The sequence below is a fragment of the Papaver somniferum genome, chromosome 11, assembly GCF_003573695.1.
Source record: "Papaver somniferum cultivar HN1 chromosome 11, ASM357369v1, whole genome shotgun sequence".
Classification (NCBI taxonomy): domain Eukaryota; kingdom Viridiplantae; phylum Streptophyta; class Magnoliopsida; order Ranunculales; family Papaveraceae; genus Papaver; species Papaver somniferum.
This window is the reverse complement of record NC_039368.1, coordinates 134,191,928-134,264,016: the sequence shown is the minus strand read 5'-3', so window position 1 is coordinate 134,264,016 and position 72,089 is coordinate 134,191,928. Positions and strand designations below refer to the sequence as shown.

Genomic DNA, 72,089 nt, shown 5'->3' with positions numbered 1-72,089 from the left:
AGGAACAACTTAGTCAAGGAAGAGAACTGGATAGTGCGATAAATTCGCACAAAAAGAGTTCGAGTTTGATAGCAGATACTTCGAGGGAGATGAAATATTGCAGAGAACAATATTGCCAACAGTATTCGAGTTTGTGCGATAGAATACAATATTGCAGAGAGTTAAGAGGCGAAGGGAAGTACTAGTAGTTAGTTTTTCAAACCAGACACGAGGTGCTTGTTTTAATCCGTATAATGCCTTATTGAGTTTAAGGATATGATCAGGGAAATCATGGTTTTCAAAGCCTTTAGGTTGAGCGACATAGACTTCTTCCTTTAAGTTACCATTTAGGAAGGCGGATTTAATGTCCATATGAAACTGGTTCCATAAGAATATGTAGTTCCTTTATCATATCTTTGAAAACTGCTTTTGTTTCTCTTCATGTGTGCATGTAGTAAAGCCGGTTCTCTCTACTAAGTTCGATTCGTGTAAAATTTCCGGGCTATAATGGTATTGGCTAGCAAAACAATTCGCTTCAATTTGCATGCTTATGTAAGCAAGAGAAACCTCAGGTATGGTATTGAAAATTAGGACTGTGAGTTTAAATTAGCATCTTCATAAATAACTTTACTTATACTGCAGTTAAATAAAAAGGACGTTTTGTGGTTTTGTGTTATGTGTTTACTGAATCCAAGACTTAGATTTAGTGATGCATTTTCGTGGAGTGTGAGAATTAACTTCATAAATTAGTGATTTTGTAACCTTTAAGGTCAAATACCATTCTCTGGACTGATGCAATATTAGTTTAAATTCAAGTCAACTTCATGGTGAATTTAAATGGTTGGTGATCATTTTTGGCTCACCATTACAAATATATAGTTCTAGTATAATTTTGCAGGTGTGGTGATTTTGGCAGGAAATAAAATGCTAAAGATGGCTTTATCACATGCTACAGTTTTACTAAACAATTAATTTTAACAAAAAGTTTTACTAAAGCATGTATTGAAATTTTCATGGCACTAGGAATTTAGTTGTGGTCATTAACTGAACAGACGCGGTCGAGAAACGTCTGAGTGAATCTCAAATAAATCCACTCAGTTTTTATGCTACATTTTTTTTTTGAGGAGATGATTAAGCAAGTGTCTTTTGGACTTTTGGGTTAATGTTCACAATACATGAAAAGAAAGATTAGTAGCCCATGGAGTGTTATTCATGGATACATCTGGCATAAAACACAGGGCCTACTTGAAAATATCAATCAATGAGTGAGATCATAATCTCAGCAGGGGCCTTGGGAAGTCCTCAATTAGTCAATTATTGTTGATGAGTGGTGTTTGACCAACAAATCATTTGTGATCCCTCAAACGAACCTGAAAGCTTATTTGGTTAAGAGTAAAGTTTGTATCTTTGATAATCTGACTTTGTATTTTTGATAATATGATTTTCGTTTCTAAGGTACTTTAACAAAATTTAATAAGCATATATTGTAGTCATTGATCCTTTTAGTTTTTGTTTGTTTGTTCGTGCCTTTGTGATGTATCCGTTTTGTTTGCTTAGAGATTTGGAGTTTATTATAGTTGTCTAACTAATATATGTCTAATTTTAGGTTGTTGATGATGTTGTTATGAGTTCTTATCATCTTCAAGTTTACTGACTCTGATTACTTGATACTAGATGGCAGCATTACTCTCTCCGTGAGCAGTGAACTTAATAAAATGTTTTGCATATTGGAGGTACCACCTATGCTAAGGAAGAGGGCAGATGTTAGGAAAAGGGAAAAGGAATAGCAGCGACACCATTACAGCTTGCTAATGGTTCATTTTTCTCCCGTCTTCTTTGTTTTATCTTTCCATTTTGAACATTACATGTCAAATACTAGCTCAGGTAACAATCTTTTCTTTAAATTCTTTTTCTTCTATATCGATTACTTGCTATCTTAGCTCAAATGGAAGAGCACATGGTTTTCAACCATGTAGATGTGCGGTTCGACTCCCACATATGGTATTCTTATTTGAGTGGGCTAAGATGTTACATGATTCCAGCATCATATATATCATTTTTGGTCACGTAATGATCTGGCAGTCACGTAGTGTATCGAGCGTTCTATTATTCAGATTTACATAACGAGCCTTGGCCAAGAAATTAAGGGTAGAAATTTTATGTTTTTGTATGGTTGAAATGTCTTAGCTAATAATTAGTTAATCATCACTAATTTGCCTACATGTTTTATTGTATAACAACAAAAGTGTTAAAATCACGATACATGCAGGAAGACAAAGCAGGCAATACACGAAGGATCAATTGAAGTAGAGAAGAGGAGGCTGCTCGAGAAAAAATGTCATCAAGCAGTTGTAACTATGTATGTAAACCCTGTCTTTGAGCTCCACCATTATCACCAGGCTAATGTTGTCCAACTAAAAAATAAACGACGGGGCGAGGCGAGGCTGAGCCACACCCAATCACAAATTTAACGCAAAATAAAAAATACACGACGGGACGAGGCGAAGCCACATCACACACCCCATACTATATGGTTAAAAAAAAGATGTCCGGTGCATAGAACGGGCACAAAATCTAGTTACTTTTTAATATGCACTGTTGGCATTAGCTTTACGTTTCTTTGATGCCTTTTCTTCTCTTGCAGCATAGATCTGCTATTCCTTCCTCGTCTTTTGTAACCTGTAGTTCCAATTTTCTACTCTCTATACTTTCTAAGTTAGCACACTATAAACGAAGGATAAGAAGGCAGACACTATTAAAGGTTGAGACTTTGCCTACTCTATCACCAAATTGCGTCAACAACCAAAAAAAATTTCTTCCTGTACTCCAGAACAATGACATTCGACTCCAGCTTCCATTAACATTCAACCCCATCACCAACTCAAGACATTTTGGAAATAAAAGATATAAAAACATCCATGGTATGACTTATATCAGCACCAAACACATAAACTATGATGGAAACCATTGATACAAAATCTTCTACATGGAAAATAAATCAGCAGCCAATTCGTGATACAACTGTCACATTTAATTCAAGAGTGGAGTGGATGCTATATATAAAATGATAATGAATCGATGATATAAAAAATAAGCATAGTAAAGGAGCCAAAGCTGGAATACTAACTATTAAACAGGTGAATCTATTCTACAGTAAGCATTTCAAGGCATAGGGGTACCTTAGGATAAAGCAACCACTTCGATCAAAACCACAATTAACTTCAAAATTGGTTGTCAGAGAATGTCGTCTTGCTAGATAAAATACATGGTCGGTACTGAAAGGTACCTATAATATTCCCAATTTCAGGTAAAATCTGAGATTGGGAATGGTGTTTCCCAATATCTGAGATTGAAATTGGTTGTCATAGAATGTAGTCTTGAATATGTCAGAGTCTGGTGTTTCCCAATCTTTTGTCTCTATAATCTCTTTGTGTAATGTTGTAATTATGTAAAATCTGAGTTAGAATTAGTAAAAGATTATGCACTGCTGAAACAATTGCGATTGAACAACCAACCAACTTCATGGCATATATGAAATCCTTATATACTAAAGAAACTCCAAGATCGAGAGATTTTCCAAGACCAAACAAATATCGAATATTAAGAATGCAAAAACTTTAAGGTACCACGTTCTTGAGCCACCACACTATTTCCAACAAAAAATGGAGCATATGTACCAATATCACTTTAATTATTAGGCAACAAACTAACAATACAACGTTGACTTAAAACTACCCTGAAAATGGTGAAGTTTAATAAGTATTACGCTTCATTGGCAATCATAAAAGTTATAAGTATTACGCTTCATTGGCAAACACAAAAGATCTTATAAAGAGATGCAGGATATAAGAAACTTACAATTCAAAGAAGTTGTACACCTCTTTGTCCCGACCAATGTTTGTAAACCTCATGTCAAAGGACTTATGATCTCTGTTGTGATATTCATATTGAAAAAATCCATCCGTGGGGCTAAGGGAATCTCAACTGCACAACAAAAAGGGAACTGAGCATAGAGAAAGAGGACTTGCTACAATACTGGAAACAATACATATAGCTGACACTAACCCTGAGAGGCTGAGAGTTTACATAAGATTAGAATAAAAGAAATTCCTAGTTTTAATCTCAGCTCAACACCAGATTCAATGGCCGCAACCTCTCGTTCTGTAAATTTGGAGATTATCAATTAGTATGCTCTGGTAGTAACACCAACAACAACTCTGCAACCACCACTGATTCCAACTCAACCTAACTGCAATTCACCCATTCACCAAAGCAAGCTCCAGCAAGCTCCATTCTCCTCTTCTCAGTTCTTCAAACACGAAAGACCAAGCTCACAGCTGAAGCAAGATTTTTTTCCCGATAATACATCAAAAAGCAAAAAATTAACAACGTTCATAGATTCAATCGTACAGTAATTACAGCAAGAGAAACAACACTAATGGGAGAAAACCAAAACCTTAACCCTAGATTATTTTATACCTGTTTTTCTCTATCAAGTTCGATTTGAAATCAGAAATTGAATGAAGAGATTGATTGATTTTACCTTGATTAGAACTTCAAACCAAAAAAAAAACACTAAGAACTTGTAATACTTTAGCGTTTCTGCGCAAGAATCCGATTACAACAACCCTAAAAGCTGCACATCTTTTGGATTTTACATCGACCCTGTTAAAAACCTGGAAAAAAATACTATCAAAAGGAGATTTCACCAGTCATAAGTAAATCATCATCTTTTGGTTTCTAAAGATTAAGAGAACAAACCTAGTCATCCCTTTTTTATACACCTGTTTTTCTTTTCAATCGGTAAGAATTTCCATAGAAACCTATCAGAGATGGAGACGAAACCATCTCTCGCTCCGTCTACTTCCCCTGTTGTTCTTCCCAAAATCTGTTAATACATGACCGATTCAGTAAGATTTTTTTCCGATAATACATCCAAAAGCAAAAAATTAACAACGTTCATAGATTCAATCGTACAGTAATTACAGCAAGAGAAGCAACACTAATGGGAGAAAACCAAAACCCTAACCCTAGATTATTTTATACCTTTTTTTCTCTATCAAATTCGATTTGAAATCAGAAGTTGAAGGACGAGATTGATTGATTTTACCTTGATTAGAACTTCAAACCAAAAAAAAAAAACTAAGAACTTTTAATACTTTAGTGTTTCTGCGCAAGAATCCGATTACAACAACCCTAAAAGCTGCACATCTTTTGGATTTTACATCGACCCTGTTAAAAACCTGGAAAAAAATACTATCAAAGGAGATTTCATCAGTCATAATTAAATCATCATCTTTTGGTTGCTAAAGATTAAGAGAACAAACCTAGTCATCCCTTTTTGATACACCTGTTTTTCTTTTCAATCGGTAAGAATTTCCATAGAAACCTATCAGAGATAGGGATGAAACCATCTCTCGCTCCGTCTACTTCCCTGCTGTTCTTCCCAAAATCTGTTAATACGTGACCGATTCAGTAAGATTTTTTCCCGATAATACATCAAAAAGCAAAAAATTAACAGCGTTCATAGATTCAATCGTACAGTAATTACAGCAAGAGAAGCAACACTAATGGGAGAAAACCAAAATCCTAACCCTAGATTGCCTTTGTCCCCTGGCTAGTTGCTTTTCTTTTCTTTGTATCATCATTTCCATGAAGAAAGCATATCCTAGGGTTTGATTTAGGGTTCGTTTTTTTTTTTTTTTTTTAATGTTTTATGAGCGAAACAGAAAAGGGTTTGGTATGGGTTTTTTTTTTGGTTTTATGTTTTGCGCCCGAAATTTGTGTGGGAATTCCTCTTTTTTCTCTCCTTCGAGGAAAAGTGAAACGGAACAATTAATTGAGAGGGTGACGGTCACCGTTCAACGTGGAGCCTAAGGAGCTTAGGATTTTAAAGGAGTTAGATGAACAGAATCCCAGCAACCGTAAATCATGAGCCATATCAACATCCAAGGAATAAATTCAAGACCAGCAAGATATAAGTAATGACGAACAGATGAAGGAAAGTACCAAAGACTTACAGGTGCAGGCGAAGAAGTTATCATTACAATGCGAAGGAGTTCGCAACAATTAAGTTGGACGCAATCAGCTCAATCCACATCTCAACTCATCCAGAGTCAATATCAGTTTGTGCGAATGCCCAGCTTTTATAATGAGGAAAAAGAAAGAACGGGAAGAAATAATCGGATCCTACCTCTTATGTGAAGAAATTACATCAATCACCAGGGGAGACCAAATAAAGATATTCATGCGAATAAATTGTGCAGATGCGAAGAAGTAATAGGCTGGGGTTGAGCTACCAATTAACGGTGAAGACGAAGGAAAAGAACGAAGAAAGATCAAAAGAAGTTCTGCCACGAGAATAACTTCTCAAAGTCTGTACGAATTTTACAGCATGCTAAGATAACAAGAGAAGGAGAAGAAGAGACGAACGAAGATAAGTAAAATACAAAGGACGACAACAAAGAAATCAGTTGTGCGAAACTTACCACATCAACACAAACAATATCCGGAACAGATGGTCGAGGGTTTAGTTACCAAGATTGGTGTCACGCGATCAATTCTCACCCTACTCATATTTTTCACATATTTTTCAAGTTAAAACAAGTGTGCTTTAATTTTGCATAAAAGAAGATGCACAGATGGTTAATCAAGCAATATGCAAGCCACAGATCCATAGTTCAAACCCTACCTCCTACACATATTTTTGCAGAATTTTTCTAAAAAATGATCATCATTGCAACAAAGCATACTAGAAAGAAAAGAAACAAAGGAGATATCAAGGGCGATATCAATGCACCAAGAGAAACTCACATCAAGATAAATAGAGAACTACAACAATACAAAAAGAATAAGACCTTAATATAAGGCACAAGTAACACCTCAAAATAAGACCTTAATAAAAGCACAAGAAATGATATTTATTATCAGATTGGCTAGGAATCCAACTGTGGCGTGCAACCTAGTTCGCATACATGCAAGAGGCAAAAGAATACATATAAATAAGACCTATCGCACGTCATAGTCGGAGAACCTAGAAGGCATGACTCAAGGGAAGGCTACACCGACTCCGGAACTTGAGTTGTGGAGATTTGGGGCGAGAATAAACGAAAGTTCCCATCCGGGAGAGATACCTTAAATTTTCAGTCTAAGATAATAATCTTAGATTGAGAGCCTAAGGTAAGAAAGGCTCTCCCAATGAGTGCAGAAACTCGATCAGGGCGCCGAGGTACACGGTTGAGTCAAGAGTGCCCGGGGCGTCCGTAGTTAGCCCATTTAGGGTGCGGTCTTGTAACCACAAAACCTCATCGGTGGTGGGATACAAGACTGCGAAATCAACTGGTTGTTGATACCAAATGGGAAGAGCCATAATCTTAACCCGATAGAGGTAAGCTTCCTTGAAGGGGCAACCATGGGGAAGATAAGGACGACACCCTCCATTAGCGAGCTGAATTGTGTCAAAAGACGGCAATGTTATGTGACTTTTACTCACGGGAGTACTTAGACCTGTCGCATTGTCGCATAGATATATCCTGAAGAGGAAATAATACAAGAGATGATAAGGCAAGATCAATGGGTCGTTGCATGAAAGTGTAAAGACTTCCTGCGATTTTTCCACCCGACCAAATAGAGGCAACAATAAGACCTCTGCATAGGGAGGCGAAATAAGACCACACTAGACACACATATACCTATATATTATGATGATTATATTATTATTATGCAATTCTAATAGTGCAGGAATAAGGAAAAAGAAGCAACAATACAATGTGATACGATGAACTAAAGATGGACAAAGAACAAAGGTAAGTAACTCAACATTATCTACACATTACATGAAAGCATCGCATAAGCATTACATGGCATAAGCATCGCATACACATTTCATCGCATAAGTGTTTTTGCTCAATTATTTCGCATAAGCAATTTGAAGTCATTATACAAAAGAAAGACGTGAAGATCAATTCGCTCATTCAACACTTTTTTAAGGGTTCTTCCCTCATAGATAAAGAACAGAGGCAACCATGGATTATCAAGAAAACATTTTTTGTTCTTTATTCTTCTCGCTCAGAATCTTTTCCAAAGAAGACGCTCATTCATGAATAACAAGAATTCTCACCAACAATGGAGTAAGAGAAATAGAAGACGTAATAGGAATCACATCACAAAATTTTCGCATGATTGATTCGCAATAATTGTTATATTTCGAGGATTAGTACTTCTTGTACTTCTTCAAGAATACTTCATACTTCTTATATTTCTTCAAAGATACTTCATATTTCGCATACTTCAAGAAATGATACTTCATATATACCTTTTAAAGCTTCGGAACTTCACCAAAGAATAGAGGCAAGTACGTACTTTTCAAGTCCAGTATTCTTTCGCGTAGTTCCTTCAACAACAAAGATCAAAGACTACTCCAACATCATGCATCTCGCACCAACAACTACAACAAGGTGGATTTTTCCTTAAAAATCGCTCTTCAAGCGATATTCAAGAAAAAAGAGGCAAAATGTAGGGGCAAAGTATCGCATAGGTTATCAAGTGTGCGAGATTCATATAAGGTTGTGCGATAATGTTGCACGGTGGATCCGAAATAAAAGGAAATATGAAATAAAAGGAAATATGAGCTATCATCCACTAGGTAATATCCTATATAAAGAGAAAGGCAGGAGAGAGAAAGGGGATTATTATTAGTATTAGTATTATCTCCTCCTTCTTCCTCCATAAAAACTAGAGTTCCAAATACTTATTAATGGAATCCCAATGTAATTCATATGTAATTCAATAATCATAGTGAATCCTAACCTCGTGGATGTAGATCAAATTGATCGAACCACGTAAATTTTGTGTCCAATTTACAATTTTAGCACTTTAATCTTTATTTTGATTGTGAAATAGATTTAGATCTAGGAATAGTTAATGGGGTGTGTTGTAGGATTTCCTGCAACTACAGTTGGTATGTTGAAATCTTGGGTTAACTTATCTATCTGGGGTTGTTCTAGCTTCGGGTGATGTATCAGTGTGGATTTAGAGTCGTTGATGTGTTGACCCGAATATGAATCAACAGCAAAAGCATCATTTGCTACCAGTTTTTCAGTCCAAATCTCTGAATTCTCTCTGAAGTTATCGAATTCGGCAACAACACAAAAAAGTGGACATCCTCGGACGAAAAAATTAGATGAAAAAATTAAACTTTTAAATAGCCAAAAATTGGGAGATAATTTAGATCGACATAAATTATCTCCATTCTCTCTCAAAAATGACAGTGTCTGATTGTCTCCCCTTTGGTTTCATCCTATTACCATGGCTAGCTTCATGATCAGAATATAATTACCGAGGGAATTTACTTTAGCAGACAACCCTTTTCTTCTGCTGTGCTGAAAACAGGCCTGTTTTCATGAGCCTTCGAGAATTACCTCTCCACTTCTCAACAGCCAAAATGTTGATGATTTTGTGACTAGACCATACAACCAGCGATCTTCACTTCTCCTCCCTTGGTTTTGCCTCTTCTAATCATGAAAATATTTAATACCTCAACCTCGCCAGCTACACGAGTCTCGAAAGTACCTAGGGCGCCCTTGTCTACAAGAAGTGATTATGAGAACGGATTATTACATAGACTGTGCAGTCCTCGTGAGAAAGAATGCTCATAAGAGCAAAGAGAGTGTACCTCTATATGGGGCTCGAGCACCTGCGACAGTGATAGAATTAGGTGGTTCTGGCATACTGAACCTATACAAGCACCTTAAGCTTGTGCCAAATCCACGTCAGATTGAGAAATGTCCCCAGCACCAACATGGACAATATCCACAGTAACCTGATAACGAAGTTTAAGAGAAAAGATTCAATAAAAAGATAGAAACCGAAGCTACTGATCAAGCAGTGCAATGAGCTTGTTGCAAATCCAAATGAGCAGCCCAACTACGGGAAAGAGCTTTGGTCGACCATATCATGATGACCATGAAGCTGCCAGTAATTTTCCATACAGAACAATCCGGTTGTGTCCACACCTCAAATGTGTTTAGAACCATGAGTACAGGTACAAAGGGAAAACACTAAACAAATATATGTATAGTGTTTATCTAACTGAAGCTTAGCACCACATCTCGCCTACTCACTATCTGCTAAGTAAATATATGTTTGTTCAGATGATAATAAAAGGGAAGCCTTTGATGCAGAATAGAGACCTAATCAAAATATTCCTTCCAATCAGCGATTAAAAAAAACCATACCTGAGCACTGTTCAGATTCTTTGGTGCATCTGCAACAGCTTGGACAGTTCCCTGAACATCACCTTCGCTGTTATCAGCAACACAAGTCTCTGTGGCTTTCTAAACTCCTCACCTTCCCCTTCCTCCTCGAGCTTCAATTTTCCCTTAGCTCTATCTCGTGAAGCCTATCCTACTTCTTTTTCTTTGCCCTGTCTGGAGCAGATGTCTTCTGAATCAAGCTGAGTCTTTAGACTCTTTAAAATTGGACGAAGCTCATAAATCGACAATGTTTAAAATTGGACAGGATATCTTGCAGATAGGATATTGGTTAAGCAGTACGCTGGGCAAACTCATAAATCGACTCATTCCTTCGATTGGCCATGGATGTCTTCTTAGGTTTTGAAGGTACATATCGAGCTTCAACAGGTGGTTTCCGAGCTTTTTTTACAGGCAAATTCCTTGTATAGTTCATGGGTTGCTTGAAAACTTCTACACAGAGGTGAAGAGTGAGAATTTGAACAGTCTTGGCATGTCATTTTCATATTTACATAGAAGGTGAGAAACTCATGATATAAAACAGAACACAAAATAGTAAGTAAGTAAGTAACAAACTATACTCAAGGAAGCAAGCAAATCCGCGAACTCCGAGATTTAGGTATAGAAGCAGAATAACATCCTAAATCACAAAATTTCTTTTTAAGCAGCTCGACTGCACCGAATTCACTGGCAGAGACATCATAGGTTATGGGTAACAAATAACCTATGCCCTCACCATCCCACTCCATTAGGATTTATAACAAATACCTTATGGGTACCCATTAGAGTTTAAAGCACAATTTCAAGTCTCTCAAAACTAACAATGTCCATCTCTGAAACCCTTATTTAATCTTCAAAAATGTAATCACTGAGTATATTCAATTTATATATCAAAACACAAAACTTTTAAAATCAGTAACAAGAATTCCTTAAAAGGGTATCTTAAATTGTTAGGGTATATCACAAAAGTTCATACATTTATACAGGACCCTTGAAAATCAAAATAAACAAGAAGTAATGAATCAATCAAGGAAACGAAAAATACCCAGTGAGATATAAGGGTTTACCTTAGTTGTAGTAAAAGATCTGGACTGAACCCAGTAAAGATGAGAATCCTTTCCTGAGGAGTCTGTTTCCCTCTCTCTACTAAAAGAAATTTCCTTTTCTGAACATTTTGAAGATTTACAAAGCAAAGGTTTACTAGTAGCAGTAGGAAGCTGATAAGGGGAGGGCAGATTATAGCGCTCATCTTTGTAATAGGGGCACCCTAATTAGGCGAGGGATGAAAAAAGGCACCGCAATGCTTGCTCTGACAAGTTGTTCTTGGGTAAGTTGTATGTTGGTGATACATGGATCATGGTTATTTCGCATGGTATTTATTTTTTATTGTATTTCCAATTTAGCTCACTGATATCATTCGCCCAATGACTTGTAATAAATTGCATCATAATAAAATTATCAAACATATTTATTGTTACTTTTGATGAGATAACAAAAGAGGTTGAGTCAAACTCTTGATAGCAGAATCCAAATCATCACCACATAGTTGTCTCTCAAGAACCTTTCTGTCCGTTCCGGGGAAGATTGATATGAGATGAGCAAGTGCGGCTGAACCAGCAGCAGCAGATTCATCATTGCTGTTGTTATCTGATGGATAAAATCGAATTGCTGGAGAGGCTGAATAAGAACAGCGAAGACTCTTAGAATAAAGAGGAGACGCAGATGTTAAAATCTCTTTTCGCTTTCCACACAGAATAGCGGCAGACATGGTTACTATATGGATGTTGAATTTTGTGTCAAACAGAAATTAATGAAACCTAAACTTGAAGAAGAAAAAACATTCTGACGATAAAAACCCAAGGCTTAATAGCCTTTATATATATATATATACTTGTAATACCATAAACTTCCAAATATATTCAGTGAATATCCAAGAAAGGGTCCAAGTCCTCTCTGGTCAAAGTCCTTTCCAACTCCAACACAACTTTCTTTAAAAATTCAAAAGTCGGTTTGGAAATCGAGTTTCTTTATATAAAGACGCAGGTGGTGCTTATAGATGAATAACGTTGCCCTCTGAAAAAATCCCTCACTTTCTACTATTCTCTGAGTTATCGTTTTTCTGAATAAATATATAGAGGTCGATGGATCAACAAGCAGAAGAGATATCGTGTGATATTGAGGTTCCAAAACATAGGTCACGTTACGTATCAGTTAAACTCGAACACATACGAGTTATGGTAACCATTGGGAGACATATCGATCTCAGCTTTAATATCGAGGTACAGACGTGCTCTCCCTTCTGCTTTTGAGGTTACTCACGCAATGACTATCTCTAAAAAAAAAAAACTTATTTTATTTTTCCTGTTGCAGGATGGAGTTATGAAGCTGACGACTGTACCAGAAACCGAAGATAGAGAAGACATTCATAGATGTGCAGAATTCATCAAAGCTGTAATATTGGGGTTTAGTATACCAACGGCAAGTAAGTTTCTCCACAGAGATAGTTTGAAGATTGGTTGTTTGAAGATTAACACCAATGACACATACATGAAACAAAACATAATCAGGACCAAGTCTGCAATCGAAGATTTTACTAAAACCAACATTTTAGTAAACAAGGACGGCAACCAATTATACATACTAGGAACTCCGTTATATATCAAGAATGCCAGTGATCATATTTCTCATCTAGTCTCATTGTACAACTAAAGATAATTGAATGTGAATCGATTTCCTTAAATGTGTTCAGTAACATGTTGGACGCACAGTTTATTCCCGGTTTTCTTAAACGGAATGGTTTAGATCGTCACTTTTTCCTTTAACCTTTAAACATGTGGCTGCTTAGATTCTGGATGCATTAAGACAGGTACAGACATTCATCTGGTCTAACACTAGGAATGGTGAATTTTCTGTTAAAACTTATAAAGCCCTTCAATGTGAGCTAAACCATATACAGAACCAACAACCTTCTCGGACTACTTACAAGGCCTTCTGGAACATTCCCATCCTTCCTAAAATCGAGCTTCTTATCTGGAACAGCATCTAGATTATCCCAATACATCAATAATCAAGAGCCATGTTGTAGAGCCATGTTGTTCATGTTACACTAATCTAACTTCTTTAAAATCTTAAGCTCATAAGGTTCCACGTTGAACGGTGACCCTCACCCACTCACAGAATTGCTCCGTTGCATTTTTTCTAAAAGGAGAGAAAAACAAAGCTTTTCCTCACAAAATAAAGAAATGTTTTATTTTTATTATATCCCGGAAAAAAAACGAAAAAATATCGAGAGAAAAAAACCTAAAAAAAATCTTCTTCTTCCTTCTTCTCCTCTATTCTATTCACCGCAAAACAATTTATTTCTCCATCGCGATGGTTCATTCATCGCGTCTCTTTTCTTCTCTGTCCTTTCTTCTTCTCGATTCTCTTTGTTTTTTCTGATTTACTATTGATTTTATTTTGCAGGTGTGGTTTTTGAAGAAGAGATAAATAACCAAATCCAATTCTGTATTGGTAAACCCTAACTCTTTTTCTGTCTCTGTATTTCTCTGAATCCATAAGACCTAACCCTTCCGTTTTATATTGCAGTTACGATTTTAATAACCAAATCCAATTCTGAAGAAGAGATAAATAACCAAATCCAATTCTGTATTGGTAAATCCTAACTCTTTTTCTGTCTTTGTATTTCTCTGAATCCATAAGACCTAACCCTTCCGTTTTATATTGCAGTTACGATTTGAATGGTGAATCATGAAGTTAATCTTGCTTTAGGACCTTGGATGTCTTACTTAAGTCACAAGACTCACAACTACTTTTCATTTGTAAGTTTTCTAACTTTATCATAATGATTATCTGGTTGGGTCACTTTCTACTTGGAACTAAGAATGATTATCAGTTATCTGAATTTTGAGAGCTTTAATCACAAAATATTAAGGTTTTTTCCTTTTAGTTTCTGGGCTTATAGGATTTTTTTGGAAGCAAATGCTCATGAGATTTCTTTCTTTTTCAATCAGGATTTACTATTACCCTTGAGTATCTTACTGTATTCACAACTAATTTTCATTGTAAGTTTCCTTTTATTATTTGGTTGAGTCATTTTCTACTTTGAACTAAGATCTTTTGTTATTGTCTGCACCGTGTGTTGGGATTAAAAGCGCAAGATAAAAATAAACTTGAATTTTGGACAAAATTACCTCTAACTTGGTGTGGTGAAATGTTGCAGGAAGAATGTTGGCGAATATTTCCATTATTGGTGTACTATGGATTCGCTAGCATTGTTTTTCTGTTAAATGTTCATTTAGCTGTATGCACTTCTTAAGTATACTACGTTTGTAGAATATGAATGTGATCTTAATCTCTATCTTAACCTTCGTCCAGTATAGCTACATCTAAGGGACACTTCTATCATCATGGATGAGAAATAACATGCGTTGTAGGCTTCATTCTTCAGCAGGATTATGATGATTCCTCCCTAGACTAATCATTCAAAATCAAGGTGCTTTTCTTATGACTGTAAATTCAGTTGATTTTAAGTTTGGTGGTGTTAAATATGATTTTTTTCTTTTGGTTGAAAAGCTCGAATACAAATTTATTGAGTACTTTTTATGAGCAATATCAAGAAATCTGGATTGCGGGTTTTGTAAATTCAATAATTGTATGCAGATGCAAAAGAGTATAAAAATTCCAATCAGAAGATTTAGGAGGTGCTGCTCTTTGTCCTCATAAACAAGGACACCCCTCTCAAGTTATTCTTTTTCTTCGAATATCGGAGGTTTCCTATGTAAGGTATATAATACTTTTCATTCAGTGTATTAATCATTTTATATAAAGTTATCAAGGTGAAGTTGACAAATTACGGTAGTGAAAATTCTAGGAAAATAGCATGCAAATACAAATAAAGGCTAAGAAACATTCGCAAATTAAGTGAATATCCTCATAAATATAGCATGCTATAGCCTATGGGGTTCATATTTTTTGTTTATCTTTTCAAAGAATGTCCTCAGAAATAATTTATATTGCAAATTAAGCTTTACATTTTCATGATTTGGTTACTTTCTAACTACTTTGCACCAAAATAAGTTATGAATCAAACATACTTTCGGCCAAACACCCGCTGGTGGCAGTGATTGATGATGGAGCTCGAGAAGCAGTAAAGAAGGAAGGATCGATTAAAGACATGGAATGATCCATCCATGCTGCCAACAGGGAATGCCCCATGCGTCCAATATCAGCTAACATGAAGAATTAAGATGGGTTTTAGCTGCTGCTCGAGTTAGAGAGAACAAGGAAGGGTGATGTTGTTAATGCTCGGTGATGGGTGAAAGAAGACAGTGGTCGTGTCTGTGATGGTGATGACTGTTTCTTAAGGTGTCGTTTCCCATGTTCCTCCCTGTATTCTCACCATGGCTTTTGGAAGGATTAAGGTATCTTAAGGTGATGATGATGTCATAATTTATATTGCAAATTAAGCTTTACATTTTCATGATTTGTAGTTTTAAAACGCCATTCCTGCAAATATTATGCTCAGATGATATTGTTAGTCACTGTTATTGTACCAAAGAAAGTGTTTTAACCAGGCAAAGAAAGTACTCACTGTAAAGTATTTTAATTACTTCTTCGTTTTCTGCCAGGCAAAGAGCCAAAGAGCGGAATAGGCAGAGAGGAAGTCTTCATACTTCTGTTCGTACAAACAGGGAGATTTCCTTTCAAGAAAACTGGCAAGGTACCGCAACTTTTTTTATTTTTTTCCTTTCATAATGTAGTTGTTCATACACTACGGGAAAAATATACATCTACAACTGGAGATTTGCAACACTTCGCTATACATCGTAGAAAGTCCTATGTTTTACAACTGGTTTCAAAGGAAGAGTTGTCGTATATCATCACTACCAACTCTTAGGAATAAGGGGTTGCGCTAAGAAAACAAACGACAACTCCTTTAGCAAAACTGTTGTGACGACATTTAGGTATAACAACTTTGTTTCATAAGTGTAGTGACTTAGCCTATCACAATTCTCACAAGTGTTGTTGAAGAACACAAAAATATGATAATGAAAAATACGTTAGAGGGGAGATTCGAACATGAACCTAATGCATGGATGTCTAGCTCATCAACAATCCTTACAGTTCACAAGTTTAGTTTTTTTTTTTTTAATAGAAACGTATAACAACACTTATAAGTGTTGTTGAAGTTAAAATATATAATGTGGGAAAAAATGAGGTTTGGGGGATTCGACGGCCAGGTTTCGATCTTGGATCCGGGTACGCATACAATATGCAGAAATATGATTTTTTTTATGTTTCGTAGAATATCTCGAAGGAATCTTACCTGTAAATAGAATATTCTGATGGAATCTTATCTGTAGATTGGTGAATTCATCGTTCCTATAAAGTTTTCGACTTATAATAGTCCACTCGCGACCAACTATCGAGCTCAGAGCCTGGTTCAGTGTCTAATTTGTAGTGTGTTTAAGGTTTCGGAGAATATTCCGATGAAATCTTACTTGTAGATGGGTGGATTCATCGTTCTTACGCAGTTTCCGACTTATTGTAGTCTACTCGCGGCCAGATTTTGAGCTCGTATCCAAGTTCAATGTCGAAGTTAACAAATTTGTGGTGTGTTTAAGGTTTCGGAGAATATTCCGATGGAATCTTAGTTGTAGATGAATGAATTCATCGTTCTTAGGAAGTTCAAACCGACATTAAGCTTCAAATTTATCGATTCGATGATGTATCATGCTAAGTTTGAAGTCAGAACTCTCCCAGAGCTTCATGATTCATAGTTTCTATGTCGTTATACCATATTTGAAGTTCGAATCGACTCTGAGATTCATATTTATCGATTTCAATGATGTATCATGCCAAGTTTGAAGTTAGAACCCTCCTGAAGCTTCATGATTCATAGTTTGTTTGTCGTTATACCGAATTTGAAGTTCGAATCGACATTGAGATTCATATTTATCGATTTCGATGATGTATCATGCTAAGTTTGAAGTCAGAACCCTCCCAGAGCTTCTTGGTTCATATTTTCTATGTCCTTATACCATATTTGAAGTTCGAATCGACTCTGAGATTCATATTTATCGATTTCGATGATGTATCATGCCAAGTTTGAAGTTAGAACCCTCCTGAAGCTTCATGATTCATAGTTTGTTTGTCGTTATACCGAATTTGAAGTTCAAATCGACATTGAGATTCATATTTATCGATTTCGATGATGTATCATGCTAAGTTTGAAGTCAGAACCCTCCCAGAGCTTCTTGGTTCATATTTTCTATGTCGTTATACCATATTTGAAGTTCGAATCGACTTTGAGCTTCATATTTATCGATTTCGATGATATATCATGCTACGTTTGAAGTCAGAACTCTCCCGGAGCTTCATGATTCATAGTTTCTATGTCGTTATACCATATTTTAAGTTTAAATCGACTCTGAGATTTATATTTATTATCGATTTCGATGATGTATCATGCCAAGTTTGAAGTCAGAACCCTCTTGGAGCTTCATGATTCGTACTTTATTTGTCGTTATACCTAATTTCGAATCGACATTGAGATTCATATTTATCAATTTCGATGATGTATTATGCTAAGCTTGAAGTCGGAACCCTCCTGGAGCTTCCCGATTCATAGTTTGTATGCCATTATGCCACATTTGAAGTTCGAGTCGACACTGAGCTTTATATTTATCAATTTCGATGGTGTATCTTGCTAACCCTAGTCAAAATAAACCGAAAGCAAAAAAATAAAGCACAAAAGCACAAATCGAAATCACAAAAAAAGAACAAAAAAACACACAAAGAGCTTCATATTTATCGATTTCAATGGTGTATCCTGAGAACCCGAGTCTTCCGGTGTGAACTAAAGCTACTTCATGACATGTATGGATAGTCGAAATTACTTCACGACTTATGTGACTAGTCGAATTTCAATCCGGAAGCACATAGAGAAAGCACAAAGAAACACACAAAGAAAACACACTTTCCTTGATCCGTATGACAGTCTCAAATCAAATCTCCACCGTCCAAAGATATCCCTAATCCGTATGACCATATTTAAATCAAATCTTGGCCGTTTAAAGATAGGTATATAGAAGATCAAAAGAAAATTTCTCACAGTTTCTTCATTTTCCTCTCTTATCTTCGTCTCTAACCTTATCTTCCGCCTCCCTTGCAAAAGAAAACCCTAACTCACCACAGAATATATTTCTCGATCACTCTCTTATGTAAAAAAACTTACGGAAGTTGTAGATCGGTTCTTTCAAATTGCAATGGCTTCTTTGAAACTCATTTTCTCTTCTTATTCTCTCTTCTTCTTTCTTCTTTTTCGTTCTTCTTCTCTGCTCTTCTTCAGTTGAAAATCGAGAGGTGAAATTGAGGTATGGCTTGAGGAAATTTAAATCGTGAGGATGTATAAAAGAAGAAGGAGTTGGTGTTTCTGCTAATTATGAAGAAGAAGATTGAGTCCTGTTATGAATCGAGAACTAGGGTTTTCTTAGTGAATCGTTAATTGAGTTAGAAATGGAGAAATTAAAGATGGGTTTTGTTCATATTGAAGATTCGAACACGAATTTCTGAAGATTTGTCACCATGGGTGCCTTAACTATCAATAGCTGTAAGCGTCGTAACGATTATCTTAACTTAAATTATGCGGTAAATAATTTTCAATCTCCAAGTTCTGTTATTGATTTTTGTGTTTTTTTTAGTTTATCAGGAACCCTAGTTCCCAATTTTGTTTTGTAACTCTTAGTTCCTTCTAATTTTGTTTTGAATGGTCTTCCTTTTTAGCCATTTGAGGTCTAATTGCGGTCTATTTTAGATTTCTTCTGTCTTCTAAGCTCTCTATTTTGAATCTGACTTGATTCTTATTTCCTTTACATCAGGACGGAGGAAGGCTTAAAGTCTAACTTTCGGAAGGACTCTCTGAGGATTGCAGCTTAGATGTACAACCTGTAATTAAGTACAGACAAAATGGCGTTATCTTTTAACACATGGAAGTAGAGAGAACTCAATCACTCATTTAGGTATATACTGACAATAAAAAGTAGCTTCAATTTACAAATTTGTTGTATTTCTGATGTGTTGGTATGATTTCAATATTGGAGGGGTGTTTTGGGTGTGAGAAGGTATTGACTGTTTGATCTGGGTTGATACAGAACACCACCAAGCTGGTTGGAGATTTCTTCTCCTGAGGTTGCTGTTGGAATCCACAAAGACAATATTGATCCTGTTCTAAAACATATCATCTTATGTCACGGCGTTGGTTTACCCATGCTTCTCCTACTCTTTTCAATGCAAGGACACCAAGGCCTCAAGTATGTTATGTTTTTTCTTTGTTTGTTATTTTGATATTAGGATTAATTTTCTGACTAATTGAGGTTTTGTTGGAATTTGTAGTTGAGTAGAGGCTTCCATGTGTGCATGATAGCGGACAATATTGAAGGAATATACGACACTTTGAAGGAGTGTGCTGTTATTAGTAAATCTGCTGGAGGAATTGGAGTTTCTGTACACAACATCGATGCCACTAGTCTTGTAAGTGGTTTTGTCTTTTGATTTAGGGTTTTTGTTTTTGTTCATGATAAATTGGTTATTTTATTGTGTAAATTTAAATTTGTTGTTGTCATGATTTGCGGAGTGTAAATTGCTCGTGTCAGTTTATTTGCCCTTGACGACATAGATCTCAGTCCTGGAACTGAAAAGTAGTAGTATTGGTAGGAGGTTGGAAATTCAATGGTTTGTGGGAAAAATCATATAGGGCTTCAACCTTAATCTTATCGAGCTTGAACCTTGTGAGAGAGAAAAGTTTGTTGGATTTGTGGAGAGAATATGAATTAACGATGTGAAATTTCTTCTACTTGCAGAGCTTTGAAGGATCTTTCTCTGGATGGAACACTAGCTCCTGAAATTTGTAATCTTTTGTACACGAAGTTGATGTAAGCATCTGTGAGCACTAGCCTAGTTTCTTTAGTTATATTAACCCACTTGTGCAAGGATGTTAACTGAGCTTTTCCCACTGCGCAACAACTCATTCTCTGGAACCAATCCCTATAGCAATTAAAGAATTTGGACCCGGGTTCAACAATTTCGATGGACCTATTCCATCCAACCTTAGCGATAAATTGTCCCTTGTTATCCTTTGAGTATAAGCTATTGGATCTGATGTTTTATTATGCTCTTCTTGCTTTGACAAGCTAGATGTGCTCCGCGTTAACTGCTTACAGAGTGCTGATTCTCAACAACTTATTAATTTCCTCTATGAGTGCTGATTCTGTATATGCTTTTCTGCTTCCCGGGCTACGCAAATCAGATAGTGTCACTGGGTAGGAGAAAGTTCAGCACAGATTTTCAGACTGCTAAAGGCGTTGATGTTCTTTGGATTTATAGTGACGGTTAGCATCCTCTTTATGTTTGTGAATCTTAAAGTTGGTGACATCTTTGCGAGCAAAGAGCACAACAGCTGATCCAAATGGTACCCCTTTTCTTCTCTTATTGACATGAGAAACAAACCACACAGATAGATAAAGTTATAGTTAATGATTTTCTGATACCAAATTGTGTAAGAAACCTATATGGCCTTTTTATTTGTTGTTGTGAAATTTTAACTGGTGTTTTACTAGAAATTCAATCGTGGTATATGATGCAGCATTGATTGATGAATGGAGAATACACAAGAAGCAAGTTATGGCTTCATGACCTTGATGGAAGTGAGAGATTAGCCAAGCCAGACGTTTAAGGAGATCCGCTGAAAGCAACTCAAATTATTAACAGATCCTTATCTGCACTGGGAGGTGTGATAGCAGCGCTGGCGACCAAAATCCCACAAATTTGCGCACGTACGATTTATATGATATTTTTAGTCATGTTCAAAGAATCTATCATTTTATTTTCTTTCGTTGCGCAACACACTTTCATACAAGGTGATTTGAAGTTATCTAGGTAATGCAATTGGAGTGGTAGGTTAACTTGAATGAATGTAAATGTGCTACACTGGCATGTTAATGTGAATGTGAAATACTTTCGCCAAATTCATGCAATTCGGTTTCAGCTATAATTTTTTTTTTCAAAATAGTTTTATGCACACAACTTCTAATAAGAGTTGTATTCCATATTTCAACTACACATACCAAAGGTTGTGAAAAATGTCTTTACGACATAACCAGGTGTTGTCCAAGATAGTTCGACAATTCATACAAGTGTTGTGCAAATATTATTCATAATACTGGTAATTGTTGTTGTATATGTTTCTACGATATACTACTTATGTTGTCCACGATTGTTCTACAATACAAGCAAGAGTTGTGTTAGGTTATCAAAAAAAATCGAAAGAGAATCACAACATTGACAAACTATTGTCGAACCATGAATCACATCACCCTTTACAACACTTGTCATCCATTGTAGAAAAACTTGGACTTTCTACAATACCCCCGTTCCACAATGCATGGAATGGAGTTGTCGTAGGGGTACTGCAACTCTTATCTTGTGTCGTCAATGATGTTTTTTCCCGTAGTGATAGTGTGTAGGCTTCTAATTTGTGCAAATTAAACAAGGCATCGGCAAAGTGTTGGCTTTTGACGCATTTATTTTGAATAATGTTACATCTTGGAAGGACTTGGGCGAGGCGAAGCCGAGCCTTACCAAATCAAAGAAAAGAGGTTGTGATGCATTGTATTTGTAGTTTGTAGTTGTAGATTGAATTGGGCGAGGCGAAGCCGAGCTTTACCAAATCAAAGAAAAGAGGTTGTGATGCATTGTATTTGTAGTTGTAGATTGAATTGGTGAACCAAGTTTGCGAAGCTGCCCGGACATAGCACGGGCACAAAATCTAGTTCAATTGATACAGCTGAGCATATTTTCTTGCACTGCCGCTATTTTGAAGGCAGTTTGGGCCAACACGCCCATTGATAACTATTTTCACTATTGCCTGGAGTATCCGGAGAGATGGGTGCTTCAGAATTTCAGAACAAAAATACTATTCCTTTAAATACTAGGAACCATGCTCTGAGAACACCATGCTGTTATACCAGATTCCCAAACATCTCAGACTCCTGCTCTTATTGCGATGCCAAGTATAATGATCTTCCTGACATTTTTTACTGTGATGCTATAAAGATACTAGTATTGCAGGCTTGGGTCTCGATACTAACTGATTTGACAAGATCAGATGAACAAGCAGAAAAATGCCTTGTCATATTCGAAGGAATCAGATGGATCAAAAACCACTACACTGGTGCTGCTTCTGTTTTCACAGTGACGCAAAGAAAGCAATCACATCTTAAAAATAAAAATTCCCAACTGTGATAGTTTGATGCAAAGAATGCAATCACATATCTTAAAAATAAAAATCCCCAACTGTGATGTTTACCAGTACAATTTTAAATGACTGGCATTTCCTTTTAAACAGTTTTTGGTTTTCCAGAATAGATTATGTCAACAGGATTTATATTTCATCAGCCGCATAAGACAGCTAAGTACGGCAGAAGGAATCATGTAAATGGGGAATGGATGGGTGTTGAACCTTCCTTTCTCTCAACTGTGTAGTCCTTTTTTTGAAATGAACTATTTTTGTTAAAATCAAAAGGAAAAAAGAAAAACACTCAACATACATAGATGATTTATTACTAACAGAAGAATTTGAGTTTTACGTACAAGATCTCAAAATAATATTAATGATACAGTGGAGCAGCATCAAACGGAATAATTGTCTTGCTACATAAAAAAACAAATAAATAAATCCCAGAATTTAAGAAGGGATAACTCAAGCAAGCGATGAAATGAGATAGAAAGGATGAACCTTAACCCCAACGATCTTGAAGAACATGGACGGAAAACACAAAGATGCAGCCTCTCTTAAACAGCAATCTGACTGAAAAGCAGTTTTCGGATCTGAAATAAACAACAAATTTTTACTTATTAGGTTGAATATATGATGACAAGCAATTTAGATATGGAAATGGTACAGGTGAGAATGTAAAATCAAGTGGATCTGAGCTTACTAAACTAACACTACTTTGGGAAAGGAAAATACCTCTGGAAGCTTTTTACGGAATACAACATCCAATCTTGCGTCGAGTGTGTTCTCAAACACAATCTTTCCATCTCGGGAAGCCAACACCACACCTCCAGAACTGAAAACCATATGCATATTTTTTTGATCAGAAAATAGCCAACACATTTTATTGCTCAATAATAATCATGCATATGCCAAGACTTAAATCTAATAAATAATAACCAAACACACACAGGTAAAAGGTGTCCCAAAAATCCTAGTTAATCCATATTATAATATCTACCAAAAAATCTAACAAAGAACTTTTCCAAATGCGATTACAGTTGGCTCCTCTTCAATAGATCAATATGATGATAAATCAGCTATTTCAATGTCAGAATAAGTTAAACCTCGAGACCGACTTAGCATGACGTCTGATAGACTGAGACTATATGATGATGAGTTTCTAATTAGTAATTACTATGAAACCCATGCTTAGACATGCCTCAAGTTTATTAACCACAGATTATGTTCCCAGTTTAACGAGCAAAACAAATATAGGATCCTCTATTTCACAGTCTGGAGTGCAAATTAGATAACGAATATACATGTTAGTTGATCTCGTACTTTAATTTGGTCAAAAGAAACAAAACTAAAATACTACAATTTGCAAGCAAGGTAAAATATTACCGAACAATAAAACAAACTGATAGTAATAGTCCATATCAGTGATGGCAAACAGCAAGGTAATATAACTTCTGATGCAAGCAAAACAGTGGATGCCTTTCATCTCAATTTCATTGAAGTGGAAAACTTACCAGTGAAGTCCATGTTCATTGTGATGGCTAGGAGCAGGAGGGAGAAAGACATCATTATCGACAAGGATCTCAGGTTCATGAACTCCTGCTTTACTTGCATACTCTTGTTTTGCAGAATCCAAAACTTTGTTCACCAAATTCAGATCAGCTTTTCGGCAACGTAGTAAGACAGCAGGCTCTTTCAATCGGAGCAAACTCTACAAGGAGTCGAGTCGAAAATTTTCGCATCAGCAATTCGAGCAGTTTAATTAGGGAACATGAAAGCAGTGCGGAGAAGTAAATTGCTCAAACCAGCAAAAAGGGTATTTACACAAAAGTGTGCACTGTTAATTAATTCAAGAATTATGAAATGGTATTACTACCTTCACATGCTTATATATCTGATACAAATATTACGCCTGTTCTTAGTTCTTACATTATATAGCATATTCTCAGTAGTTTTTCTCAGTTCATTGTACAAATGAAATCTTTTCAAAGAACAAAAGATTATATTATACTGTCAAAACACATAGCAAAGCACCAAAATCATAACTGACCTGAACAATAAGATCCTTGAGAAGATGTTCGTAGTTACGGGGTTCGCCCTTGACATGAAATATTTCTTCTCCAACTTTTTCAACTAGTTCTCCCAGGAAACCATGGTGATGTCCATCGCTCACCTTCAATAGTTCCTTTGCAGCTGCATCTTTCATTGCACTAACCAAATCATCCTGTGCTTGAAGAACTTTGATACGGGAAGCATTGAGCTGCATAGAGTACTCACTACAAGATAGCAACAAAGACAACAAATATCAGATCATAAGCAACACAAGCTCTATAGTACCTACACCTTCCAGCTATTCAACACTACAGTTGACCAAAATAACTAGATGAAACCGTAACCAACTAGCAATCATTACAGAAATCCAAATTGATATCAATAACTGATTTGTGAGTTGACCAAAATAACTAGATGAAACTACACTTCACAACAACAGCACTGGAATGTACAAGAGGATACCACTCGGCCCTGCAAATTTGTGCGTTTAGGATCTCATTTACTACCCTACTAACTTGTGTGTTTTACGATCTTATCCCTCCCTCTTGTCCACGATTTAAACGGTTGAACCAATTTTCAGTAACATAAAGCTTTAAACTAGTCTAAGCCACAGATTGCAAATCGAAACCTAACACTATGAAATTCAAGCATCCACAACTAAAACACTGCTGATCTAAAGTTTATCACCATAAATCACAGTACTAATTCAAGTTTCAGACAATCAAAAAATAAATAAATTCCAACAAAAAATCAATTCAACAAAACCTTACATTTTCTTACGAACTTCAACTTGCTTCTCTTTTCGCTCGTACTCTTGTCTGATCTTCTTCTTCTCAGCTTCAACTAATTGCAACTTGTCAATGTTGAATTCCTGTTTACCCAATCAACAAACCAAACAAAAATCATCAATAACCAACCACCAAATTCAATGACAAAACACTCCAAATCACAAATTCAGCAGAAATTAGTGATTAAATACTTCAGATCTAAGAATTTAAACAGAGAAATTTCAGTGATCTCTTACTTCTTCGGCAGAGACAGAGATCTCATTAGCTTTTTCTTCCGCTTCTTGACGGATGAATCTCACCATCTGCTGGATCTGCTTGGAGACATCGGCATCATTCATTTTCGATGATCGGAAATTTTCAAATCAGGGAATTCTGAGATTTTGATTTCGGTTCGATCCTTCTCTGATCGGAGAAGGATGAAAGAGAAAGTAGATATGGGGAGAATGGGAGGGAGGTAAGACTTGTTTTTTTGGAGAGAGAGAAACGGGACAGTATTTGGTATTTAATAGGAGAGGTGTAATGTAGCGGGCCGGGTTAATAATTTAGAGGGCTTTTGTTTTATTCTGAGTTGTCATCGAGAACCGGGCTCGGGACTGACAAGGTACCACGAAAGTCCCTTCTCCAACACACACCAGAAGATTCACCATCTCTAAAGGACTAGCAGTGACGGACTTGTGAAGAGCCTAAATTAGAAAAGAAAAATTGAATGTGAAAGTTGTATTAAAAGAAAAAGGGCCGAATACAAAAATAAGAGAGCTATTACATTGTCATTAGCGTCTCCCAGTTACCCATGATCAAACTAGAATTTACAGACTTCAACGTATCTTTTTCACAGCACCACAAAACAACTTCTTGCTTGATTAAGGCTATATTCTCAACTGTCATTTTGCCCCTACCACCATGAAACTATTGTTCCTCTCCTTCCAAATAATCCATATCATAGCATAATGGATGATCTCCCGAACCTTTTTCCCTCATCATTGATAAAATGATCTCAAACCTCAAAAGAATAGGTACAATGTAAAAGCAAATGGTCTGAATCTTCAACTGCACTATTACACAAAACACAATCTATTGTTTCCAACTGAATGCCTCGGCTGTGTAGCATAACTCTTGTAGGTAAAGAATTGTGGAAAACTAAGTATTTGCTGAAGTCACAAATATCCACATTACCAGTTAGGGCTTCATAACACTTCCTGCTATTAAAATATCCCAGAATTTTTAGTTCATCATCCAGCCCTTCCGTTAGAACTGGAACCATTCTTAAGTTTCTTCATAGCTGGCCCCCTCATAGCTCCAATTCATTTTCTACTATAAGTATTAACTAAAATTCTTTGTTCTACTCTGAGTATTTCACAAAAAAAGATGTATTTTTTCTAAGAAGCCAACTACAACATTATAAGTGTGATGTTGTCGACAATCCATATTCCGGAAACATGACTAGTATTGATACTGAATTATGTCGGCGATTGATTGATTCACCTAGTCTTGACTCTTCCAGTTTCAACAACTACTATAGAAAGGGTGTTTTATAGTATGAATTTTTTGAAAACATAACCCAGTCACAAAATGGGTGATAAGTTTCTTGGAGATTGCATGGTAATGTTACAAATTTTTATGAAATTTCGGTTTATCTTATCTCTTTGGATACGTCAGATAGATTTTTGTTAAACTTTACGGTGCTAACCACATGGTATTTTGTAAAGTATTCGTTGATTTATGTTGAAGGTGAAATTGTTCACGGGGCATGGGGAAAAGTAGGATTTGGCTCTTGCGCAAGCGGAAAATAATATGACTGCATATCAAGAAAAATGTATTTTTTAAAACTTCTCTTGTACAAATTTTCGATATCTCGTTCCAGAATTTTTTTTGCACAACTTCTCTTTCATTAGAGATCTTCAATATTTTAGCCCCACATGATAATAATTTTTGGGTCCATTCTTGAGGACTAGTTAGTCCAAGTTTCCAAGAGCCAGATCTTTGACGGAAAGTTCGTATATGTTCATTCGCTTCTTGGACTCAACGTTGAAGAAGCGATTACAAGCATGCAGTTGCTTCTTCGAACACATGATATTAGTATTCATTAAGGATTATATCTAAATCATAAGGTGAAGAGGGTGTTAATCGACGGTGGTACCACTGGAAACACTATTCATATCAAGACCCACATCAAGATAACATAGCATCCACATCTCATCTACTCTACCTTTACCTCTTTCGAAAGAGAGTTTCGACCACCTCTCGTGGGAAGATGGGTATTGAGGATAGCTTGTCACAATATCTAGGAAATACAAAATTCCAATGGTCTTTCAAGTACACGCCCAAAGGATACGCAGTATCACTCATCCATAGGTTGTTTATGTTTAAGTTGACTTGTCTGAATCTAATAAATCACGTTTTCATTTTGCTTATTATATCTAAAACAAAAAATAGTTAAATAATAATATAATTATAGAAAATATTTAACTAACATACATGTGCCCAACTCACTGGTTGTAAGGCTTAGTATTAGTAAAAAATTATACTACGTGATAATTTTTGCCGCGTCATATTAGTTTGAATGGTAAATATTTGAATCGTAACTAAACAAATGGCTTAGATGTATGAATACATGATGTTTCATTAGACGTGAAGTATGGTATTTAATGCTTACTGTAGTTGCGTTATTATGTAGTTTCTGTTATTCATCGCCTCTTCCACCACTCTTCATACCAGACGCTCATCTATCTCAATGAGAGAGAGAGCAGAGACGGTCATAGGAAAAACAAATTGAGAAAAATGAGGAGTACTGTATTCTATCATAACCATAAGTAGAGAACCATTTATTTTAGATAATTATTTATTCTACAAATTCTTCACTTTACTTATAAGTTATGGTTCTTTATCTATTGATTAATCTTTTTTTCTTAAAAATAATGCTTCACACATGTTTCTATGATGTTATTTTAGTTTTCCGAAGTAATTTTCCGAGTAAAGATATAAAAATTTATACTACGCGCGTTACTCGTCCACGGGTTATTTGTGTTTAAGATGACTTGTCTTAATCTGATTAATCAAGTTTGCATTTCACCTATTATATGTAAAACGTACGGAAATTAGTTTAATAATAATATAATTATAGAAAACATTTAACTAACCATATATGTGCCCAATTTGAACACATTTGAGTCGGAAATATGAACAGAATTAGACCTTGAGTCAGGCATCAGAGAAGAAAAAAATCTGGCATCTGACTCGAGTTCAAATCCCAAGTCAAACAAAAATAGGATGGGAGAATATCTTTATTGGTGTATGTGACTCTAGAATCTATTTTGTTATACATAACTAAAAGATGATCTAAGAGTTTTTAGGACAATTTTAAAGTCGGTGGATTAAAACATTCAAATATAATTCTTGAAAAAGCGTCACGTCACTAAATTTCTCTGGTTTGTTTAGAAATATTATTACAGAAAGGTAGAGAGACATGTCAAGAAAATCCTATAACATACCATATTGATTGAAATTTCTGGAAAAGAATGTGCATGTTTAGAGTTAATACTTTCTTATGAAATATATCTCGGATGTACAATTTTAAGATGTTTCATAATACAAGTTTGTTTTGAGATAATTTTTTGATGTTTCATCTGTATTTTTATAGAGATGGTCTCGGTTGGATTGACTTTTTTCTTTCCTTTTCTTTTCTTTTATATTATTGTACATCTGTAACGCCCCAATTCTTAAGCCTGCTTAGATAATAAGATTATAACCTAAACTTGAAGTAACAACATCTAGGTCAACGATCTTAAGGAACATAATTACATAAAGTAAAAAAAAAACTAATCCCCGAGTACTCTGATATTTTATAGGTGAAAACTCCCGAATGATATCATTAAATAAGTGTGTTATTTAGTAACAAACATATAACACATATATATAAAGGATACATAAACGTTTTTAAATCTGCTATCGTTTTGAACTATGGAAACGAATGCCTTCTCGCACGCCATCTCTTTTGAAAACTGAAACTGAAGTGGGAACGTATGAGCACATCATCCCAAAGGGGTTCCCAGTGAAAACAAATAACTTTCAAGTATTCACTAATATGCTCACGGTTTTAAAAGAATATAAATTGAAATAAAACAGGAAGAAACTAATCTTTCAGCAATTTATAGAACACGAAGCAAGTGTCACTCTAACCTCGCCAAACTCATTGGAGAAGACGACGCGAGAACAACCCTAATCAATAATAATAACATCGTCCACACAGAGTGCCCATACAAACCACGATTCAGAATATTACCATCAAGATCAGAAAGTTAGACAAACAAGTATAATATGCGCACGAGTGATTTCCCCCAACATAAAATAATATATATAATATTAAAACGGAAGGGCATCCGACATGCTATGTAATATTCAAACGGGAGAGCATCCGCCCTACTTTCTTAAAACAATAAAATTATAAGATAATAATATTTAAACGGAAGAGCATCCGCCCTGCTAAGTAATATTTAAACAGAAGAGCATCCGCCTTACTAAATAATATTGTCGACGGAAGAGCATCCGCCTTACTTAACTTAGCAAGGAGCCGTGGAAAAACACAGTCACTCCTCGCAGGGAAATCTCACAATACATATCACACACAAACACATCATAGCATTCATCGTATATACAGATACACCATAAACATCATACTCAAAGATACAGTAATATTACATCAAAGTACACACAATCATGCACACAAATAGTAAAGTCTCATCATGCTCGCAATAAAGGAATGCTTAATGATTACAAGAAGGTTACAAAGTTCCCGCCTGATTGAAGACAAGCCACGCCTACATTGAAGTCCAGAATCCACTGGTTCATCCTTTGAATCGATCGTTGTTAATAAAAGAGTAACCGTTAATCACACAAGCACTCTATAAATTAGCCAAAAGGCTGGCTCATATCACATTTTCATACAAATATCTAGTTACAGGCTAAGTGAACTATCTAATGGTTCTAAGCCCATTTACGTTTCTACATCTATATCATTCTCTACCTTAAGCATATCTAAGGTTGATTAATCCAATTAAGTTGATTCTATGGTCCATTAGGTAAGTCTTATGATATCTACAACTTTGTAGAAGGAACCAAAAGTCAATTCGGACCACAAGGGGTCCAAAATATCAAACTAAGGAAACATGGCGCCAAGCCCAAGCCCATTGGCCTGACTAAGCTCGGCCCACTAAACCGGACCATTACACAAGGCCTGGTCCAAATGTTCCAGTAGTCCATCTCGCATAACTTTCTGAGATTTGTGCAACGATACTAGTCTCATCTCCAGATTATTGTTGGATTAATTTCACTAATTAAAATTCATATTCGGCTAATCGAGTCATTAGCGACTTAGTCGTCTCTTGACTAGTCTAATAGCGTTGACGTGATTGAGGGTCTCTACAACATCAACAAAATCATGCACTAACATCCTTTGTTTTAATATATTACCATTGTATTCGTTGATATAGACTTTGACAATTACGTACACACAAAACCATTAAATAAAAGTAACATAATTATTTTTTAGTACTTCAAAGTAATATGCTAATCCAATTGTCATTCCCTCGATTTGGAGCACATCGAACAATCAAAAGTTAAATTTTTATGAATGCAAATCCAATTCATCAACACGCATTCAAGCATTTTTTGAAATATGCTTAAAATGCAACGATATATAATTTCAAAAAATGACTCATAAGAGAAACTAATAACAATAAGGAGAAATATATTGTCGAAAACCTAAACACAATTAAAGATGAAAAATAAACTAGTTAGGAACTCATTAATGAATGGTTCGATGAACAAAGATAAATATATCTTGAAAGAACTGAACATATTGATTAACACTATATGTACTTCTTTGATAAGTCTGAACAGACGCTGAGAATTCATATTGAAATCAGTTTGAACAAACACTTCTTTTATTCATGAATACCAAAAAAAAAGAAAAAAAAGTTAATTCGAGATCATCTACACGGACTTCCCTTTCAAATTTTTTATTATTAAATCTGGTTTTTCACCTTTTCTTTACTTTATACTCTCTAATCTGTTAGAGTATTCTGTCTATCTCTCTCTTTTATTCCTCTTCTCAGCTCTTCTCAGTTCAACAATGGCTCTCAATTCCTACGCTATGGTTACAACAATTGAAGATATGAGTACAACTACCGAGAAGTTTATGGCATCACTGTATATTGATGGAAGACACGGTATCATATCAAGACCACCATCACTGATGATTTGAGTGAACTACGTCGATTTGTGAGTGAGATCAAATGTTCATATCTGAGCGTTAATGTCTCAAAGAAGAACAAGAAGATTAAGCAGAATAATAAGAAGTTTGATGAATTAGGTAGGGATCGACGTTCAGGAAACATAAGAAATTGCATATGTTTAGATACTCGAGGATACTTTCTTATGAAAAGCTGCGTAGTTATATATTTAATTCAGCTTTAAGAACAATCACTCGAAATTTGTTCGGGAACCGTTTTAAATATCTTTATGATGTGTCATATATATATATTGGCTCTTTGTGAGATGCAGGGGCGAAGCCAGAAATCCTGTTATGGGGAACCAACATCTCGATACAGGGTGCAGTTCAATTTTTAGGAAAAAAAAAAGCTTGGGAGCCAATTGGGACATGGTATACACTGGCTCCTCCATTGGTGGACATCATTATTAAAATCTCATCAACATTCCTTATTTTAATCTATCATATCCTATCTCATAGATATATATAAACTTTGATAATTACAAACAAGTATCACTTTCTAGAAGGTATCCAATTATCTTTTGATATTTCTTAGACTAAGTCCAGTGGTGGTTCAAGAGTCATCTTCAAGTTAAGATCCACTTAAACTTAAATAGGGGTTGATCCTAAAGGGTTTGAGAGGTTCAAGAGAAAAGCGTGAAATGATATTAGCGCAAATAATTTTAGTCATTGATCTCCAATGTTGAGCTAACCAATAAAATAACCAATAAAGGGCAACGATTTTGCGCTAAATGGCTTAGAGCAAAAGTAACATCAGAAGAAAAAAATACATGAATTTATTTCACACTTTATTTTCCTTCAAGCTTGCACTCAATCTTCCTCTTGAACCACAACTTGAAGGTAGAGAAAATACCATGCTTTTCCTATTGAAAGCTTCACTTGGGGAACCATTGGGCTTAACGTAAGTGATATCCTACAATTTGGAGCAAGTAGAACAATCAAAAGCTAAACTTAATTAAGGATGTGGCAGAAAATAATCCTAACATTTGCTTGGTTAAGGCTTATCATTAAAATTTGAGTTGCAACTTTGATGCATGGTTATCATCACAGTTCATTCAACCAGCTTAACATGTATGCAACAGTGGCATGAGCCAAATGGGATATGGGAAAAACAGGAATTCGTAATGCATTGAGATATGCATGATAGAAATTGGCATGCGCCAAAAGGGATTTAGGAATGGATATGATGAATGATGCATCCAGAAATGCAAGCTAGGCTTGCACATGCACACTTGCGATGCAAACAAAGATGACACCCAAACAACGCTTAGTAAACTAATAGTAGCTCGCGGTTCTATAGAAATATCTACGATCATATATTATATTTAAGTATGCTACAATCCTTTCTTTAAAGCACGGGAATAAAAAGCATTACCATAGAAAATCTATATCAATATATTAAAAAACTAAGTGTCGGTAACAAAACAACTTATTAAGATAAAATGACAGAAAAAAATGATAGAACAAAAGTAAGAACAAAATTTACCATGGCATCTAAAAAAACCTGATCTTACTATAATATCATCTTAATGTTGCATCAAAAAAATTGTCGTACAGTTACCATAGTCTATGAGACGCCAATGGAATCCTGAATGCAATAGATTAATACTTGAAAACAAGTAAAAAAGTCCATCAAGAAGATATATCAGAAACCATTAACCCAATAAATAAAAAGGTTAGGGAAAGAAATAAGAAAAATGTCTCACCCTAATATCGTCTTCATAACTCCAATGTCACCATTACCGGCTAGAAATATATCGCGGTAAACTAAAAATAGGTGTGAACAATTAAAAGTAACCACATATAAATGCAAAACATATTGTCGTAAACCAAAAACAAAACAAAAAACTTAAAATCTTACCCCCTCCACAAAAGCTATAATACCCATAGGGTTAGTAGTTGCTAAATTTTCTCGTATGTATGCAATCATATCACGTACATAAAATTGATACTCTATAAAGATTTTAAAAAGAACTACACCTCTCATCACATGGTATATATGGTCCATATCACAAACGTTATCCCATAGATCATCCACCTCGCCAATCAAAGCTCCAGTCATCATCGTATTAACTACGAAAAGCCTAGTTCTCCCAAGAAAACATCGCATCAGGAGGACATCGTACACTTTCCTCAATGGTTTTTAGACATTGTGGTGTATCCCTCATATTCCTTCAAAATAATCCCAACAAAGAAAAAACTCGTGTTAAAATAAAAAAAATCAAATATAACTTACAAAAAAAAAGTCGAAAAAAAAATGAAACTATTAGAGCATAGCTCGGTTGAACCCACCAAGCGTTGATATGTCAAGTTTGGTTGTCATATTTTAGTGAATCAAAACTCAATTAAAGAGTCGCTTGATTATATATTAGAGACAACTTCGTATAGGTTAGGCTATAAAGATTAGGATAATGAGACATACAAGTATTACTTGAAGACTTGAAGAATATGAAGAAGTAACAAGCTACATCGACGACATCATCCTTCCTCTTGAGGTTAGTAATATTTTGGCTTGAACTGTTTCATTCCCAACGTATCTTTCAAGTCGTGTTATATTGAAAACATAACTGCGAAGCTTTGAATGATTATAATCTAGTAGACATAGTGTTAAGGAATAAGAATACGAAGTATAACGCTTATCTTTTGAACTTCGTATATAATTCATCGACATAATCGTATGAATGCTATTGTGATTATGTATATGGGTAAAGGTGAAGATTCATCCTAGGAAACAATGTTTACATTTTCTTAAAGGAAGTACATTCATGAACTTGTTTTATGAATCGAAAGGGAAATCGCTAGGCTTATTGGTATTGTTATTCATTCCATAAATTTGGATTACCAATATGTGTGAGTTAGTAGAACCGATCATAACTTGTTATGTATCTTGGTAAAACTAGTCACAATGCCTGACTTATGTATTGGTATGACTTTTATTAGTGTAACTGATCCTAAGTAATCACCTTAGATGGTATGATCGATATTTGTAATTGGTGTCACCGATCCTAGTAATTGGTATGACCGATCACAAAAGAGTTGTAATCGATCCTTGTAATTGGCGTAACCGGTCCTGGTAATTGGTGTAACCGATCCTAGTGACTAGTGTAACCAATCACAAGTAATACCATGAGAATATGGTAACCGGTCCTGGTAATTGACGTAACCGATCCTGGCAACTGATGTAACCGATCCCAGTAACCATATTAAGGTAGAACCGATCCTTGTGTTTGGTAGAACCGTAAACCTATGATTAGTGTATTGATATGTGATCAATCACATAGTTCTTGGAAATCAGATGAACCAATTCTAAACTTGTTTGGAAGTGTGGTATAATCGGTTCCAAGATTGTAAATATGAAAAAGGATTTACAAAGAAAAAGATGTCGACATACTTTGAACATGTTCAGTAACTCTTATCTTTTATTGTTCAAAGATATTCCTTAATAACTCAAGGAGATCCCGGACCAAAATAAGTTGAGAATCTTTTAATTAAGGTTGTTAATTTTATATGCTTTTTATTACCAGCAATTAAAATGCATATCTCTAGAAAATAAAAATTAGTAATGTGCATTTACTAATTAGGGATTTTCTAGTGAGATTTCGGTTATTTTGGACAGAGCATTTCCAGGAATTATTAAAACCGTTTTTGGAAATATATTGCATATCTTAAGAATATTCGGTTTTGGAAATTCCTTGGTATCCAAACTTCCTTGGTCTATAAATACCCAAGTTTGCATTTCGTGCAAACTATCCTAAGAGCCAGCAAAACTACCTTGTTGTGTTGTTACTGGTGGAGCCGTCTATTCGTAAAGGAAATTACCCTAATTAGGCGAAATCTCTTACGACCGCTCGTTTAAAGACTTATGTGGGATCAAGAAGCTCTACGAGTAACATCGGTGGGAAACTAGATTGCAGTATTATTAGTTTTCGATTTGATTTGATTGAATAATGGTTGTTGAACTTTGATTGCACCTAGTTTGTTTATTCTTGAGAATCTTCTCTTCTGATATAAGATATTCACTCAAACTAGATCGAAGTGTCGATGGGATCTTTAGAACTGTTTGTAGATCTAAAGACGTATTCTGATAATCCATTGTTAACAGACTCCGTTCTGTGCGTAACTGATCACAAGAGATTCAAGTCGTGATGTGCAGGTGTTTATTGAAGATTAAAGAAGATTTGAAGACAAAGAAGATTTTTTATTGGGTTCATAATCTTTGGTGTGCATAAAACTTGATCGGTTGGGATCCAACTATAATCGGTTTATCCTTGATAGATTTGATTGATTAGTTGCATAGATCGGCATCTTTATATAGTATCTTGATAGATCCTATTTTTGATTGAAAAATCTAAACTCTGCTACTTTGGTAGTTGTTGGATAGATAGATATAAACCCGACAAAGGAGTTTATTGTATTAAACAGAAGAGCCTTTGTATAACTCATATCACTGAGATTGAATAGAGTTGTTACCGAACAGATTTGTTGTTCCTTTACTGTTTGGAATATGAACCAAAGGAAATGTTGCACTTATCGAATGTTGGAAGCACAGGGATACTGAAGAAACTAAGTGAACTATAGGTTTAGTTGCTTGGTCTCAACTATACGAAGTTGGTTTGATTTGTATAGCGGCTTAATTCTGAGAGTATTCAATTCTGGACTTGGTCCCGGGGCTTTTCTGTATTTGCAGTTTCCTCGTTAACAAAATCTTGTTGTGTCATTTACTTTTGTTTTCCGCAATTATAATTGTTGTTATTATAATTTAAAGTAAATTACACAAACGTTAACTTTGTATTACTTGATAGAGATTCTATAGAGTTTGGTTAAGTTCGAACCTATTATCAAGTAATCATACTTTGATTATTGTATTGTCTCGATCTCGTATCCATAGACGATCACACAAAGTGTGAATACTGATAGACGCATTTATGTGTCTAATTCGTCCTCAATGTTTCGTATTGTTAGTACTCGTTTTCGTCCTTATTATGGTGTTTTTATGTGTGTTTAGGTATTTTTGGAGAAATAAATGCTTACGGAAAAAGTTGCTCGAAAAGTGGTTTTTGGACCCCCGGAGAAAATTACTAAGGGAACCCTCATTTTGGATAAGGGCACCCCCAGGATCCCAGCTGTTATAGACACCCATGTTTTGGATCAGGGCACTTCATCCTCTACATTTCAAACATTCAGTTTTGGCGGGAAAACTGGTTGTTTCCTGCAGATTTTTTCTCATCGATTTTGGGAGGAATTCAGCAAGACTCAATGGCTGGATTTTCGTGGGAAGACTTGATTCAGTCTAACAGGCGTGTTAGAGTCGTTTGCATCGATCCAGTTTGGCTGGATAATCGAGTACGAAGAAAAGAGAAGATATTCACGGATATTCACGGGATTGTACGTGTTTTTCTGTGCATGGCGTGAGATGGAAGTGTGATTGACTACATCTGAGGCGTGTACATGACGATTTAGAACTTTCTGGAAGAAGATTAACGCGTGTTGAAGATAAAAATGGAAAAGAAAATATTCTTAGAATATCTTTCTTTAATGCCGAGTTATGAAGATTATTTGGAGTAATGGCGAGGATTTTCTTAGCCCTGTTGAGTATAAATAGACTCTTGGGGTATCACTAAAGAGGGGAGAGAGATTGGGAGAGTTGCAGAGCATCAGAGAGTCGAGATAATCAAATGGCAGGAAACCACCATTTCTGCTGCTGTGAAGAACACGAAGAACATAAGACCGTCCTAGACAGTCGTTTATGCTACAATAATTGCAACAAAGCAGTGGCAGTCTCAGAAGCTCCAGTAACAGCTACTGATAGTTGACAGCCTTATATACTACAGTAACAGCGACAGTCTGCATTTATCATTCTCTGTAACTTTAACCATTCTCATCATTTGTAAACCATTTTTGAGCATAAATGAAATCAACTTTTGAGCGTGTTTCCAAGATGATGATGAGCTAAACACAATCCTTAGGGAGATGGAGGAAGCTGTTGTTTCGGTAAAAGTGATATATCTTTATTTTAATTAATTATAAGAACTCTATTATGATTTTTGCATTTAACTCAAAATTGATTATATGATTTTTATTAGTTAGGTGTATTTTCTCTTGATAGAATATGCTTTCTTTAGTGTTTTGATATTCTATGCTTGGATTAACATCTATTCTTTTGGAAATCTACATGTCTAGGCAATACTATTAGAATCAATTTGAATGTTGAGTTGCATAATTATTATTTTATTGAATCACTAATATCGACCAATGGTGGAATCCTAGCCCCGGTCTTTCTCTAATTTTTACATCAACTTTTACTTGCTTTATTTTTGTTATTCTTAAAATTTAAATCTAAAAGCACAACCTTCACAAGTCTTGAACTAACTCTATTACTACATCATTGAAAATAACCATCAATTTTTGGCACCGCCGACGCGGACTTGTGTTTAGGCTAGAGTTTTTAGATTTTTATTTTATTTTATTTTTAGGTTTTTATTTGTTTTTATTTTTATTTTTATTTGTTCTTCTTTACGTTTTTGGGTTTTTGTATTTTCCTTACAGAATTTGGAATTTGGAGCGAAAGAAAATTTTTCCAAAGCTTTTGGTGAATACTTAAAGACTTGGAGTAAAAGGCAAAGCAAAAGGAGAGAAAGAAGAAGATTTTTTTTATTTTATAAAAAAGAGAGAAAAAAAAGAAAAAAAAAAGAGAGACATTTTATTTTTATTTTTTTAGAACTTTTTTTTTAGATTATCTTTTTCTTTAGCACTTTATTTTTGGACTTTGGACTGTGGACTTTATTTTTTATAAATTTTTTTAAACCCTACGGAAGGGTAGTTTAAATATAAATTGTTTGCAGAGAAGGACGGCGATTACGATATCGCGTCGGCCCCTCGGGTTCGTACATGACATAGGAGTCGTGGCCCGAGTCGACTTCAGCGGTTCATCCCCCATCTGGAATGGGAGGTAAGTTTGTCGAAACACTCGCGAATCCCCTGTCAGCGAGTTACTGTCTTCCTTCGTGTGAATATATGTCGAGGAACTGAATACAGATGCTTTAATTTCCTAGTAAAGGGCAAGGACTGGCCATACAAGATAAGGGTTCGGATTTCATCACCGTTCTCTTCTTTCCCACCTTAGAAAAACGATATCAAACGCGAACCTAAGCTTAAAATACTGACTAGAACGAGACCTATAGGGTAACGAGCTTAATAGGAAAGTCGTTCGAAAAATATTGGTTACTCTTTTAAGCATACTTCGAAGTTCATGATGGTTTCTATGAGTTGAATGCGTGACTGCGCCGCCTTGTAATGCGGTGAGGCCTTGGGTATCAAAGCTCCACGCAGCTTCCCTCGCCTCTATTCAACTTACTTTGACTCGGATTGATTCCAAAGGGGTTTTCTTAAATTGTAACGAATTCCCTTTCGAAGGATTAGAAGCTGGTCTAGAAACAATCTAAGTGGAGCCATCATGCTTTTTGTTTGCTAGAAATTAGTAGGTTTGTTGTGGTGAAGTCAGCCTTGTTTGTGTTTGCATAGAACTTCCCTTCCTTTTAGGACTTTTCTTTTTCTTTTGTTTTTCTAGTGTATGCCCGAGGTTATTAGAGAGCGGGCTTGGAAAAGAAACACTCTAGGTCGTTTGATTAGTGATAAACCTAGTAGTTCTTCTTGTGAAGGCGGGGAGCTCGAAGACTCTTCTTTTGAGAACCCCGTTTTTGGAAACTTCAGTGTTGAGAATCTGTCTCTCTGTGAAGAAAGCATCCCTAGTACTTCAGTTGTGCCAGCAATGACAACTTTGAAAGATTACATGTTCCCAACTAGGACCAACCGAGCTTCGTGCATTAAATTGCCAGCCAATACGGCTAATTTCGAGATAAAACCTAGTATTCTTCAGATGATCCCTATATTCTTAGGAAAAGATGATGAGAACCCTTATTTTCATGTTAGGGACTTTGAGTAAATTTGTGGGACAGTTAGAATAAAAGACCTTACTGATGAAGTTTTGAAACTTAATATGTTCTCCTTTTCCTTGAGAGATAAAGCCAAGACCTGGCTGAACAACCTACCATATGAATCCATTGAAACATGGCAGGAACTTATTGCTGCTTTCTATATGAAATTCTACCCTAAGCATAAAACTGCAGCTGTTAGTAGGGATGCACATGGGACGAGACGGTACGGGTTTTTGCCTAGCTCAGTACCTGTACCTCCCTATGGCCGGTACCTGTACCTTGTACTTGTACCTGTACCTTGTGTAGTACGGGACGGGACGGTACCTGTACCTTCTTAACTCGGTACGGTACGGGACGGGACCGGTTCTTTACCTGTAGTATATGTAAGAAAAGAAAAAAAGCAAAGCAAAAAACCTTGAAAGTTCAAAGTTTAAAAACTTTAACTGTTAAGTTTTAAGACCTAAATTCATATTTTAAGAAAAATATTTAAACTTCTAAGTTCAACAACATCAAATGAATAATACTTCAAGTAGAAAAAACAGAAAGCAAAGCAAAAAACAGCAGTTCGGCAGTTCGGCTTTGGAAATTGACCCCTTAAGTTTGCTGCGACAAAAAATGAACTCCATCTCCAAGCATCAAGCATCCAAGACCTGTGACCGTTGAACTACACCCAAGATGTCTGCAACAACAATTTATATTTCAGTTAGTGAGTGTTTTGAAGTTACTCTAATACGCACAAAAGGCAGCGAACCAAGCAACAACTAATACATCAATCAACCATTGATTCAAATAAATCATAATCAAACAAAGAAAATATTATATTACCTTCCTCATCCTTAGAGTTATCATCTGGTACATACAGGTTTAACAAATCCCTATAAATGGTCATACGACTCGGGACTTTGAATCTAGGCTCCAACACTTGCATTAAGGCCCTAAACGCTTCGCCTTCAACCATTCCGAATGGCATCTCATCAACAATGATAAACCTAGCAAGAGCCCTTCTACACCTTTCCTGACTATAATTAGATGCAACTAATTTACTATCCTCACCTGGCCTTTGTGGTTCAAACACCAACAACTTCTTCTTATTAGGATTCTGGGTGCAATGCCTCCAATGTTTCCATAAACCAGAAGTACCGTTCTTTTGACTCCCGGCTTTGAATTTCATATTACAATGCTTACATTGTGCCCACTGATCATCTAACTTTATAAAATTCGCCCAAACTTTTGAACTGACTTTCGGCTTCGCGGCTACATCACCAGCAGTAGTTGTAGCTTCAGTTGGATCTCCTTGTGCAGCTTGTTGAGCATCATCAGAAGGTGCAGGTACAGATGTATGGGGAATAGAGGAACCAACTTCAGTTGCAGCTTGACTTTGAGTTATATTTGCATCCATCTGAAATGAAAAAAACAAGTTAAGTGTTCAACCGAGAGCTCATCCATCTAAACCTACTGAGTATAACTGAACTGACACAAATTACAGATTTACTTCACATCAATATTTCTAGAAACTTGACATCATGTGAAGTATATAAACGAATTCAAACCTTTTGATGCCAATATGAGAGTTTTACACTTAGCATTGCTTCCAACTCTCAATAAGGAGCAACAAGACACTACACAATTTACCAAGTCGACACCAAATTAAACCCAAAACACCTAGCTAACATGAATTTCAAGCAGAACCAAAAAAACATTAAAGAAAATTCACAACACATAAGAAACATCAACAACACAATTAAGGTTTGCATTACTAGTAAACAGGTTTTTACCCACAAACACATACAAATTTAAGAAAAAGAAAACACCTTCAGGTTCTACACACAGTTACACAGATGCATCAATGAAAGTACCAAAAATGCAGGGAGATATGAATACACCCTGATATTCCTTATTTTTCCATATCTCAATTTCAGTTTCACAAATCTATCCATCAAATTACACGATTTGAACCCTTTCAATTAAATCATTAGACAATTAAACAACAACACTAAGTACAGCCAACCAGGATACATGAATAAAAAAAAAATGAAATTATCGAAAATGTTAGGGTTTGTTAATTATACCTGAAGAAGTTGTACCAGGATGATATTTGGTCTTTAATGAAAATGATTTTGATCCAAGATAATGAGAAGGAGGCGGTTTGATTTCTAGGTTTAATCTTGCAGTAAATAGAAAACGAAGATGGTGGTGCGGTGGCTCAGAAGATGGTGTGGTGATGATGATTAAAACTTGGAACTGGTGATGATGATTAGAACTTAGAACATGGTGGTGCATCGATGGCCTCTTCTCGCCTCTTCTCTGAGAGGAAGGTGAAACCTGAGAGAGGAAACAAGAAATGAGGAGAATACGATAGAGAAAGGGTTTAACCCCTACTATCAACGTCTGGGATTTAACCCTTAATTTCAACGGATATAAATCCTCGGTACTACGGGACTAGACGGGACGGGAACAACATAGACCCATTACTCGTACCTCCTCTAGGCACGGTACCAGTTTTAGTACTTGTACCTGTCCCATCTGATCGCGGTTCCGGGATGGTACCGGTACGGTTCCTGCGGTTCCGGGACGGTTCCATGGGACGGGACGGTTCCTGTGCATCCTTAGCTGTTAGGCAGAAAATTAGTGCTAGTGTGCAACAAGAGGGAGAGTCTCTTTATAGGTTTTTAGAGAGATTCAGTGATCTCTTATCCCAATATCCTCACCATGGATTTGATAAGATGAAACTTGTAGAAATTATTTATGAGGGTTTAGACTATTCGACCAAAGCCATGGTCGAGTCTATGTGCGCTGGTGAATTCACTAGTAAAAATGCTGATGATGCTTTTACCTTCTTAGGAGCTGTCGCTGAAAAATCCCAACAGTGGGAGTCTTGTGTTGAACCCTCTAAAATAATCTTGGTTAATAGAAGTAGCACCAGTATGGTAGATACAAGTTTTGTGTCAGATACTAAGTTTACTGCTTTTTCTAGAAGGTTAGAAGCTTTGGAAATGGGTCAGTCAAAAAATAGGTCCCTTGTCGAACCTAATAGAGCCTCTCAAGTCTGTGGTTATGGAATAGAGCCCGATAACTCATTTTGGGAAGGTCGGGTTAGTGAAGAGCAAGCTCGTGTTGTGTATAACAATGCTAGGATTGAGAACCGTCAAAAGTTTGACCCATACTCAGAGACCTACAACCCTGGTTGGAGAAACCATCCTAATTTTTCTTGGTCTAAGGGCCAGAATCAAGGTCAGTCTAGTAATTTTCAGCCTCCCCCAGGTTTTGGTTATACTCAGAACCCTTCAGGTCAAACCCAGTTTCAGAACACTTCTGAGAAAAAGATCTATACCTTAGAAGAAGCTTTTACTATGTTAGTAAAGAACCATGATATGTTATCAGCTAACCACCTTAGTTTCAACAAGAAACCAGGCAGAACCATAAGGATAATTCCCAGACTCTCGCTAAATTAGAACTTCAAGTCGGCCAAATAGCTAAGTATTTAAGTGAGAGAGAAGAAGGTAAGTTTCCTAGTCAAACTCAAGCCAATCCTAGGGGGTCCATCAAATATCTTTAGTTGGTGAGGAATCATCAAACCATGTGAACTCGATAAAAACCCTTAGGAGCGGTAAAACATTAGACAATAAGGTAGCCATGCCTAGTGAACATACTGTAGTTCCACCTTCTACTTCCAAAGAGGAACCCGTAACTGAGGAAACTGAAACAATCCCTAAGGAGTCCCAAGAAATTCCTGATATGACTACCTTTGTGCCTAGATCCCCATATCCTCAGTTGTTAACCCCAACAAAGAAGGAGTCAACTTTCAACGAGATAATGGAAATATTTAAGCAGGTGAACATCAACATTCCTTTATTAGAAGCAATTAGGCAGATGCCTGCTTATGCCAAGTTCCTTAAAGATCTTTGTACAAGAAAGTGTAAGCTTAATGTTCATAAGAAAGCCTTTTTAGCTGGTCAAGTAAGTTCAATTCTTCTAAACCAAACACCTCCTAAGTATAAGGACCCTGGATTCCCTACCATATCTTGTGCAATTGGTAACCACACTGTCGATAAGGCATTACTTGACTTAGGATCTAGTGTTAACTTACTCCCGTATCATGTATACACCCAGCTAGGTCTTGGTAAGTTGAAACCGACTAAAATGACACTACAATTAGATGATAGGTCTGTCAAAGTCCCTCGTGGTGTCATAGAGGATGTTCTGATTGAGGTTGATAAATTTATTTATCCAGTGGATTTTGTTGTTTTAGACACCCAGCCAGTTCAGGACCCAAGTGCTCAAATCCCGGTGATTTTAGGTCGCCCATTTTTAGCCACAGCTAACGCTGTCATCAACTGTAGGACCGGACTTATGAACATATCCTTTGGTAATATGACCACTGAACTAAATGTTTTTAATGTTACTAGACAACCTTCTGAGAATGATGAATTAGAAGAAGTGGATATGATTAGCACTTTAGTTCAGGATTTAGTTCATGATAATTGGCATGATACTCTATTGGGAGATTCTTTAGATGAATTTGAGGAAACCATTCTCTTAGACCAGATGTGTGATCAATCTTTAGAAGAATCCCTTGAGTATTTTAAAGACTCTACGGACCCTGAAATTCAGGCAATAGTGTTAGGTCTTTCTGAGAGTAATGATAACCTTAAGTTTGGGGGTGGAGAATTGGAAGAATCTCTTGAGTTTTTTAAGGACTCTGAAGATCCGGAAATTCAAGCAATAGTTAGAGGTTTGTCTGTGAGTAGTGAAAACCCTAAGTTTGGGGGTAGTGATGGTTCTTGTGATTGTCACGTATCCCTAATTAGAGTCCCTAACTTGGGACTCGAGCTTTGTGCATCTGAGATATCACTTGAGTCTATTCAGTCTCCGCAACCCGATCCACCTGATATTGTCCAGGAGGTAACTCAGGTATTAGAGACCCATTTTTCGGATGAATCTATTTATCAAGATACACATAAGAAGCTCAATTATGCTACCCAGATAAACCCAGTTGTCTTGACAGAAACCTTAGACGAGGATGTGCTCCTTCTTTTCATTTTTCTGAACCAGTGCAGTTGTCTCATATTTGTGTTAGCTCTATTTGGTCTTGTGGACCCACAATTGTTTCGACTATTGGTATACGACTTTGGAAGGTGACAATCTTTTTTTGAGGTATTTGATGTCTAGCTAGAGACTTTAAAATTAGCATTTACTGGGAGGCACCCGCGCTCATGCGACACAATAATATCCTTCCTTGTTTCTTTTCCTCAAGTGGTAACAGTTTCTCCTTGTTCATGCTTTTAAATTCAACTTTAGAACATTGAGGACAATGTTAGATTTCAGTTTGGGGGTGGGGAAGAAAATTTTTGTTAGCTGCAATAAATAAACTCCAGAACCTAGAAATTTATGTTTATTAAGGATGACACTAACAAATCTAAGTGGATGGAAGCATTTTGGTTGTAGGAGTTGAGGACCCAATCTGATTAGATGGAAACATCTAGAAGAGTCTATTCATAAAAGCACAGAGCTCAGGTGTTAGAAAAAAGAAAAGAAAACATGGTAGCTTCGCCATATCCTCGTGATGGAAACATCGAAAGAATCCTGATCACTTCTTTTTTTTCTTTTTACCATTGCTAGGGTGAAATAAAGTGACTGAGAACAAAAAAAAATTGAGACCAGACCACCAGACCAGCCGGAATAAATACAATAAAGTCGACCACTGGTACCCTTGTATATGCCAACTGAGTTGACCTAGAGTTAGGATTATCGAGCACTGGTTCCCTTGTATATTCCAGTGTGTTGATATTAGTCCAGACCAGTATCTCGGTACATTAGGTAAAAAGCAAGCATGCATCACTGTTAACGCGATATCTATCCTGAAAAGTGATCTAAACTTGTGTTTCATAGGTTTGCATGCAAATTGGATACAATTTTTTTATAATAGGAAGGACTCACTCAGGCAAGACTTACGGTGGAGTCCAAGCTATCTCAAGCTTGGGAAAAGTGTCGAATGTCAAGCCTAATAACCTCCAAATTGGAATTATCCACACTTTTCCGAAACATGTTTCAAGATTTCAGGGAAGATACCAAGAGAAAGTGGTAATCTAAATCTCTTTTTAACGCGATTCCGAATCGTGCTCAATCGTGGATAGTTTCTTCTAAAAGTTTGAAAGATAGAATTATTCCAAGACACCCTCACAGAGTTAGGTCGACAAAGTATGCGTCAAAAGATGTCACTACCGTTAAAAAGAACAGAAAAAGATAACCACACCATGACATCAAACAATCCTCCCAAGCTTCCAATTGAAAGCAAAAAAAATTTACTACTATCTCAACTCTTACGTTACCGATTTTTTTTAACCCCGATGAATTTAATTTCCCTCAAATAGTCAAATCTTCATTTCCAGATCTACCCCATCTTATTCGGCCAAGACCTCCAAAACGCTGAGGCTATTTATGTCATTCGCAACTCATTAATCAGTGTTTACAAATTAATGAAAGAAGCAAAAAAACGGAAACATAATTAAAAACCTAAATCGGTTAAAACAAAACATCCCTCTGTCTCTACCTATTTCACCCACTCTCATCACTCTTCTTCATCAGTTGTTGGATTGGAGTATTTCTATTCTAGATCTGATTTTTCATAATAAGAATCAAAGAATTTTTCTTCTGATTTTTGATTTTGATATTGGGAGGGAAATGAAGATTTGATTGATTAATTAAACAGTAATAAAGATGCAGAGTCGGGGATCGGGTAATCGATTATCTGGATTGGTTTTCCGATCCCGAATTTCTATTCTTACTTTTACAATGGTTGCTGCCATGGCTACTCTATACGTTGCTGGAAGGTATCTTTGGTTTGATTTTCATTTGCTTGATTTTCTTCATCTCATTGGCGCCAAATTGTACCTGGATATGTGAATTGATTGGTGAATTTCATTTGATAGGTTGTGGCAGGATGCGGAGAATAGAGTGTATTTGATTAATGAGCTTGATAGAATCACTGGAAAGGTAATTCTTCATGTTTATGTGTTACAAATTTAGGGTTTGTTGTCTCTAATCAGTTCGAATTTGTATAATTGCACAAGAGATCCGGTACATATGAGGCAGAAATAACAACTTATGTTTCGGTTTAGTGAGCCAAGAGCTAGATTTGTGTAACTAAAAACATTTTATGTTGTTGATATTACATGCCTTCGGATTTAGAGGTTACAATTGTGGGACATGGAGATGTTGGTAATCTAGGGGTTTTTACTAGGTGATTGTACTGAAACATTTGAACTTAGTTATAAATAACCATGTACTATCTTGCTGTTTCTTGAGTATAAACATATATTAGAACTAGATGACTTAGGACTGCTTTAGTGTAGGATGTTTAGTTAATGGTTGTACTTGTACTAAGTATTTGAGCATCGTATGCTGGTATAAGACCTACCCATGTGCCATGTTTCTGTTTCTTGAATAAATGCCTAGTATTGTCTGACCAAGGAATGTTTGAGTCTAGCATGTCGGCGAAAAGTTTGGGCTTGTAGTTGCCCTATTATGCCATGTTTTAGGGATGTCTCATAGCTCAAATAGAGAGCTACACAGGGAAAGAATAATTATTTCTCCTACTCTCTTTTCATCTTGATTGTGGGATTGGATAGCATTTTATATGCCTAAGACTCAGTAGCCTTGTTCTTTTAGAGAAATTTTGAGAGTATAATTCTAATTGATTAGAGATCGTCCATTTTCAGGGGCAAACCGCGATATCCGTTGATGATACATTAAAAGTCATAGACTGCAGGTACGTAATTATAGTTACAAGTTTGTTGGTTGTTGCACTTCTACTACTCTTTTTTTGAGTGCTAGGATGATGGATCCTAATTTTGTCAGGGAACAGCAAAAGAAATTATCAGCTCTTGAGATGGAGCTGGCTGCAGCTAGACAGGAAGGTTTTGTTTCAAAGCACTTGTCATTGGTAACAGAGACTGACAAGACGAAGCCTAAGAAAAGATTGGTAGCTGTGATAGGAATACTTACAAGGTTTGGCAAACAAAACAATCGGAATGCGATCCGTAAAGCTTGGATGCCAACTGGTAGGATATCGCACCTCGTCTCTTTCTTTATGTATTGCTCATGCTAAGAATCCTAAAACTTTATTTGTATAAATATGTGAAGGCAGGAAAGATTAAGGGTAATGTTAAATGATTCACGAATGTTTTCTGGTTATGAGCATGTTTGCAAATACTTCTTATGAGCATGTTTGCAAATACTTCTTAATGTTAATTTCTTGCTACAACTTACAAGTCTAAAACACAATCTGTGCAGGTGCAGCTTTGAAAAGAATGGAAGAGGACAAGGGCATTATCATAAGATTTGTTATTGGAAGAAGGTTACATTCTTTGCATGCCGAATTAAAACTTCCGGTTTTAGTTTTTCAAATCTCCTTGTAACTTAGTTTGTATTGAGTTTCAGTGCGAATCGTGGAGATAGCTTGGATAGAGGGATTGACCGTGAAAATGGGCAGCATAATGACTTCATTATTCTTGTAAGTTCAGTAGATCAGTGAACTGCTTAATCTTTTAGAAGCACGCCAAACTTGTAGTTATGGATAAGACATTAGCCTATCATAAATGGCTAGTGCTTTTTACACAACCATGAAACAGCGCTACTTATAGTAGAGAATCAAATTGTGACATCTGCTCTTCATTTATACAAGAGCAAATGGCGGCTAGGACAGAGGTGGATGATCAATTGGAAAATTTCTTTTGTATAAGAAAGATGATCCTTTATTATGTAGCATAGCACTGAGCCTCAGACAAATTAGGTGTCAAAATTCTATATACGTGCTGACTGCTCTCGTTATATGAGATATGGATAGCCTTCATCATCTTAATAACATCCTATTCTTGAACAGGACAATACTGAGGCACCTGAGGAGCTTCCAAAGAAGACAAAATTGTTCTTCGCCTATGCCGCAGATACCTGGGATTCAGAGTTTTATGCTAAGGTCAACGATGATGTTTTTGTTAATATTGGTAGGTGGCAGTCACTAAATAAATTACTAGTATAGTAGCACTTACAGCTACAACCTAGTTTAGATGAGATTCAAAAATATGTTTTAAGCACTCTTGTCAACTGTTAAGTAATCTGGTTCATGGGTGTCATACTGTCATCATACCTGATCCTTCTTGCGCAGATCCCTTGGCAACAATTCTGGCAACTCATATGGACAAGCCTCGTGTTTATATTGGGTGCATGAAATCAGGAGAAGTTTTCTCTGAACCGTAAGTGTAGCTTCTATTACTCACTGTTCAATTGGTTGCCTCAACTTTTTATAAGTTCACTTAAAATAGTTAACTGTTAACTCTTACAGGGCACACAAATGGTACGAACCAGATTGGTGGAAGTTTGGAGATGGAAAATCGTGAGTTTTTATTCTTATTTTACTTATGAGATATCGAACATAGCTTTTTTACAGAGGGCCAACTGTGTCTTAAGTATAATCCCATGAAAATATAACATCAGTCCGTATGTTGTTCCACTATTCTGTTCTTCAGCATATGCCTTTCCAATTCTTTTGCTCCTTAGTCCTTTCCTTAAGTTGCTTAGTTTTTTACTTTAATTTTTTTTTTTTTATAATTTCTTGTTATCCTGAACTGAGTTTCTTGGTTTCTGATAGATATTTCCGCCATGCTTCTGGTGAGATTTTTGTCATTTCCCGAGCATTAGCGCAGTTCGTCTCAATCAACAGGTAATCTTTCTTTTTGGTCCCTCCTCCTTAGTCCTTTTATGCATACTATACTCTTTTGCTGGTCACACTGAGGGGTGCCGCGGGAGGTGAAACTTACACCAATGCATGGTTCTGTTGGCTCCATCTCTCTTTTGGATTGTTTTCCACCTCTTATATCAGTGATGCCTCCCTGTTGGGGTTCAACATTTTGTGTTACAATGGCATCTTTCTTTTGATTTTTTCGCAATTACTGAGTTTAGCTTCTATGTTGTGGCAGAGATATGCTTCGAACATATGCCCATGACGATGTCAGTGTTGGATCATGGTTCATAGGGCTTTCTGTAAAGCATATTGATGAAGCAAAATTTTGCTGCTCATCTTGGTCCTCAGGTCTCTCTCTCTCTCTCTCTCTCTCCATCACACTCACACACTGACAATTTACTTTTTATTTGACAAGAACAAGAGAAAGTTTACTTGCGAATATTACATTAAAATTGATTGTATAGGCAAACACAGATTTTAGAATTGTTGACTGAACATTTATTTCTCTGTTTTGTTTAGGAGCAATATGTTCAGGTGTTTAGTTCAATCCATCTCAACTCTGGCAAGAACAAACTTACAAGAACATCCTCCAGGTATCTGTAAATGGTGTTTAAAGTCCACTTCCCACTCTTGACCCATTTTTAATGTGGGAAATCGGATAAAGCTAGTTATAACATAGAATCCAGCCAAATTGTTTCCCCGAAGATAAAGCCATGCAATTGCAGTTTGCACTCACGGATACCCTTATACATGGTTTGCTTCTCATTCTTTACTTTTGGCTATTTTTTTCTTCCCTTAGGATATAAAATTCAATTTTCTTTTACATTCGATTCACACTCAGGAAATAGTTGCATTCAATGAGTTTCTCTAACTTTTTGAAATATATTAGAAGAACGATTTTACACAGCCGGGAAAAAAATATAGCCTGTATCTTTAACTCTATGTTTCTCTGCTCTTACGATGTCACATTATCTTCATGTTTATAGAAAAATTCTTGCAAGGACATTGAAGAGTGATGCCATGGGTCTGTTTAACCTGTCATTACAATATTTTTTTAAGTTTCCAACCAATTTAATAATTATGGCTTTAGCCAGATTGTCCAAACTGTTTTACCTACCAATTATGAAATTGACATATATGAATGAAACAAGGTAGTCGCTTCCTATTTGGGTTTTGCCATTAAGGTCTATTCTAGTTAACAAGAAGGAAAGAATCAGGAAAAGCAATAACAACTAACTCTGCCAGATCCTCAATTATATGATGATGCCATGATAACAGCATCTGAAACACGTAAACCTCGGCTTGTTAAGAAGGTATTGTTGGAAGCTGAAACTTTAGTTGTATCGGAAAGATGATTTTTCACATGATAGTGATAGTAGGATTGCACTTGGGTACAAATTACGAGTAAAAATCAATGATGTTGGTGCTAGAAATTTGTTCTGAACTTAAACTTGACATTTTTGTTTGTTACAAGTCTAAAAGTTACTTCTCAAGTTAAAAAGTTATTGTTCGACTTCTAGAGGCAAACATGTCAGAGGCTTGTTCGAAAACACAATTTCAGAACAACTGTTGGAGGGCAGAGTAATTTTTTTGTTTTTTTGTAAAGCGATCTGTTTTTCACTCCTGATTTTGGAGACCGACTTCTTCTTCTGGTATCAAAACTCCCGAACTGATAAAGTTTCTGGTATCAGAACTCCCTCTTGAACTGATAAAGATAGGTTGAGCTGCATGTAAAGCCAACTTGAGGCCAGATTTGAAGCCGTAAGATACCATACTTGCTTGAGCCAGGACTTAAAATATCATCAAGCTGCCACCTTAACAAATTTTGACCACACTCCACCCCAAAAGATATTCATCTCTTTCGCGGCTGCCAATCCACGTCAAGTGGGACCCATAAACATCGTGTGCAACACCTAGACACGTCACACTGTCGGAAACCCTAAATTTTAAGATAAAATACCACGTCAGACCCCACACTTCTACAAGTCAAATCTTCACCGTCAAATCAAGAACATCGTATCTGCCGTTCATACATTCCCATGACGTGTATTACAGTCTCTCTGATGTCACACCTCACTACCACCTCATCCCTTTGTCCTTATTGAAAACAAAAAAAACCCTAAAATAATCTAGTCGTACGAAATTACCCCTTGAAAATTATAAAAGGGCATTAAGATCTGACCCAATGAGAGAACAATACGTGTAAGTACCCACGTAGCTATTATTATATTGCCACGTACGTGACATATGAGCTGGATGAAAAATCTTTTTTAGTGGGTCCCACGTTTAAATACTGTAATTCTAGGCTGTCGACACGTCAGTGGACCACGGAGGAAGATTTACCCCCGACAGATAACCTTATTGGTGGGGCCCAACAATTGCCAAAGCCGATAGTTGCGTGAGATGAGGATTATGATCTCGCGGAAGATAGTGATGCGATTTCAGCCGTTGAGTTTGTCAATTGTTGAAAAAGTTTGCAAGTAGGGTCTGTTTATGGTACATGTTGTGCTGTTGGGTGTTATTTGACAACTCAAAGTTGCTCATGATTTTGCACATTCACGACTGTTGCTGTTGTGCACACCGGTAGAAGCTGCATTGTACCTCGGTAGCTCCCCGAAGATAATAATATGCCCCATGACATGTAAATTGCGTTATTATAACACCCTCTTGTAATCCCTAGTGGCGCGTTTGGATACACGTTCGGAACGTGAATGTCTACACAATTAAAGTCCATTTTTCTCTTTTGTGGGAACACTAGAAAAACCAACAACAAACTACATGTGGTAGAACAGTAAACAACTACTTCAAGAACTTGTTAGCAATAGTTTTGAAAAATTCAGTTGACGAGCTATTGAGCCATCCCTTTCGAAATTTTGAAAATCACACACCTCTGTGACTCCTCTTCTTACTTGCACCTGGGAGCGGCGTGTCAAGAGCTTGACCAGCGGATCAGGCATCCGCAGAGCTGGTTCGTCGATCGGTGCCACGGCATGGGCATGTCAGCATGCTTATTTTTGAGTCTCTACTTGTATATCCACAGCAATCTATCTTGGACTCTTGGACCACCAAAGAGTCGATCTTATATTACCGACTTCATTGAGATGGACATTTTGCTGGTTTTAACCGTCTGTCTGTCTGTCTGTCGACTGTGCTTTCACATATGTCCACGATGCACCAACGCGTGTCAAGGGGAACGGATGGCTGAGATGTAAAGATCAAAGGTGGTGATGTGTCAGATTGTAAGTGTGGTTGGTGATTAGAAAAAGACAGCCCTAAATACTAATTACCGAGTTAGCCGGCCCTCTTGTAGCAAAATACTAGAACACCCTTGTTAACAAATTCCAAAGTGGTTCTAATCAACAACCTACATATGTTAGAATTTTAATTTGCATATGTTAGCCCATTATTGTTTTTTTTGCATCCCTAAATTTTTTTTTTTTTGCTCCCGTAACAAATTTTTGCACCACATCCCATAGTTCTTGGCTCCGCCCATGCCTAGAGCTGATTAGGCTATCCACACAGGAACATAGCTGACATCACCCTATTCACCAACAAACGGCACCGCTATAACCCCAAGGCCATTTCCGTAACTTGATATTCACTAATCCTCCAATTAAAATAATCACCCTCCTAGGGGTCACTAAACAAAGCGTATCTTTCGTAATTAAAGAACTAGATCCAATCACGACCCTTCTTCCGGACGTGAAACCTCCATTTCAATCCCATTAATAAAAAACTCCACGTAAGCCACATGATGATCTGAGAGAAATTAGCTGGACCCCGAAAATAAAGACATTTTTTATAACTTACACGTGTACGGATGTCATTAAATATAATATCAAATTAATTACAATTCAATACCAGCCATTGGTTCACGAAATAAATACGTATATATACATCGTGTATTATACAGTCGGATTTACACACACGTGTCCTTATGACGTGGCATCTTGTTGCCCTGTCTTTCTTCAAAAACCAAAACTCTCCTCTCCTTCTCTGCAATTGAGTTTTTTGTTTTTTATTTTCTGTGTTCTTTCTTCGGAGAAAAAAGAGAGAAATTTAGTGGAATGTTGAAGGTTTTTGGCATGATTTCCTGATAAGGGGTTTTATTTTTAGTTGATTTCTGATAAGGGGGTGCTATTTACAGTTGAAGAAGAGGAGGAAGAATTTTTTTTTTTTATTGGGTGAAGTCAGAAGTGGGTTTTTGAAGTTCATCAGAGCTGCAGGTATTTTTTATTTATCTTTGATTTTTATTTGTTTTTTTTTAATATTTTTATTTAACTTGGATGAAGAATTTGAGATTTTGAATGTGGAACTAAGATGGGTTTTTGATGAATTTGGGATTTTATGAACTGATTTGGTATTTTGGAATCTGGGTTTGTGAGGGTTTTTAATGATCTTATTAGATTATATCAGTGAAATATGAAAAAATTAAGCTGAAGAATGAATTTAGGGTGGAAAATTGAAAACAATTAAGAAGATAAAATTAGGGTTATAAAAAAAAGGGGGACTGATCTTGTTTTCAGTCTGTTAAGTTAAAATTAGGGGTAGGTATTCTGGTTTAAGTAGGAGGTTAAAGTTGTCATTTCAATTGATAAACTTGATTTGCTTATCCTGTTCTGGTTTGGGTCCATGCCTTGTTTGTTGCTTCTCTGGTGTAGGAAATGACATGTATACCCTTTTGTTGTTTGTGTTTTGAATCTTGATTACCCACTTTAGATCTACTTATCTAATAGCAGTTATGTGGTTTAATTTCTTTTTAGGAAGACTTTTGATTAGCTAATTATCTGTTAGTTGGGTATAAATTGGTTAAAACTTGTAGTTTGGTGTGATTTAGGTTGGCGTTGACATGATTCTGTGACTCACCATAAAATTGCTACTTACCTGGTTTGATTGGTTAAACTGTGGATTTTTAGTGTATTTTCAGACCCGGTCATGGTGGTTTAACTACCAATATGTTTCTATAGAAGCTAGTACATGGTTAACTTCCCTCCAAAAGCGTATGTCTTTGCGTATTTATTGTGCACAATTCTTTTATGGAAGCAATGTTATTTTTTAATTGGTTGTTGTAATTGGAGTTCAGGTAATCTCCAAGTGCTATAAGCGGATTATTATTGTGGTCTGAAAAGCTTTGGTTAATTACCTTTTGATGCAGCTGGAAGTAGGGACTTTTCTTTACATTGAAACTTCAATAGTCAAATTAGAACTTCACCATGGGAAGTAGTGAAGCTGAGACAACGCCATCCAAGTCTGAAAAAGAGTCTTCGCCTACTACACAAGTGAGTTGATAAATCAATAGACATTTCCGTATGTTCTGTATTGATCGAGTTTATTGAATATTTTGGACATCTGTTATTTGATGAATGTGGGGAACATGTGAAGATCATGTTTGAATGCATTTGAATTTAAGTGGTATTGAGACTTTGATTATCACCGAAGATCTTTAAATCTTCATCACCAAAAATGAATTTATCCAGTAGTCTTATAAAAATGTTGACCTTTTTGGGTGGATTAAAAGTCTTTTTGATCAAGTCAACTTTTCAAAGTACTTGAATGGGTTGCAACTTTTTTCTTTTTGCAGGAGCAGACTAGCATGCCCGCGTATCCTAACTGGGCAGCGATGCAGGTAACTTTTTTCTGCATATCCATTAGATTTTATAGGGATTCGACAAGTATAGTAGCTCATTATCCATATTATTTCAGGCTTATTATCCTCCTGGAATGGCTATGCCTCCTCCTCCATACTATAATCCCGCAGTTGGATCAGGTCATCCTCCTCCCCCTTTTATGTGGGGCGCACCTCAGGTAATCCTTATTTTCTATAGCCGCAAAAAACCCTTGCTTCTTGGTATTTTGTCCTTGCCCTATAGCATCTTTATTAGTAGTACCAGTTTAATGTGAGTGTAATTGCTAGGGAATCTTGACCGATTGTTTGTTCTTTTTCTTATGTTCTCAGGGTATGATGCCGCCATATGGGTCACCTTATGGACCAATTTATGCACACGGAGGTGTTTATGCCCATCCTTCAGTTGCTCCTGTAAGTTCTCTTCATAAGAAAATGTGTTTAGTCTTGTACCCTGAAGAAGCATCCTTCACGAGTTCTTTCTGATCCAGCAGATCTTGTGGAAGATATGCAGTACGTAGGAGTGTCCCCATTGTTGTTGAATTGTTTCCCCTTTTTTAAACCGAGGCTCAGTTTTCCAACCATAGGGCAACCTTCCACTTTGGGCTGTCAATCTAATTGCTTTATCGAAGCTTAACTTTAACCTCTAGTCGAGCAAATTGCATTTTAACTACTTACGATCATTCCCTATTCATGCAAATAGTAACTTTGATAAGCTAATGGTTAAATACAGTGATACATCAATTGGAAATCCTTCTACTAAAATATAGCAGTCTTAGTAGGAATTATATCAATATGTAGTTAAAGCTCCTGTAACAGCTCCCTAATTTTTTGTATGTCAGGGGGCTCATTCTCAAGGTCCTACAGTTTCAGCATCTCCTGTTGGAGGCGAGGCCACGGTATGTAATTCATCTTTGCTTGCTTCACATGGAAATTTTATATGAGGGGGGATTAATGGGGAGTTAGTTCTTTCTGAATTGTTAGGGCAATTGGACCTTATTATCAATAATTGTGATGTAGGTGGCTACTCCTCTGAGTGTGACAACACCTGCGAAGTCATCAAGTAATAAAGAACAGGGTTTAATGAAGAAGCTGAAAGGGTTCGACGGGCTTGTAGTTACACTAGGAAATGGTGATGCGAATGGTGGGAGTGGTGATATGTCACACAGGTTTGTTCATTTAATCATTTAATTGGTTCTCTGGATGGAATGGATATAATGAAGTATCTTTTAACACAAGCCATCCAGTAACTTTCTAACACTTACTGCTCTATGGCCATGGATACAGCGGGGACTATAAGACTGATGGTTCCAGTGATGGAAGTGATGGAAACACTGCAAGAGTAAGATTTATTCTTCCTTCCCCGTGGGCACTTTTTATCAACCCTTAAGTTACATTAATTTTACTATACTTATTATCAGTGGAAAATTTTAATCTTTTAATTTAATTCTATTTTAGAAGCAACAACCAAGGAGAAAAAGAAGTTGCGACGACATGACATCCACAGGTAAGATGGAATTCTCTACCTACGTATATATGATGATAAATCTTTTTTTTTTATTCGACAAATAGCATGCCCAGCTTTTCCTGGGTTTATAGCCTGTCCCTATTTTTCTGGTGGAATCATAGCTTAGTGGCATTTTCCTTCTCATTTTGTTCATCTTATGTCTAGAATTCTATGTTACCTGAGTTGACTTGGAATTCTTTCTTTTGCCTTTCCCTCTTGTGTTCTCATGTTCATTTTGTAAAGTTGTGTTGGATCAATTGTTTTTTGAATGTTTGGGGTAATATTGACAGGTGAGGATGAAAAAATAGCTAATTTCAAGTCCGGCGAAGAGGGTGCAACCGTTGTGGGAACTCCAGTAGGAACTCTGCCTTCAACTATTGTAACATCAAATGCCATAACTACTTTTCCTCCTGCATCAGGTGCGGAGGTGTCAAAGCATGAGGGAGTGCCTTCTGATCTCTGGGTGAAGGTACAATTTTATAAATCTTTCTTTGCTCATGCCTGTTGACCGTGCTAAATATTCATGAAGTTCTATACTCATTGGTGTCGCTTGTAAAGCAGCATAGTTGTTTCTAGGTTGAGCAAGTGGGATCTACCAAATCCCCTCGACTTTTGGACTGCAGCTTTGGGTTGAATAAGAAAGTAGTTTTCTTATCACTTGCATTGTCCATTGTTTATTCAGAGCGAACGGGAGCTGAAACGTGAGAGAAGGAAACAGTCTAACAGAGAATCAGCTCGAAGGTCAAGGTTGAGGAAGCAGGTAAATGGAACATTCTAATGTTCTTTTAAATTATATTTGCACGAGCATTGTTGGATCTGTTTTATCAAACTTTCTTTCTGTTCTTCCCAGGCTGAGACTGAAGAACTGGCAACCAAAGTGGAAGCATTGAATGTTGAGAACATGTCTCTTAAATCTGAAATCAGCCGATTGACAGAGAAATCAGAGAAGCTGAGGCTCGAAAACGCTGCCATCATGGTACCCCTCCTTTTCCACATCGCTCTACAATTAATTTTATTGTATATTCTGTGTTTGCATCATGATCAAATTTAAGTGCACAATAGTGTAATTATGTTCGTCATTCTAGATCTTTTACCCTCTTTTATAAGTTTAAAGATTTCACCGTTCTGTTCATCATATATTTGATCTCATATGGTGTTATATCTTACAGGAGAAACTGAAAAATGCACAATCCAGTAACATGGTAATTGAAGAAGCCGCCCAACCAATCAGTACTGAGAACTTCTTAGCCAGAGTAAACAACAACTCCTCACAACAGGAGAGCGAGGTTCAAGAAAACTCTAATTCCGGAACCAAACTGCATCAGCTTTTAGAATCAAGTCCTAGAACTGACGCTGTCGCTGCAGGCTGATAATAATAACATCAGGAATGTTATGCAGAATGAGGCTTTGGGTTTATTTTTCTTCCCCCCCTCTCCTCAACTTGATTTCTAATTTTACTATAAAAGTACAAAAATTACAAGTGTGGTTTTACTCCTTTTTAACAGTAATTCAGTAGGGTTCGTATAGGAAGTGACCGAGAAAAGTGATGGGTTGATCGGCTTCGAAGGGGTGTTATATAGAGCTTATTTGACAACGATGGAACCATTGTAGGTTATCTATATTTGTATGTTTACTAGGGTATGGTTTTGGATTGTTTTTGTCATTGCAGAATATGATCTTGTTAACTTATTATTAGATGTACAATATGAAGAAGAAAAATTTGTACCCAATACAGTTTATTGGCATGGTATGCTAGATTAATTTTATTACTGCCAAATTCATTCCAACCCACATTAATATGAAGAAGAAAAATGTAAATCCACATTCCCAACCTATCTTGTAAAAGGCACCCTTGTCCCTTGGAAAAAAGGCACCCAAGGCGCCAAAGTGTGGCCAACTTTGTCGTTTCCTAAATTTTTTTTTCCTCAACGCCTAAGTGCGCCTAACATAGTTGTTCGTTTCTTAATCTTTTTCCTCAACGCCTAAGCGCGCCTAATATAACATAGTTTCCAACTTAATCCATGTTGGGGTAAAGAAAAATTGAACGTTTTTACTCTTAATTAAGTCTAAACTGAAGATTGTGCTTGCAATGCTGCTGGAAAAATATGCCAACATGGGACCAAGCCCAGTTGTATTGAAGTCGGTGAGCCCAAACAATATGGACAACAATTAAAAAAAATGATTTTTTAGGGACCATGGTTTTTTTGAGGGGACGATGATTTTATTAGGCCACCTTCCCTATAGTGATAAGGGATGTCCTAAAACGTTGAAATAACTAACCTATCCTTAACCTAATTTAATTTAAAACCAACCTAATAACCACCTATATATATATATATATATATATATATATATAACCACCACTACCGCCCACCACCACCACCTCCGATTATCACCACCACCAACCACCGCCACCACCACCGCCACCTCCGATTATCACCACCACCAACCACCGATTACCACCACCACCTCCTCCCACCACCGCCTATTTAAGAAATGTAACAACATCAATGCAATCACAATTAAGTTCGGTTACATAATAATTTTATCGAGTATAAAAGACGTCAGCCGCAACCTGATTCTGCCATTTGACCACTCCGGAGGTATTTTCCAACAAACCCTTCGCTTTAATTTGATTTTGATTGCTTCAATCGAATAGAAATCATCAAAATAGGGTTTTAATAGGAGTTACAGAGCCATGTTCGGTTAGGTCGATTTTCCAAAAAACCCTAGTTTACTAACCGAACTTCTTGAAAATGAAGAACACGAAGAACAGTTCGGTTCTATTGGATTTAAAACTAAGTCACCGAACTCTCTGTTCGGTTGTTTCGCAAAATAAAATAAAATTACAAAGTAATCAAACTCCACCCTTAGAACCGAAAAAAAAAACAAATCCAGTCTAACCGAACTGTGTTGTTGTGGCCACTATGTTGAGTTCCAAAATAACCGAACTTAGCCAATAGAGTTCGGTTTGTTCGCAAAAAATTTTAAAACTACAAAGTAACCGAACTTAGCCAATAGACGGTGGAACTTCACATTTTTTTTTGTTTGTTAAGTTCGGTAACTTCACAATTTTATCGCAGAAACCGAACTCAAAGTTCGGTTGGTTAGCTGTTAGGTTCAAGTTTGCGAAAGAACCGAACTTTGTAAACTTATATACTCTTATATTACGTAAAGTTCGGTTAGATCAAAATTGCATGCAGTTTGCGAACCAACCGAACTTTGTACACCAAAGTTCGGTTAGTTGAGAACCAACCGAACATAACGTTGTAACTCCTAGAAATTATTAGAGAGTTCGGTAACCTGCGTGTTTGGAACAAGTAACCGAACTACACTTTCAGATGAGTTCGGTTACTTGTTCATCTCACGGGGCAACCGAACTACAATTTCAGATGAGTTCGGTTACTTGTTCTTCATATAAAGTAACAGAATTACAGCTTATCCAGTTCAAATCTGGATCATTTTGAAGATTAACAAATATTCTAGGAGAGGATGGAGATGAAGAATCAGATGAGTTTTCATCATTTGAATAGTCAAACTTAGTGAATTGGATTTTTTTTTATTTTCCATGTTTTTCTCCTTCATCTTCTCTAACTCTACTCTCTCAATAATTCTACTCAACTAATAATAAACCCATCTTTTAATTTAATCTCACTAATTGTTTTTAACTAAATCATTCACTAATCATAACCTAAAATTAATTAAGAGGGTAGATTAGGTATTAAATAAATAACTAAATATGGGGTGACCTAGAATTACTTCTAATGCCTTTACCCAAAATAAAACCATGGTCCCCCCAAAAAAAACCATGGTCCCAAAAAAATCGTTCTAAAAAAAGGGAAAATTATGCTAAGGCCCAACCCATGGATAACCCATAATATGAGGCCCTTAATTAAAAGAAGTTCATATCTAGACCCCGAGTTATTAAAAGACATCCATACCCTTTTATATATTGTCAAGCCCTAAATTAAATAAAGTTTAAATTTAAGCCCAAAATTATTAAATCTAGGCCCAAAATTATTAAAGTACAATGTGAATGTGTAAATAAAAGTTACACATGCATATGACATGTGTATCCAGAAGTTACACATCCATATGGCATGTGTAATTAGAAGTTACACATTAAAAAAAATAGACATAAAAAAGAATGCATACAAAAAAAAGGCATGTATTACTTTAATACTAATTTACAATAATTTCTTAGCATGTGTAACTAGAAGTTACACATGCATCTGCCTAGTGTAATTGAGAGTTACATATGCATCTATCTAGTGTAACTGAGAGTTACACATGCATTTGACTTGTGTATTCAACGTCAACTCCAGTTCCAGCGAGACCAGTACCACAAATAAGCAATTAACTTATGTGAAGTTATCAGAAACCTAAAATATAACAACAAACAAACATGAACCAGTGTCAAAAGAAAAATGCGAAAGAATATTGTTCAATATTTAGGAGAACAACAAAAAATAGTCCATAAGAATGCTTAATATCGATAGCAATGAACAGACATATGAACCAATGGCAACACAAAAATGCAAACAAATATTGTTCAATGTTTAGGAGAAAAACAAATATTGCTTAATGTCGATAGCAATGAACTAGCAGTTACACATGCATCTTGTTAGTGCAACTAGCAGTTACACATGAAATGACTAGTATAGTTGAGAGTTACACATTCAAAGTTCCATACCATATGAATCTAAAAGCAAATTTTCAGGCTGAAAAAATCCATGAATACGTATACCAAATAAATTCACTAGCAACACAACATAAGAAACATAAATGGTCTAAAACTCCAAACACTGAAACTGAAGGGAAATTGGTGGAACCTTCAAATCTCGGTGACTACAAAAATAGATGTGTATGCAATAGTTACACATGCATATGGCATGTGTATGCAATAGTTATAGATGCAATATGAATGTGTAATCAGCAGTCACACATCCATAAAGTTTGTGTATGCCGCAGTTACACATGCATATCAGAGCAAAAGAAGTCGAATCTGTATATCAGAGCAAAAGAAGAAAGTGCCTTATTCTGATGGAAAATAAAAACCAGTCACATCAGATAGATTTTTGAGATTTGCAACAATCTCAAATAATGAAGGAAATTGCTCTTGGCCCTGATTGGTGTTTCAAAACTAAAGAATGGGAAGATTTGAAAGGGAAAGAGGGAAGGGCTTACGCCATCATAAGTAAACTCGACACGTCTTTCATTATCCCAAGATGTGATTTTAGATGCTAGGGCCTCAATCATTGATGCTCCCTCATTGCCTCAACCATTGCTGCTCCAATTAGAACGTGTATCTATAAGTTACACATCTAACTAACTAATAGTTACACATGTAACTAAAAAAGTAAACTAGTATTTACACATCTAACTAACTAGTAATTCAATTATAACGTGTATCTATAAGTTACACATCTAATTAGCATGTGTAAATCGTAGCTACACAGTCATTTAGCATGTGTAACTATTAGTTACACATCTAATTAGCATGTGTAGCTAATAGTTACACATATAATTAGCATGTGTAACTAATAGTTCCACATCCAAAAAAAGTCAGATAACTTACAAAAGAAATCTGTAACCAACCTGATTAAACTCCGGCAAGTCCTCAGCTTCTAGAGCAAAACCCCTTAAGGCAGAAACATAGATTAGTAGAGAACGGTCGCTGAAAGCAAAACTCTGGGATGTCAAAAACATTTGTTGCAATGTTTTCAACATATAGAGGCACAAATGACGAAGCTTCAGTTGTATTTATTTCTTTGTTTCCAATGCTTTTGCAGTCATACCATACTAAGCACATTGCAGCACTGAGAATAAGATCCACGGGATAATCGATCTCGCGCTCAATAACTTGGACTCCTCTCTTCTCCATTACAAGGATCTTCTGGTATGAACTTCTCCTTGATATAAGCATTCTTTATGAAAGTTATGAGTGTTCACTGTAAGAATAAAGTCAGAAAATGAAGGCATCTTTGAATGCAGTTTCTTTGATTCTGGAATGTCATAAGTTGGCAGCGTGAAGCTGCTATTAGCTTTACTACTCGCATGCTCATAAGAATTTACAGGAATGTTGTCCTCCTTCAATGGCATATCCACATGACCTTCAAATTTCTGCCCATTGTCATCCACATTTTGAAATGACATTAATCGAATGATCCCTTCCTACAATATGAGACAGTGCACTAGTAAGAAGCAAGTTAAGTTTAGAGAAAAATTGAAATCAGAAACTCTCAAGGAACTGCAAAGCTCAATAAGAGAATCCTTAAATCCAAGAGAGCCAAACATGTGGCATATACTGAAAACAGTATAGACCACAAACTGAACCATTGAATGTACATGACACTTCAATAGATTACTCTAGTCTAGAGCATAGAAATAAGATGACCTTATATGTAACAAATTGCATTGAAGATGCTAGATCTAAAGTACAAAACATGTGGCATATACTAAATTTGAAGGTTGAGTTGCATAATTTTGTCAGATAAGATTCTTAGGAAGTTAATTCCTATAAATTCAGGAAAAAACTCTCAATTCAAACACTCAACACCAGAGATCAACTCAACTGCAGTTGCAGATCAACTCTGACATTCATTAAATCAAGCCTAAACATTCATCTAAAGTTTATCAATTCATTAAATCAAGCCTAAATATTTATTAATTCTGAAAAACACCATCACTGATTTCAAAATCCTCCTCCAAACCTGCTCCAATACCACCATCGCCTCCTCATCCTCCTATAGAACCTGCACCAGCACCACCAACACCACCAGACCAATTCATATGAACTCGAAAATTAAGAGTAGATGAAATTCAAATCAAATCTATGTAACAGAGACGATAATTCGTTGATATTGAATCTCAAATCAGTTTTTACATCGTAGCTATAAATTAAGATTTACGATTTTGACGAAGAACAATTCTGGAATTTTTGTTCAAAATTCTTCAAAAAAAATCCAGACCAAAACAACAGAGTCGGTAGCCGATCGTATATCCATGCTTCGGTTTCGATTAGGATAAAGTTAATTGAAAAGAATACGTGGATTTAGGTTTTGAAATCCCTAACATCATTTTCTGAAATTTGTTTCTGAAATCAATTAGCTAAAATCTCTAAATAAGAGAAGGTGATACTTATCTACGTAATGATGCTCATATTTCTCATGATTGAAGATCTAAACTCTAATCAGGGATCAGATAAAGAAAATCGAGATTAATTTTCATATTTTTTTTTCAAATCCTTTAAAATCAAACCTCAGAAACTTTGAAATTTACTCGAAATCGAACTAAAAAGCATATGGAAAGATTAAGCTTACTTTTCGATTCGTTTCTATTGATGTTTCTCTGCAGTTTCTCTGATCTTCAGTCTACGAAGCTCTGGAACGAAAAGAGAAAATTTTACAAATGATTTGGTTCAGCTTCTATTACTCACATTATATCCTGAAGGGTAATATTGGTATTAAACAAATCGGATGACCTTATCTAATGAGAAATTTTTAAAATGAAGCCCTAAAATTAAAAGTATGGGGCCTAGAAATATCAAAATCTGAAAGAATGGAGTCGACAGTGAAGGATCCATTTAGTGTGACTTCTATATGTTGAACCCACATAATAGGGGGTTGTAGTAGTTTTCACTAAAAAAAAGACTGATTTTATTACCACATTGACTTTATTACCACCCATACAAGGTACATACACATTGATTTTATTACCACACATACAAGGTACATACACATTGATTTTACCACACATATGGCCCATAATCCGCGGATTCAACAGGGACCCACCGTATTTTTACGGATGGATGGCCGCACTGTTTGTCAATGGGTTGGATGCGGATAAAGTTTTTGAAATCCAAGGGTTGGGCCCGAATGCAACTTTGAAAATCCGTTTGGACATCCATACCCGTTAAATTAAGGACAGTTATGTAGTTCTTAGAAAATACGTAGATAGTTTAGGAATTTTTAAGGTGTTTGCTTGGAGCGTTGTCCATGACACATTTATATTTGTATACATATATATAGAGTGTGTAGGTTTTATAAGTAATCACCTATATTCGTTTTCTTTCTTCATTATAAATTTTAAATCAAATAAATTCATTGATTATCCATACCCAATCCGCTTATTCGTGCATCTATTGGATGCAAAGCCCTTGGATGTTGGACTGGATGTGGATGCCAAACTTAAAGTCCGTAATGACTTGGATGAGTTCGAAACCGACCCATGCTCGCACCTAATTGCCTGTGGGACCCTTTTTTTTTTTTTTTAGGGAATGCTTGACAGCTAGGCAGAGTGACCGGCAGAAGTACACCTGAAGCTTCTGCTAATTACTAATGAGTTGCATTGATTCATGTATAGTCTGGTGTGCATCCACATGTGGATTAGCTTGCGGTGCTGCACATTCGATTATACACTCAGCGGTATTGGTGACACGAATGATTAAGTCAAAGTCTGTTCAAATATGAAATCACATCGATTTTATTACCACAGATACAAGGTACATACACATTGATTTTACCACACAACTTCAGTGTAGTTGTAGTGGTAAAATCCGAAGACAATTGGCAATATCTAAGGAGTCAAAGTTATCGAGATAGGATAAGAGCGAAGCACTAGATATTCTCTGAGGGACAAATATAGTAACCAAGATATCTACGAAATCAATCCAGAAGATAGACACGTGAAAAGTAAATGGAAAAATCAACGGTTGAATTTGATATGAGAGACCAAACATTAAATACTATTGTCAGAGCACACACAACGTAACCAGAAGACCAAAATGGTATGGGCAATCATCACTTCGGAAGAAGAAGAAAGGCTATTGGGAATAACATATTGGGAGATTGGGTCACACTACCCAATGAAATTTCAGCAACACTGATACGTATGTTTAACACAATAATATGGTTGTATGAGCATTTCGCCTAAAAGCACCTATATAGAATAATTACGTTCTGAAAGAGAGAGAGCGAGGAGAAACAAACTAAGAAGTGATCTTGAGAGAGTCATAGCGTAGCTTTACAACTTGTCATCCTCATAAACTCAAACAAGAAAAACTCTTTCACCCCATTGACGTCGGTAATCATGTCGATTTTGATACTGTATTTCTTTGGTTCTGATTTAGTTCTTTGTTAATCTTATTGAATGTTAGAAGCTACATTTTCTACAACTATATTTTAGCGTTAGAAACATGGATGTTTTACGTCTTGTTGAAATAATCCAAGAAAAAGGTAACACAGTCTGAATTCTTTCTTGTGGTGTGTCACAAGTCATAGATGCTCAACCAGGTCACAAAACTTACACGCTGCATCGAAGATACTTTTGAAACCATGGATAGTTTTTTTTTTTTTAGTTTTAATCTCTTAGGATAAGGGGGTAGAAATCCTAGATTCATTATCCATTAATTTCGAGAAACCACACCGTTCGTAATAAGTTTTTCTGGATGATTCATATTTATACCCTTCGTAATTGCTAGAGATCTTAACACCATGCTTCTTGAGAAGTTAATTTTGAGAGAGGGAAAGTTTACAACATGGAGAGAGAAAAAAATTCCTGCATTTTTGTAATTATTTTTGACTTTTACGGTCATCGGAAAAGAACATCACTTCACCAAAAGTTAACTGCACAAAACCTTGTAATTGCCCGTGACATTCTTTTCCAACAAAAACCTTGGGGCACTAGCACTGACAATTGGTTAGAAACCACCAGACCTTGGGATTAGCATGAGACAAAAAGAACTTTCATTTTTCTTTAAAATACTTGGCGAAATTATATCGAAATGGGGTGTTGATTATGATTCTGATTCCGGATGTGTTAGAACATTGCTCGGTCGAACTCGCAAGCGTTGCTATCTCAAGCTTGTTGTCAAATTTAGTTGCCAAAACTATAAGTCTTGATTTGTAGTTTACTTATAGTTAGGACACTAGTGGAAAATAATAAAAAAAAAAGTCTGCCAGAAAAAGCCTTACAATGACTAAAAACGGCTGCTCCTGGGAGCCCTAAATTGGTAGTCTTATATTCTTGAGCTCATCTATCACTCAAAAGTCTATCTACTCTATCTCCTATTTGAGACTTGAGCTCATCTATCACTCAAAATTCTATTTACTCTATCTCCTATCTGAGACAAAAGTCGTATATCTATATAGACTTCGATTATACATATTTGATATTTCGAGCTAAGTTTAACTCGCTTACATATTTCTCGAAATATGTGTTGGTAAGTTTTCGCTTTAACCAAGTTCATCTTATATTCTTGATGAAAGTCAAAATATGATCATGTCAAAATTGCCTGGTAACATCTTACATGATTTGTGTGAGACAGTCATTTGATGTAGACTTGAAATGTTTTGTATTGATCATTCGATCACTTGAAAATTTCTTTGAAGATAATAATTTGTGTGCGACAGCTATTGTCGTTTTCTAAGAATGTTTCAATGATTGAAATGGAAGTTTAGAACATTTAACCATGATTGGATATAGCACAGTATGCGTACTTATATGCTAAACTGTTGCATGTTATTCCAAGTCCGGGAACCATAGTATGCATATCCGTATGCGTACTAGTTGGTTAATGAAAGTCCGGGAACTTAGTATGCATACCCATATGCGTACTGGCGTAAAGTTCATGTCCGTAGATTCAACTGAGTTTGGAGGTATGCATACCCGTTCGCATACTGGCGAACCTAAATTAAGTCTGACCACTTAAGTATGCGTACCCGTTTGCATACTTGAGTAGATTATGTTCTAAAATCGGTTTGTTGACGAACTAATACATTTATATATTAAGGAATTCAATCTTTTGCAGACCGTGACTATAATGTTCATGAATTGATTCGAGTGAACCAAAATTGATTTTTCTTCAATTGTGTCTTGTATACTTTTATGAGAATATAAACAATTGAATAAATCTAGACCTAGTTTCTTTTGAGTCATTTGAACTAGTTATGGTTAAGATGAATAAGGTTGATATGAAAGTGTTCATAGGGATAACTTCGGTTATCTATTGTTGAGCCAACAAGGTGCACACGTTTAGGTACGGTTACTCATATGTATATGAAGTCACTTTTCATTTGTGTGTAACAAGATAATTAAGTTCGATCTAACGGTTGAAAGATATTAGCTTGAGTCTAATCAGGTTTTCATCTAACGGTGAATATTGAATGCTTTGTTACCAAGGTAGCATTGATTGCAAACCCTGATTTGAAGACTTTATAAGGGAGAACTCTAGCAACTGGGAAACCTAATCCCCATACCTCATGTGTGATACTAGTTGTGACTAGAGTCGATTCTCCTTTAACCTTAAGTTTTTTCCAAAACCCTGTAGGTTAACGACTTGAAGACTTCATTGGGATTGTGAAGCCAGACCCAACTATTTTCTCTGTAGTTGCGTGTTCTGATCTTGCGGTATTCTATCGTATTGAGTAATATCTTCTCTAACATCTTCGTTTCTGAAAAAGCGGGGGTCTAACAACCACACCCAATATTCCGCTTAGCAATCTGTATGGACAAACTCCAATATACTTTTAAGAGAATCAACTAGACAGTCAGACTCAATCTTATTAAAAGTATATCAAAGAGTTATATCTCACTTTTCTCGCTTCAATACTTACTCAAGCAAATAGAAATTTGAGAGTCTAATTTAATACAAGAGAAATCACTTGAATGGTACCAAAGACCAATGTTCAAGGATCAATCAATTTCAATCAACAACCAAAGGTTGGATTTCCCAATTGATCGATTCAACGCACAACTTTTGATATTTCAATTATATAAAAAAAATATAATGCGGAAAAGAAATAACACAGACACCAGAAGTTTTGTTAACGAGGAAACCGCAAATGCAGAAAAACCCCGGGACTTAGTCCAGATTGAACACACACTATATTAAGCCGCTACAAACACTACCCTACTAGAAACTAACTTCGGTATGGACGGTAGTTGAACCCCAATCAATCTCACACTGATCCAAGGTACAGTTGCGCTCCTTACGTCTCTGATCCCAGCAGGATACTATGCACTTGATTCCCTTAGCTGATCTCACCCACAACTAAGAGTTGCTACGATCCAAAGTCGAAGACTTTAATAAACAAATATGTATCACACAGAAAAGTCTACGGTAATAGATAAATCTGTCTCCCACAAAAATACCTACGAGTTTTTGTTCCGTCTTTTGATAAATCAAGGTGAACATGAACCAATTGATAACCCAGACTTATATTCCCGAAAAACAGCCTAGAATTATCAATCACCTCACAATAATCTTAATCGACTAGCGAAAGAAGATATTGCGGAATCACAAACGATGAGACGAAGATGTTTGTGACTTCTTTTAATATTGCATATCAGAGAAATCAATATCAAGCCAATCTTACGATAGTACTTAGTACGATAGAAACAACAAGATCAGATCACGCAACTACAAAGAAAATAGTTGGGTCTGGCTTCACAATCCCAATAAAGTATTCAAGTCGTTAACCTACAGGGTCTCGGTAGAAACCTAAGGTTAAAGGAGAATAGACTCTAGATTATACAACTAGTATCACACATGAGGTGTGGGGATTAGGTTTCCCAGTGTCTAGAGTTCTCCTTTATATAGTCTTTCAAATCAGGGTTTGCAATCAATGTTAACTTAGTAACAAATCATTCAATATTCACCGTTAGATGAAAACCTGATTAGATTCAAGCTAATATCTTTCAACCGTTAGATCGAACTTAGATTGTTACACACAAATGAAATGCACGTTTATTTAGGTTTGTGTAACCGTACCCAAACATGTACATTTAGTTGGTTCAATAGTTTAACCAAATGGTTAGCCATATGAGCACTTTCATATCAACCATATTCATCTTAACCATAACTAGTTCAAATGACTCAAGAGAACTTGTTAGACAGTTGTTCAGTTGCTTAGATCCCATAGAAGTATATAAGACACAATCGAAGCAAAAACGATTTGGTTCACTCGAATCAATTCATGAACTTTATAGCCATGGTTTGCAAGTATGCATTCCTTAGTTTATATAAGTTTAAGTTCACGAATAATCGTTTTCAGAAACTAACCCACTTAAGTACACATACTGGTACACAGACTTAAGTACCCGGAATAAGTTTGTTTTCAGTTCACAAAGTCCAGCAGAAATTCACGGGATGTGAACTTCCGACAGTGCGCGTACTGGTACGCGGACTTCAGTTCCGGTTTTCCTGGGCAGCAAAGTACGCATACTTTGGTTCAAGGAATAAAGACTTACACACGTATGAGTTATCACACAATGTTTATATCCTTTCAAGGTTATATTTTAAACTCTCATTTCAATCATTGAAACATTCTTAGAGGACGTTATATAGTTGTTGTTCACAAGATATTTTTCGTCAAAGCGATTTTTAAGTAATTGAAACTAATATGACTTTCGTCACTAGTAAAGATGAACTTGGCCAAAGCGAAAGATTACCAACACATATTTCGAGAAATAGATAAGTGAGATAAACTCGGCTCGAAATAGCAAATGTGTATAATCATAGTCTATATAGCAATACGACTTTTGTCTCAAGATAGGAGATAGAGTAGATAGACTTTTGAGTGATAGATAAGTTCAGGTCTCCACATACCTTTTAGTCGATGAAGTTCCATCAGTTCCTTGAGTAGTTCTTCGTATTTTTATGATGATCGCCTTGGAGTATAGAGATCAACTACACTTTATATCCTAGTCCGAGACTTAGCTAATAGTAGACTAGAAATCAAGACTTATAGTTTTGATCACTAACATTGACAAACATGCTTGAGATAGAAACGCATGCGAGTTCGACCGAGCAGTGCTCTAACAGTTTCATCATTTGTCATTCCATAATATCTTGTTTCACTAGCATACGATTAAAATTATTGTGAGGTAGTTGATATTACTAGGTTGTTCTTCAGGAATATAAGTCCGGTGTATCAATTGGTTCCTGTTCACCTTGATTTATCAAAAGACGGAACAAAACTCATAGGTATTTCTGTAGAGACAGATTTATCTATTCAATATACTTTTCTGTGTGAGACAGATTTGTTTATCAAGCCTTCGACTTTGGGTCGTAGCAACTCTTAGTTGTGGGTGAGATCGGCTAAGGGAATCAAGTGCGCAGAGTCCTGTTGGGATTTAGAGGCGTAAGGAACGCGACTGTACCTTGATCAGTGTGAGATTGGTTAGGGCTCAACTACATTCCAGTCCGAAGTTAACTTGGAGTAGGCTAGTGTCTGTAACGGCTTAATACAGTGTGCTGTTCAAATTTTGACTAGGTCCCGGGGTTTTTCTGCATTTGCAATTTCCTCGTTAACAAAACTTCTGGTGTCCGTTTTATTTCTTTTCCGCATTATATTTTGTATATAATTGAAATATCACAGGTTGTGCATAAGTTCAATCAATTGTGAATCCAACCTTTGGTTGTTGATCGAATTGATTGACACTTGGATATTGGTTTTTGATACCGTCTAAGTTGTTTCTTATAATAATTAGGTTCACAGATTTATATCTGTTTGATTTACTAATTACATTAATAAACAGAGATATAACTCTTGGATATATTTATTGATTGATCTCACTTTATTAGTTGGTGCTTTCAGAATTATATTGGAGTTTGTCCATACAGATTGCCTAAACGAAATATTGGGTGAGGTTGTTTGACCCCCGCTTTTTCAATTGGTATCAGAGCAGGAAAACACATTTAGGACCTTATAAGTCTGTGTTTGTAGCGACCTGACTTTATGGACTGTAGTGATATCTCTGATAACGCATTACCAGAGACAAAAGTTCTGTTTCGATAAAAACAAAAAGACTTTTCGATCTCACATATAGATGAACATTCCGATATTCTTATCGACGAATCTGATTCTGAAGTAAAAAAGGAAGCAACCCGAGAGAGTGCAGCGATTCTAAATCTTGTTGGAATCCAGGAAGTTGAAATCAATAGGTTGAAACACAAGGTTAATACAATGGTTGGTATGGTAAAAGATCGTGATTCCCAACTACATGCGCTATTCGAGAGGAAAATGTTGTAAGTTGTTCATCACGAACCTTACTCGAGGCTAAACTCAAAGAAGATGCCTGTGAAATTGAACGACTATTGAGTAATCTCTCTATTCAAGATAAAAGTTGTTTTGGGGAGTCTGTCATACCAAATACTTCTGACTTTGTTGTGAATACAACTTCAAAAGCTAAACTACAAACTCTTTCTGTTGATAAAAAAGTGTTTGGTTCTTCCACTAATCATGGATTTACCACGTCTTACGGAAGAAGAAATCTTCTAAAAATTTCTAATGCTACACACTCTAATCACTCCGGTGATCATAAAGTATGTCTTTTTTGTGATTCAAAAGGACATGTTCAACAGAAAAGCAAACTGAAGCCAAATGACAATTACTTTTGTCGACTTCAGCAAACCTTAGATTTAATACTCAAAGGTGTAACTGACATTTGGATGTCTAAACCTATTGGTGTTAGTACTCACGCTATGAATTCTTCCAGGAAAGTCAGTTCAATTTGCTCATCAAACGTTCGAACCAATAATTGTTGCATCAATACAAATCGTTTAAGGAGATTTCAGAAAGGTTTCTCTCAACCTAATGTGAAGAATGATGTTCAAGATGTGAAAAAGGCTCC

General features: G+C 36.2%; 3 protein-coding genes and 2 long non-coding RNA genes across 7 annotated transcripts; 3 read left to right on the top strand and 2 right to left on the bottom strand.

The window, feature by feature from the left end:
* Window positions 1-9,144: 9,144 nt before the first annotated feature.
* Window positions 9,145-11,355, bottom strand: LOC113321039. The gene is made up of 4 exons (XR_003346434.1): window positions 11,297-11,355; window positions 10,215-10,682; window positions 9,653-9,799; window positions 9,145-9,564 (listed from the first exon to the last, which is right to left on the bottom strand). It is a non-coding gene; the product is annotated as an uncharacterized LOC113321039 (long non-coding RNA).
* Window positions 11,356-20,145: 8,790 nt separating this feature from the next.
* On the top strand, window positions 20,146-20,928 carry LOC113321589. The gene is made up of 3 exons (XR_003346779.1): window positions 20,146-20,164; window positions 20,539-20,700; window positions 20,875-20,928. It is a non-coding gene; the product is annotated as an uncharacterized LOC113321589 (long non-coding RNA).
* A 1,887-nt stretch (window positions 20,929-22,815) lies between these two features.
* On the bottom strand, window positions 22,816-25,853 carry LOC113322782 (V-type proton ATPase subunit E-like). The gene is made up of 6 exons (XM_026570930.1): window positions 25,601-25,853; window positions 25,347-25,447; window positions 24,575-24,800; window positions 24,039-24,235; window positions 23,260-23,359; window positions 22,816-23,117 (listed from the first exon to the last, which is right to left on the bottom strand). The coding sequence occupies exons 1-6, from the start codon at window positions 25,700-25,702 to the stop codon at window positions 23,082-23,084; spliced, it is 762 nt and encodes a 253-aa protein (XP_026426715.1). The 5' UTR covers window positions 25,703-25,853; the 3' UTR covers window positions 22,816-23,081.
* Window positions 25,854-46,090: 20,237 nt separating this feature from the next.
* LOC113325407 (hydroxyproline O-galactosyltransferase HPGT1-like) lies at window positions 46,091-50,326 on the top strand. Its single transcript, XM_026573601.1, has 12 exons — window positions 46,091-46,414; window positions 46,514-46,577; window positions 47,303-47,352; window positions 47,442-47,644; window positions 47,877-47,940; window positions 48,024-48,096; window positions 48,466-48,586; window positions 48,748-48,835; window positions 48,925-48,975; window positions 49,231-49,302; window positions 49,559-49,671; window positions 49,843-50,326. Exons 1-12 carry the CDS (start codon window positions 46,302-46,304, stop codon window positions 49,863-49,865), a joined length of 1,035 nt encoding a protein of 344 aa, XP_026429386.1. The 5' UTR covers window positions 46,091-46,301; the 3' UTR covers window positions 49,866-50,326.
* A 2,990-nt stretch (window positions 50,327-53,316) lies between these two features.
* Window positions 53,317-58,230, top strand: LOC113322084 (G-box-binding factor 3-like). Of its 3 annotated transcripts, none has more exons than XM_026570102.1 (13): window positions 53,317-53,549; window positions 54,479-54,602; window positions 54,905-54,949; window positions 55,027-55,128; window positions 55,280-55,360; window positions 55,789-55,845; window positions 55,967-56,115; window positions 56,234-56,288; window positions 56,405-56,453; window positions 56,744-56,922; window positions 57,136-57,213; window positions 57,304-57,429; window positions 57,623-58,230. In XM_026570102.1, exons 2-13 carry the CDS (start codon window positions 54,537-54,539, stop codon window positions 57,821-57,823), a joined length of 1,188 nt encoding a protein of 395 aa, XP_026425887.1. In that variant the 5' UTR covers window positions 53,317-53,549; window positions 54,479-54,536; the 3' UTR covers window positions 57,824-58,230. The 3 variants fall into 3 exon arrangements, with proteins under 3 accessions (XP_026425887.1, XP_026425888.1, XP_026425889.1); XM_026570103.1 differs by having other exon boundaries at window positions 54,407-54,602; XM_026570104.1 differs by having other exon boundaries at window positions 53,338-53,549; window positions 56,873-56,922.
* Window positions 58,231-72,089: the final 13,859 nt, after the last annotated feature.

Bases quoted from the DNA above. Each gene is read 5' to 3' on its own strand.
- LOC113322084 (XM_026570102.1), top strand. From the start codon at position 54,537: ATGGGAAGTAGTGAAGCTGAGACAACGCCATCCAAGTCTGAAAAAGAG. The intron at 54,603-54,904 runs GTGAGTTGATAA...TTCTTTTTGCAG, and splicing joins AGTCTTCGCCTACTACACAA to GAGCAGACTAGCATGCCCGC. The intron at 56,116-56,233 runs GTTTGTTCATTT...CCATGGATACAG, and splicing joins AGTGGTGATATGTCACACAG to CGGGGACTATAAGACTGATG.
- LOC113322782 (XM_026570930.1), bottom strand. From the start codon at position 25,702: ATGAATGATGCCGATGTCTCCAAGCAGATCCAGCAGATGGTGAGATTC. The intron at 23,360-24,038 runs GTAAGTTTTCCA...TATGGTTTTCAG, and splicing joins AATGAACATGGACTTCACTG to TTCTGGAGGTGTGGTGTTGG. The intron at 23,118-23,259 runs GTATTTTCCTTT...TGTTTATTTCAG, and splicing joins TCCGTAAAAAGCTTCCAGAG to ATCCGAAAACTGCTTTTCAG.
- LOC113325407 (XM_026573601.1), top strand. From the start codon at position 46,302: ATGCAGAGTCGGGGATCGGGTAATCGATTATCTGGATTGGTTTTCCGA. The intron at 48,097-48,465 runs GTAAGTTCAGTA...ATTCTTGAACAG, and splicing joins ATAATGACTTCATTATTCTT to GACAATACTGAGGCACCTGA. The intron at 49,672-49,842 runs GTCTCTCTCTCT...TGTTTTGTTTAG, and splicing joins CTGCTCATCTTGGTCCTCAG to GAGCAATATGTTCAGGTGTT.